This window comes from Aricia agestis, chromosome 7 (assembly GCF_905147365.1).
Source record: "Aricia agestis chromosome 7, ilAriAges1.1, whole genome shotgun sequence".
Classification (NCBI taxonomy): domain Eukaryota; kingdom Metazoa; phylum Arthropoda; class Insecta; order Lepidoptera; family Lycaenidae; genus Aricia; species Aricia agestis.
Genome location: NC_056412.1, coordinates 13,122,781 through 13,183,728, shown reverse-complemented (window position 1 = coordinate 13,183,728; position 60,948 = coordinate 13,122,781). Strand labels below are relative to the sequence as shown.

The window sequence follows — 60,948 nt, the reverse complement described above, 5'->3', positions numbered from 1 at the left end:
TTCATCGATATTTTCATGGAAATAAGATATTTTCCCACATCAAAATGTAGCCTATGTCCTTTCTCAGACTCTAGAATAACTGTGTACAAAATTTCATTGCAATCGGTTCAGTAGTTTTGGCGTGAAAGCGAGACAGACAGACAGACAGAGATACTTTCGCATTTATAATATTAGTATGGAAGTATGGATAAAATAAAAAAAATAAAATAATAAAGTATAAAGTAGGATTAATAATTATATTCTGTTCACTAAACAATGCTGGCATGTCTTGTATGGCAAAAGCCCTTATTAAAATAAAGATTTAAAAAAATCTCTTTGTCGCGGGACAGAAAACCGACAACAATCGGGGAACGGGCCGCGAAGTGCGAAACATATGCGAATCGGATCTCTCACTCATGCTTCGCAGGAATTTCGCGGCGCCGCGGCGTCGCGCACGGTTCGCACTTCGCGCGCGAGTGGGGATGCGGTCAGGGAACCAGCCGCGAAGTGCGAAAAATATGCTAACCGGATCCACACTCACGTTTCGCGGAAATTTCGCAGCGTCGCGCGCGGTTCGCGCGCGAGTGGGGATAGGGCCTAAGACATAAAATTTACAAAACAAAGATTTTCAATTTGCTTAAATTTAGTTTTACAATGTGAAAACTACAGGTTACTGTGATTAATATTAATTAAGCGTTTGTTTTATCTATTTTATTTGTTTATTTTATTGTATAATGCAATTCTAAGTAGCCTGAGTAAGTATTATGTGGTATAATAAAACAACAATTTTACTTAAACCTTATGTTTACGTAAACAATGAACTGTCAAAGAAATCTATCATATAACGCGCCTAACAATGATTGATACTTGGACTTAGGTGCTTTGCATTTTTAGACGTAGGTATATAAAATTCTCGTGTCACAGTGTATGTGCTTAACTCCTTTAACACTTTGATGCAGCGTAATATAATATTATAATTATTACGTTTTATGTTTACAGGTAGCAGAAAAAGCGTTTAACGAAATAACCGAAATGACTGGGAGAATTTATGCTATCATTTTGAAACACTGAAAATAAATACAAGGAGTGGGAATTAACCCTTTATTAGGATATCCTAAATTCAATATTGAAGTGCTGATTATTGAAGATGAAAATGCCTCTTCACTGTGACACCACTGCTGTAACTACATGGACCTAGAAAGTGGCGATGATTCTGTTTCCGGCTGCATTGTAGAATATTATTTGGATGATCATATTTTATTAAAATAACAAAAACCCTGTTTTTCACTTATTTATTTTTTGTATTTTCTTAAATAAGTAGTTCCATAATAAAAAAGGAGTGAGCTTCTCTCAGCTCTCACTGATCATCAAAGTAGCTCTGCAGCTCTCAGGGAGAGGGTACTTAAATAACAGGTGTTATAAATTCATAATAATATGTAGCACTAGTGACTAGATGTCCCGGTGAACTTCGTGTCACATATAAACCTTCCCTGGACTTGCAGGAATATTTAAATCTTTACAACGCGCGCGGTAGTAACATATTATCCGCTTTGAGTTTTTCATCATTGGACGTAAATAATAATGGAATTTTAGTCTGTCAAAAAAGTGAAGAAATTAAAAAGTGGCAACACCGTAATGGGAGTTTTGCTGTGAAGTGACGTTGTGTTATTGTATTATTTTCCTAAAATTGTGTAAAATTTCGATTTTTAATGTGTAATGTTGGTAGAATATTAACCATTTAATATTCGATGTCGTGCACAAGTGCGGGCAAGTGACACAACTTCTGCAAGAAACGTGCCATTTTGTGTTCCCTCCAAAACTCCATCGAAGATTTTAGTTTAGGATCTACCACTTTTATTACTAAAACAATTGACTTGACTCGTTGACTTTACTGACTACTTTTTTAGACTTTTACTAGACTTTCGACTTGACGATAATCTGGAAAAACGACTTTAAATTTTGTAAACTTTTCACGAAAAAAAAATTTTTTTCCCGCCATATTTTACTTGACACTGGCCATGGTTAAAAAGCCGAGCGCCATATTAATTATTATGATATTATGAAAAAAAAAAATTGACGTTGACGTTTATGTGCCAAGTGGTAGTTAGAAGTTGGTCATTGGTGTTTTATACAATTTGTTTTTATCAATAAAAGGTGGTTTACTGTGGTTAGGTTTATTAAAAATACTAGTTTTAATGTCCCTGAGTCAAAGGAAAATATGTCTGAAACTACTAAAATCGACAATAATCCCGATAATGAACCAACTAGTGTGGTGGATTCCAATTTAGCAGTCCCCAGCGATGTGTCAAGTATTGCAGGCAGTGTTAGAACTAACAAGGTGAATATCGACTATTATTGCTTACGTGCTATAACATTTCTTAAATAACAACACATTGAAAAATTTAAAACGTATTCGCGTCCCTGCGTTAAAATCCAGTACTATCCTATCCTGAGTAAGAGAACACTTGTGAATGGTAACGTATGGATACGTTTTATATCACTTCGTTGCAAATTATTGTGATGAATTGTGAAACGACTGTATCTCAACTTGATTGATGTTTCGTTCTATTGAAATGAGATACTAACCAATGATCTATTACAATATTGTAGTACTGAAAGTATAGTATAATCTATAAGCAAATTTTTATGATACAGATATAACCTTGAACTAGTTCATAATTTTGTTGTAGTAAAGTTGTTCAAATAAGCATATTATGCCAATATACCTTGTAAAAATCCACTTAATCACAACAGTAATTCTTTGTGAATTATCATACCGAACTGGTTAAACATTGCACAAACTAAAAACAGAATGCATGCAAACTTTTGTTTACTTTTCAACCAAAGTGCACATATTGTGTTATTTATTTAAATTCTTCAAATTCTAACACCAATTTCATATTGTGTTTATAGCAGACAACATCAGAAAGGCAAATTAAGTTTGAAAGGGCCCAAAAGTGTTTAGAAAATGCGGCTCTTGTATCAAAACGAATTAAAGAACATCGGAAAGCTACTGCAGAGTTGCTGGGACGTCCATTTGGTAAGTGTACTCAAAATAATTCTCTTAAGAACCTCTTTCTTTATATATATAACTAGCTGTTGCCCGCGACTTCGTCCGTGTGGACTTCAGTTTATAGCGCGCGATGTTAACAAAATTGGTGTCTAAAGCTTTTATAAGAAAATCCTGGTACCCCTTAAATCAATACAGCTGTGCAGTGTGCACACAATAAGTATTTCATTTTTTTATATTAAACTTTATATTTTATGCCAAATTTTAAAGCTTATTTAGCCCCCCATTACACAACTTTACCCATAAACTATTTATCATTGATAGGTTTAAGGTTACGTCACTGCACAGATAAAGTACTAAGTTATTTAATACCGTAGAATAGATATAACAATTGAAAAAAATCGAAACTTAAATGTAAGATGATACCACGTCTTATAGAAAGACTTTTGAGCAAGCGTCAGCGCGATGTAGAAGACGCACGGCGCCATCTATTATGAATTGTTGGAACTAACTTAATTTGAACAAATTTACGCATTTTCACCCCCTTACAATCCTTTTTTCCAGTAAAAAAGTAGCCTATGTCCTTTCTCAGGCTTAAGACTCTGTATAGAAAATTTCATTACACTCGGTTCGGTAGTTCTAGCGGACGAAGTCGCGGGCAACGGCTAGTTATGAATAAAAACAATATATAATAAAGTAGATATATGATTAGTTCTGTTACAATAATGAAGTAAAAATAAAACGCCATCTGTTTTCATATATTAGAATAAAAATGTTGATTGCATTGATATAATATTTTCTGGATGGAATATAGGCCAACACGGTACACTCGAACTCCTTTATTTTAGAGCGCCTTCTGTTGTCAACTGGTCACATATATTAGAAATGCAGTAGGAGTTCTATAAGATAAGATAGATTGATTATTATTATACCAAGTGATAATATTATTAAACATAATATTCTAACTTATTAAAAACTATAAACAAAAATATAATAACTAATAAGTATTATTAGTTCTATGTTACAGTGAAGTAAAAAATAAAAGCCATCTGTTGAATCGTATTAGAACTAAAATGTTCATTGCATCGATATATTTCTGGATTTTTTATAATATTATACATAAAATATATTTAAGACTAGCTGTTGCCCGCGACTTCGTCCGCGTGGACTTCAGTTTATAGCGCGCGATGTCAACAAAATTGGTGTCAAAAGCTTTTATAAAAAAACCCTGGTACCCCTTAAATCAATACAGCTGTGCAGTGTGCACACAATAAGTATTTCATTTTTTTATATTAAACTTTATATTTTATGCCAAATTTTAAAGCTTATTTAGCCCTCCAATTACACAACTTTACCCATAAACTATTTATCATTGATAGATTTAAGGTTACGTCACTGCACAGATAAAGTACTGAGTTATTTAATACCGTAGAATAGATATAACAATCGAAAAAAATCGAAACTTAAATGTAAGATGATACCACGTCTTATAGAAAGACTTTTGAGCAAGCGTCAGCGCGATGTAGAAGACGCACGGCGCCATCTATTATGAATTGTTGGAACTAACTTAATTTGAACAAATTTACGCATTTTCACCCCCTTACAACCCTTTTTTCCAGTAAAAAAGTAGCCTATGACCTTTCTCAGGCTTTAGACTATCTGTATACAAAATTTCATTACAATCGGTTCGGAAGTTTTGGCGTTTGGCGTAAAAGCGAGACTGACAGACAGACAGACAGACAGACAGAGATACTTTTGGCGTTTGGCGTGAAAGCGAGACTGACAGACAGACAGACAGAGATACTTTCGCATTTATAATATTAGTATAGATTATGTGCACACTGCACAGCTGTTTTTGGGTATTTTGATTAATTAAGGGCCGCGCTACACCGGAATGGAGCTGCCATGCGAGGCGAGCACTTTCAGCGCTGCCATTCCGGTGTAGCGCGGCCCTAAGAGGGGTACCACTTACCACCTTGTTGACACCGCGCGCTATAAACTAAAGCCCACGCAGACGATGTCGCGGGCAACAGCTAGTTATGAATAAAAACAATATTATACAGGATGTCCCAAAACTCAACGATAATCTGGGACCGGATGAATGGCCAAGTTATACCAGTTCCGTGAAAAATAAAATAAAAACTCCATATCACTCAGTTCAGCGATAATAGACAATTTTGTAAAAAAGTCGAAATTCGACACCCTTGGTCGCATTTTCAAGTCCTGTGGTCACCAATGTCACAATTTCGCTGTGATTTTTTTAATTTCGAGATCTTTATTAACGATGCTATTAATCGCAACTACGAATTAATGTAAAAAACATTGTTAATTTAATAAAATAAGTTAAGTTTTAGGGAGTCGTGGTTCACAAAAATATTGTTAGTTAACTTTGACACTTCATTTTGAAAAAAAAATGTACTACACTACCCTTGGCAAGTTATTTCAAAAGATGGCGCATTTAATCAAGATTTAAAAATGATGCAACACTAGCCACTTTTCTTGCTACTAAAATTTTTATTTCTCATTTTTTCCAAATTGAGCTTATTTTGAACAACTCAAGATTAGGAATTTTTGTTACTAAAATTTGTTATTTTTTGTTTCTGGTCTTAAATCAAATTATTATTTTTAGTAAAGAGGTAATTCAGTCAGTTAATAACCAATCTTACTGTAAAAAAACATAATAATAATTAATAAAACAATGAAGGAACCGTCGTAAAACTTTTTATTAAATTATTCTCCTTAAACTACAATAAATGTTCGAATTGTTTGCCTCCGGCACGAATACAGGCTCTGCAACGCCTTACAAAAGACCTTTGCACCAGTCGTGCCAAATTTCTTGAATTTATTTCTTCTGACGCTGCAGCAATTTTTTGGCGAAGTTCTGATAGATTTTGTATTTTTTTCGAATATACTTTTTCTTTTATGCATCCCCAGTAAAAAAAATCAACTGGATTTAGATCGGGGGAACGAGGAGGCCATAAAATTGAGCCACCGCGTCCGATCCATCTGTCAGGATAATCAGCGTTTAAATAATCCCTTACAGCTCGAGCATAGTGCGCCGGACAACCATCTTGCTGAAACCACATTTCTCTGCGAATACTGAGCGGTGCGTCTTCTAACAAATTTGGCAAATCGTTTTGAAGAAAATGCAAATAGGTGGCGCCATCTAAATTTTGAGTTAGCTCAAATGGTCCAATTACTCGTCCGTTTAAAATTCCAGTCCACATGTTTACTTTGAATTGGTATTGGGATCGGTCTTCACGCATTAAATGCGGATTTTCGACGTGCCATTCATGAAGGTTGTGTAAGTTCAAATAACCATCTCTTTTAAATGTAGATTCGTCGGTCCATAAAATTTTGTTTAGGAATTCAGGATCTTCTCGAATTTTCGTTAACATTGTTCTGCAGAAATTAATTCTAGGTGCGTAATCTCGTGGGAGCAAACTCTGGACGCGTTGCACATGATACGGATGAAATTCGTTTCGTTTTAAAATTCGATGAGCGTTACTTTTCGGTACTCCCGTTGCTAGTTCTATCGCACGTACTGAAGTGCTAGGGTCATTTTGAATTTCATTCAAAACTACGTCGTCGTAGTCTCTTTGCGGTCTTCCACCGGACGTACGAACACTGGGCAATCGTCCTTCCGAGTATGACGCGTGCACATTTTGGAATACGCGATAATCTGGGTGACGCTGCACATTGGGGTATCTCTCGCGATACAATCTGGCTGCGGCAGAGGCATTACAACGGCATTCACCGTAGATAAGATGCATATTTGCATATTCTTGTACTGTGTACAGATCCGGCATGTTGTTCACACACTATTTTCACAGCACAAAGTCCAGAAAAGCAAAGCCAATGTCGTCAGTACAAATGCAGTATCAAGTCCAAAGTAACACAAGCCAAAAGCGGTATCAAGTCCAAAGTAATACAAGCCAAAGTCGTTAGTACGATAGTAACACGAATACGAGAGATGCGCAGTAGACGAAGAAACGATGCGTACTAAATGTTGTGAACGGACGACCCCTCAAGCGTCACTATCCGTCTCGCTCATTCTAAAAGTCGAATGTCGATCTGTCTTGCTCTAGAGTGAGACATACTGTCAGCGTCACTATCTATCTCATTCTATCACTTTTGTTCATTACACACACTCAATACCCTGATCTTTTAATATAAAAAAGTATCAATTATTATTTTAGAAATGAGTTCAATTTGAAAAAAAATTGAAATAAATTTTTTAATGGTAAGAAAAGTGGCTAGTGTTGCACCATTTTTAAATCTTGATTAAATGCGCCAACTTTTTAAATGACTTGCCAAGGGCAGTGTAGTACAAATTTTTTTCAAAATGAAGTGTCAAAGTTAACTAACAATATTTTTGTGAACCATGACTCACTAAAACTTAACTTATTTTATTAAATTAACAATGTTTTTTGCATTAATTCGTAGTTGCGATCAATAGCATCGTTAATGAAGATCTCGAAATTAAAAAAATCACAGCGAAATTGTGACATTGGTGATCACAGGACTTGAAAATGCGACCAAGGGTGTCGAATTTCGACTTTTTTACAAAATTGTCTATTATCGCTGAACTGAGTGATATGGAATTTTTATTTTATTTTTCACGGAACTGGTATAACTTGGCCATTCATCCGGTCCCAGATTATCGTTGAGTTTTGGGACATCCTGTATAGTAAAGTAGGTATGATTAGTTCTGTTACAATAATAAAGTAAAAAATAAAACGCCATCTGTTTTCATATATTAGAATTAAAATGTTGATTGCATTGATATATTTTCTGGATGGAATATAGGCCAACACGGTACACTCGAACTCCTTTATTTTAGAGCGCCTTCTGTTGTCAACTTGTCACATATATTAGAAATGCAGTAGGAGTTCTATAAGATAAGATAGATTGATTATTATTATACCAAGTGATTATATTATTAAACATAATATTCTAACGTATTAAAAACTGTAAACAAAAACATACTAACTAATAAGTATGATTAGTTCTATGTTACAATAAAGTAAAAAATAAAACGCCATCTGTTGAATCGTATTAGAACTAAAATGTTCATTGCATCGATATATTTCTGGATTTTTTATAATATTATACATAAAATATGTTTAAGATTTTTGAAATTTTATTTTAATACACATCCAAGACCCAGGAACATTGAAAACTTTTTGTTCCGCCTGCGGGACTCGTACCCAGGACCCCCGGGATGAGCGCTGGCCACGTGCAATGCGAATTCATTTTCATCGATATTTTCATGGAAATAAGATATTTTCCCACATAAAAATGTAGCCTATGTCCTTTCTCAGACTCTAGAATAACTGTGTACAAAATTTCATTGCAATCGGTTCAGTAGTTTTGGCGTGAAAGCAAGACAGACAGACAGACAGACAGAGAGAGATACTTTCGCATGTATAATATTAGTATGGATTTTTAAAATATTATTTTAATACACATCCAAGACCCAGGAACATTGAAAACTTTTTGTTCCGCCTGCGGGACTCGAACCCAGGACCCCCGGGATGAGCGCTGGCCACGCGCAATGCGAATTAATTTTCATCGATATTTTCATGGAAATAAGATATTTTCCCACATCAAAATGTAGCCTATGTCCTTTCTCAGACTCTAGAATAACTGTGTACAGAATTTCATTGCAATCGGTTCAGTAGTTTTGGCGTGAAAGCGAGGCAGACAGACAGACAGACAAAGATACTTTCGCATTTATAATATTAGTATGGATGAGATATCTATGTAGAATGTAGATGTGTTAATGTGCTTCTAATATTATTACTTTTCATTAAAGCATTATGTAATTTTTTTTACAGAAGATGATAATGCTGACACTGAAATGGCATCCACCATGAGTGAAAAGACCAATTATTCCATAACTACAGACACATCCACTACCTTATCTGTGCAAGATGCATTAAATAGTGAGTTATAATAATTTCATAATATTATTCTGTCATTTCTTACGCTATAATAATATAAACCTAAAAATGATAGAAGAGTGAATAAATAGAAGTAGTTTGTAGCAAATGCCTCTCTACATGCTAACTTTGATATGTGATATGTAAGCACCTATATTTGTCCGTTAAAGCCCCACATGGAGGGGCCTCATAGGACACCACTGACATACCCAGTAACAGTTGTGTTCTTATGTCCTTGGGTCTTGCTTATGGAAGTACCAAATACAATAATTATTAATATTACAGTTCCTGGAATAAGTGAAAGCTTGGCAAATACTTTAAAACAAAAGGAAATATTAATGGAAAGGATAAAACAATATAAAGAAATTAGCAAAAGACCTATTAAAAGAAATACACCAGTGACCAAGAGAGAATCAAGTGAATCAATGGAAATAAAAAAGGTAAATATAAGTATATCCGAGGTTTTGGGGGAGGCCCCTGAATGAAGCACAGATCATGTTGACGAAAGATACTAAATTGTGTATGTGTGTAAATGTGTAAGTGGTGTGTGAATAGTACATAATATGTATAATATATAAGGGTAAAAAGTTAGGTGTGCATCCATTGTCTGATTGCTATAACACATGTTTAACTTACCATGGGATTAGACAATGTGATATTGACATGTGCACTGTCTGCTTTAACAATTGTTACATATTATTAATACCTAACATGTGTAATGCTATTTAATTTATCCACACCTATAATCTATAACAACTCTATCAATATGAGTTTATTATGTTGTTGTACTACAATTATTATATTTACAGAATCTTGACAATACTGATGTAACAAAGCTTACAAATACAATTAAAGAGAAAGAAAATGCGTTAAGCATTATGCAGGTAAAGTTACGTGCAATGGAAACTACCATATTGGATTTACAAGAGAAAATTAATGAAAAAGACCAAATCATAGCGTCAAAAAATAAGGCCACTACTATTATAACAGACAGCTTAAGTAAAAAAGGTATATTTTTTATTATTATTGCTTGAGTTGTTTAGTTGAAACTATTATTATTAATTTGGAACTTTCCAGAAAAAGATACTTTAGATTTATTGGATGACACAAAACAGCACATGACTAAAATGCAAAATAACTTTGTGGCAATGGAAATGGAATGGAAGGAAGAAAAACAAAAGTTATTGACAGAGATTCAAGAAAAAGACAATAAAATTAAAAACTTAGAAGAAGCAAATACTATTTTAGAAAATTCCCGATTTGAATTGAGCATTGAAAACTCCAAACTAACTGAAGAGTTAAATTTGAAATTAAAAGAAATATCTGAGTTACAAGATAAATTAAGAGAAATATCAGATAAGAAACCAACAAAAGAAGCAAATGTAGAACAAGAAAAAGGTTCCTTAGAAATAAGTAACATGGAAGAGCTATCGAAAAAAATAGAACTATTGGAGCAGATAAATTGTCAAATCCGTCAAACTAATAAGGAACTTGAGAATCAGCTGTCCTCTGTAAGTACCCGAGCCAAGTCGCCAGGTGTGAAGAGTAGTCCAGTTCCAACGAGAAAAGGTGGTCGCAACACTGCTTCAAAGATGAAGTCGCCTTGGAGTCAGTTATCATCGGAATCTTTGCCACAAGACGCAGAAAAAAAAGGCAAGGGTGACAAATCAAAGAGTGATATGATATTACAATCATTAAACAAAGACATTCTGGACAAAGAGATAATTATAAGCCAAAAAGACGAAACCATATCTGAATTGGAAAGTAAAATTAAAGAGAAAGATGAAGTTATCGATAATCTACAATCACAAGTTCCGTTACAAGATAAAGAATATGCTGATGTTTGTATGATGACAGAAATCAAGGAGCAAAGCCAATCGATTGATCCCTCAACATTTGACGTAAATGAATTAAACGAAAAGTTGAAAGCTGCCGAAGATCAAATTGCGGCTCTTAATAATGAAATTGATATAGCCAATAAGAATATGATAAAAGTTAAATCTAATTCTAAGCTAAAGATAAAGCAAATGCAAAAGTCGATAGACAATTTTAGTAAAATATCTGATGCTAATGCTGAAATTGTTAAATTAAATGAGGAACTTCATCAGCTTTCACAGAAAGTTGCAGAATTAGAAGAAGAAAAGGGTAACTTACAATTACATCTTGTGGATTATGATGGTGGACGACGTAAGTTGATTAATTTTATTTATTAAAATGTATGTATGTGATGTTATAGTATTAACAAACTATTATTAATTTTATTACAGTAACAGAATCTGAGGTTTATAAAAAGCTGGTTGAAGTGGAGAATTTAGCAGAAGCAAGACTTAAATCTATAACCTTACTGGAAACCCAGAAGTTTGACTTAGTTCAAGGTACTGTTTCAATTTGTTTATCGTAAAGGTTGTTTACGCCTTAAACTTAATATTAGTAATGGCACTTTTTTCAAATTAAATATATTTTGTTTATTAATTACCTAGTTCGTTATATTTCAGAACTTCACAATTTACAACAAAAGGCATCTGAAATGGAGGATAAACTTGCAGACATGTCAATACTACAAAATGAACAAGTTTGTTCTGAAATGAAACTAGTTCAGTTAGAAGAGCAGATAGATAACTTCAGTTCTTCAAAGAAAGAAATGGAAATAATAATCGAAAATTTAAAGTTGGACAAAGAACAATTAAACGGAACCATTAAAATCCTTGAAAGTGATAAAGATGAAATATCCCGTAAGCTGGAGAGTTATATTCAAGAAAATATAGAACTTACTGACAAATTAGAAAAACTAAGTGCAGAAAAAGTAAGCTCAGCTGAATCAATAGAAATTGTTGAGTCCTTAACAACTCAAGAAAAAATGGAATTAGAAGAATATAACAGAGGCCTTGATTCAGGTAAGGATGCAGTAGATGCAAGTAGTAAGGCTAAATTATCCAAAGAAGAATTGATCAATGAAGCTGATGAGTTAAGAAAGAAAATTGAGCTATTTACTGCCGAGAGACAAGAAGTAATGGAGAAAATGAATAAAATTTCTATGGAAAATGAGTCTCTTCTGAACAATATAAATGAAATTCAAGATGAACACAGTAAACTTTCACGAAATATTGCATTCTTAACTGAAGAAAAACAGAAGTTGGTCGCTATAAATGAAGATTTGAATCACCAAATAGACGAGCTTAAGCGAGAAAGGATAGAGGTTTTAAAAGAAACTGCCGAAGTGACTAAAAGAGCTAGTATCGATGATGCTATTGAAGGCCCGTCTGTGGATTTGCCTCCAGAAGACAAATCTTCTTCCGATAAAAGTAATAACCGGTCCAAATCCGTAAAACAACTAACTAAAGAAATTTTAAAACTGAAGAATATTGTAAAAGAAAGAGAAGATGAAATAGCAGACTGCCAAATGAAAATATTATCATTGGAAGAGCAACAAGAGAAGCAGAAAGAATTATTGCAAAGCAATTCTTCTTATGAAGCAACAGTTAGACGCTTGAATGATGAAAATAACCAACTAAGAAATGAAATTTCTAATCTTCAAAAAGATTCGGAATTAATTGAAATAACTAAGAAAGATAATGAAATATTACAATCGGAAATGCAGAAAGTGCACCAAGAGTACAGTTCAGCTATCAATATGCGTGACACGAGAATCTACGAATTGGAAAAAGCTCTTGTAGAGTACGAAAAGCAAGCTATTTCATACGTAAATTCATTGCAACAAAAAGATAAAGAAATATCTGAATATATAAATCAGATTACAAAACTAAACGATATAACTCAAAAACTTAAGTCTACACTAGATTTACTTGAAGAAGAAAAGGCCAAAAATCAAAACGCAGAGTCTGTTAAATCCTTGAATAAACAAATATCTATGAACCAAAAAACACTTGCTGATTATGAGGAAAGGTTACGAAGACTCGAAGAAGATAAACATCAGTTAAGTACGTTAAAGGCTGTCCTAGAGTCTAAAAACAACAATATTGAAGCAGAAATAACGACACTCCAAGACAAATTAAAAGAAAAAGAGAAGCTCATTAACGAAATACAAACATTAAAACAAAGTCAGTCACAAGAGCTATCAGAGGTGTTACTTCAAGCAAAAGAACGTGATGAAGAAATTCATGAAATAAAATTGCAACTTAGAAAGGAGTCAATTGAAAATGAAAAATTGCATACATCCTTAGAGCAAAAAGAGCAAGAGTTGAAAGATGTAGTTCAAAAATACGAAGCTCTTACTGAAAAACTTAATTCAATTACCTCAGACCAAACTTCCCACAGCGAACAATATGTTGCGATTGAAAATAAGAATAAAGAGTTATTGGAAAAGCTGAAAAAATATGCTGTAAGTATTAAAAAGAAATCCTCAATTATTGCTGAGCTTGAAAGCCAGTTAAATGAAACTCGTAAAGAACTTGATACTCAAAAGAAACAAGCGGAAGAATTTTCTCTAAAAGTAAATACTTTAAACGATATCAACGAAAAACTAAATAATTCAAACACTGAAATTATCAGGTTACAAACGGAAATCAATTCATTACAAGAGCAAAACAAAAAATTGTTAGGAGTACAAGAAGAGTTTGAAAACTTGCGTGAGTCAAGTGTTAATAATTCTGAAACAATATTATTATTAAACAAAGACTTAACTGTAATACAACAAGAAAACAGTGAACTTAAACGTCATATTGAACTGTTAAACAAAAAAGTAGTTGAATATGAAATTGAACAAAAGAATAATATTAACCTCTTAACAAAAATATCTTGCCTTGAAAATGATTTGGTAGAAAAAGAGAAACAAATTAATGATTTAACATATAACTTGCAAAATAAGGAGGAAAAAATACCGCAAATACGGAATAGCTATGAAGCTAAAATTCAAGAAAGAGATTTATATATAGAAAGCTTACAAACGGATATGGAAAAGTATAAAGAACGTATCTATAGGCTAGAACAAAGCATATCGGTTATGGAAAACAGCAGACAATCACTGGAACGTAAGGCAGACCAATTAGATTTCCAATTGCAAGATAAACAAAAGGCATACAATGAATATATGTGCCAAGAAGACGAGCTTGTAGCAAGGCTAGCAGTACTCATAGACCACGATAGAGTTGTAGAAAAGCGCTTGCAAGAAATTGAAGAAGAAAACAGGAATTTAAAAACAAGAGTTGTGAATTTGGACGAAGAACTACAAAAATCACTTAAACTGTGTCAAGAACTGCAGAATAAGAATAAGAGTCTTATAGAAAAGGCGCGTCTGGTAGAAGACGCGGAGACTAAGTTATCAGATTATCAAAATAAAATTTGTGAAATGGAAAGCACCATCAAGCAATTAACGAACGAAAATCAAACACTGGACATGAAACGCAAAACTGAGTTGGATGATTTGGAATCAGAATTCAATAATCAAATGGAAGAAATTAGTAGAGATAAGAAAAATTTGATTGAAAAGTATGAAAGGTTGTTAGAACAGAATAATATACTAAACTCTGAGGTACAACAGAATAAAATAACAATAGAAAACTTTAAAGATAATCTACACGAACTTTCATATCGAAATCAAATGTTAGAACAAGAGGCATCTAAATCAGTTAAACTACAAACTCAATCACCAGATTATACAGATCAATATATTAGTGAAATTAATAATTTAAATTCGCAAATTAATCAGAGAAATGATACGATAAGTGACTTAAATACTAAATTGCAATTATTGCAAACAGATCATTTAAGTAACGTATCTCAATTAAGTACTAAAATTCAAATTTTGGAAGAGAAAATTGAGACTTTAAAACAGAACAATGAAAATCTACAAACACAGATTTTGCAAAAAGAAGAGCAAATAAAGCAACTGAAAGATAATAAGAAACTTGTGTTTGAAATGAACATACCAAAAACAGAAGGCATGACAATATCCTCTACTATTGAACCACTGAATGAAGACCAACGCGAACCAAATTTATCCGCAATTGAGTCTCAGATTATGGATGATATGCAAATAAACACATCAAACCTAGATTTTGCCACAAAGAAAAATATTGAGAGCTCACAAAATGCTAATTTACAAGATGCGTCTGGTGAAGGTGGCATAGAATCATTGATTGTTGCTAAGAAAGCGTTTGTTTGTTATAATGATAATGAAGAAACTGAAAAAATTGGCAAGGAATCTGATCCTTTTAATTCTGAGGAAGGTTGGGGTCTTGAAACTAATGAAGAAATGCAAGATATAACTCCAGGGCTGTCACACCTTCAGAAAGAAATCAATTTATTAAATGAAACAAATTCTTCGCTTAAGAAAGAATTAGAAACCAGCAACACAAAGTTGTCTAAGGCTATAAAAAAATTAAAGGAATTAAAATCTAAAAATGAAATGCTCAGTAATGAATTAAAACTGTCTAAACAACTGTCAGATAACTCCTTATTGGATTTTGCGATTGAAAAAGAACTCGCAAGTAATGTTGAAACTTTAGAGAAGAAAGTGGAAGAACTAAATGTTTCATTAAATAAAGAAAAGAAAGAAAATGAAGCATTGAAAAAACAAAATGAAGTATTGAAAAATGCAAATGATAGATTAATCGAAATCAAAGAGAAAGCTGATAGTGAAATACAATTATGTAAATATAATTTAAAGCAAGCTAATGATAAACTATCTTCCATGCAATGGGGAGGCGAGAGTAAGGAACATGGATCACATGATACTGCGCAATCCGCTTTCAAAAGTAAAAACAAAGCAAGTGATGAATTAATCAAACTGGAAAAAGAAAATGATGAGCTACAATCATTAGTTGAAAATTTGAACATACAAAATAAGGAATTATTAGAGAAGCAAAAACAGTTAGATATTCAAATTTGTAATCTAAATCAACAGTCGCGGCAACAAATTACTGTCAAATGTGATATATGTCAAAAACAGTTGGAAGTAGTTCAGAAGTTAACTGCAGACCTAGAAGAAAAAAATAAATCTTTCAATAAAGACATGCAAATTATGGAAGAGAAAATCGAGAAATTAAAAAATGAAAGCGATATGCAACAACGTAGCTTCGAAGAAAAATTACAGTTATCAAATGAAAACCTACAAAAAGTAAGAATTGAAAATGATAAGTTGGTTGAACAGTTAAATTTATTGAAATCTGCAGAAGAAGAAGCGAATGCTAAAATATTAAATCTTTCATCTGATTTGGAACTGATTAAATCATCGAACATTGCAAGTGATAGCTATAAACTAGAAATTCATACTTTAATGGAAAGATGTGCCATGATGGAAGAAACCTGTTCGAAATTAAACATCAATATTAACGATGCTAATAATGAGTGTCATGAACTGCAAATCACCAATAATGAATTAACAAAACAATGTGCTGAATATGAAGCCAAAATTTCACAACTAAATACAGACATAAAAAATCTTAACGCAGAAAATGATCAATTATTGTCAACAGTTACCGAATTACGTTCTTCTATTTCTAGTGCTATGGATCAACGTGGTTTTGAAATAGCTGAACTTTGGAAACAACATTTGGCTCAAAGAGAGAGTGAATTCCAAACAATAGAACATGATTTAAGGAGTCAACTTACTGCTTTTCAGGAAAAATATGAGCAGCTTCTAGTAAATGTGCAATCATCAAGTCAAGAAGAAACTAATAAACTTGTCATTATGGAAAAAATGGCATCTCTTCAAAATAAAATAAAAGAAAAAGAAGATCATCTTAACAGTTTACAAGAAAAATATTCGGAAGCGGTTAATCAACTTGATATTTTGCGTTCTGAAATAGAAGACGAAAAAATGATTTATGAAAATAAGATTCTCGTGTGCCAAGATGAACACGAGAAACAAATAATTGAAATTAGAAATAGCTATGAGACACGAATAGAAGATCTAAGAAGTGGTTATGAGGGACAAATAAATGAACTTAAAAGGACTTACGAGAAAAAAATTACTCAGCTAATAAGCGATCATGAAGAAAATATTAAGTCATATAACGTAAAAATTGAAGAAATTCAGGCTCAACTTATCGCGGCGAATATGGTTAAAAATAATTCCTATGGCCAAGATGAACATGAAAAACTAATTAGCGAAAATGAAAAACTAAAAGCCGGTTTTGAAGAACAATTAAAACCTTTAATCGAAAAAATAGAACAACTTCAGGCGGAACTTATTGCTGTGAATACAGTTAATAGTAACCTAAATTTAGAACTAGAAGACTTGCGACACAGACTAGAAGGACAAATTAAAGAGTTGACTAGACAGCTGCAAATTAAAGATAGCGAAATTTTTCAGAAAACGCATGATTTTACCATTTCATTGACACAGAGGAATGAAGAATTTGAGACTGTGAGGAAGCAGTTAATAGACTACGAGAAGAAAATTGAGGATTTAACTTTCGAAAAGGAATCAGAACTAGCCGTACTGAGGTTAAAAATGCACGAAATAAGTGAAAATTCTAGTAAAGTTAAGAAAGAGATCGAAGAAGAGAAAAATCGATTATACGAAGAGTTAAATGAAAAAATTATCGAATGCACCAATTTAAATAAAACTATCACTGATTTAAATAGATCTTTGGAAGAATACGTCAATAAGGCAACAGAAACACAAATGGTTTTAGAGAGCCAAGAAATAGAGATCGTAACATTGAAAGACGAAGTCGCAAGCTTGAACGAAATGCTAAGATCGGCGAGCAACAAAATCGAGAAGCACGTCACATTCGCATCGAACACTAAACCGGAAGACGGTAGCGACTCCCAATTGGACAAAGAACTGCTGAACGCCGTGCCCAAAGCGGAGCTGGACCTAGCGTTGTACCTGCTGCATCAAAGAGACGTGCGCTGCGAGGAGTTAACGATGGAACTGACGCAGCTTCTAGAGGAGAGAGACACGTTGCAGCTTCGCCTCTCCGACAGTCTGCGCTCGTACGAGGAGTTGAGGTCGCAAATGCACGCTAGTAATATAGACGTGGCTGGTAACATAAGCACAGAATCCGTTTCGGAGCTACCGGGCCCGAGTTCGAGCGAAAAGTACGGGGCGAGCGGCCAGTTCGTCGAGACACATAGACACGCCTCGAGAAGCAGCAGCATCAGCGACCCAGACGGCGGGAAGCCAAACCTACAAGCTAAGTTTGTACTTTTGTTATGTTATTGTTAGCTAAGAAACAATATGTCCTGCCATATTAACTTCGATGCTCTATACAGCATAATATAGGGCATCGAAATTCGAAGCTCAACGCGCGTTTACAATAATACATTTTATTCGGGAAATAGCATTGCGTCGTCACATTTTTGTATGGACAAATTCATGACTTTGTTGCATTTTTTTAAATAAAATAAAAATAGAAGTCAAATCCCTTTAATGCCTGCTACTTTCAAAGACCTCTTAGGGTCAATTCAGAACGCAAGGCGACGCGTACACGTATTTATAAAGTATGGATTTTACAGATTTTAACTGCGTGTCTCACGTCTTGCAAATCTGTCAATTCAATACAAATTTAGAAACGCATCTACACGTCGCGATGCGGTCTGAATTGACCCTTTAAAGCAGAGGTTCCCAAACTTATTTAGTCTACCGCCCTGCGCCCACTTTAAGAATAAATTATATTTTAGCGCTCCCATTGTTTCAATTTAAAATGCATGCTGATGAAATAAATCACCCCCCAAGCCTCTACCCAACGCCCCCACTTTTTTCTGGGTCCCACACCGCCCTCTTTTCAGACCTTCAGCGCCCACAAGGGGGCGTTATCGCCCACTTTGGGAAAGACTGCTTTAAAGGAACACACACCCTGTGGCGTGTTATTAGCTTCACAATCCATCGCGCTATCGAAGTTTCGGATAACGGCAAGATAGATACAACGTCTGAAATGACATCAGTGGGGTTCAGTCTGACCGAGCATGCTATCTCGCTCGGTCGTTCTTCCTTTTCGGCCGTCATTCACATCGTTAAAACACCTTAAAGTGAGACCATACTCAATGTCGTAGGTTATCGGAGCTGCGCGGCGTGCGGCACAGTCGCGACGTGCGTTTCCGCAACGAGAGCGAGCAACGGCAGTTGGACATGCGGCTGATGCATCGCGACGTCGCCAACCTGCCGCCCGAGGCCCTCGACCAGCTAGCCCAGGCGCAGCACACACTATGTAAGTCGCTATACATTACCGCCTTCTTCACTAATACCGAATGATTATCATATAAAAAAATACAGTCGAACATAGAACCTCCTCCTTTTTTAAGTCGGTTTAAAAGTAGATGGTGAACTTCGTAAAAAACCTTCCCTGGACTTCCACGAATATTTCAAGACTGTTTGCCAAATCGGTTTAGCCGTTCTCGAGTTGAAGCGAGACTGACAAACGAACATTTCGTCGTGTTGTCACTATAGCTATGTTAAAATAGTAGACGTGACACATAATTTCTCTTATCTGCTGATCGACCTATATTTTATTAGCTCAATAAAAATATTTATCAGCAAATAAGACATCTCATTGTTACTTTACAATTCTCATAATCATCTTGAATATTTAATATTAAATTTATACTGTACGGTGTACCTCCGTCCCCCCCTTTTAACAAAGAAAGCAGTTGTAGCATTTATAAAAAAATATAAAGCTTATAAAGCATTTATTTACATGTTAAATAAGTTTGAGCGTATTTATGTGAGTATTTATGGATTATTTTGTAATAATTTCCAGCACGGGACACACAAAGCACACCCACTGTTCTTCTAAACTGGCTGCGGGGGAAGAGCACGCCTAAAGTCGTTCACATGTAAGGTGAAACACCCTATCGTTGACAATGAGTTACAGGATGTCAACAGTCGGGTAGTTTACCATTCCGGAGATGGCGCTTGTGCCTTTAGAGTTAGGGCTCTCGACATCAAGCCGATAACAGGTTGCATGCCGCCACTAGGTCTCCAAGTGTGCGAGGGCCCTTAGGGTTAGACTGTAAAGTGCTCCAAGGCTTTAAACGAACGTGGACGGGGCGCTGCTGGTAAAGGAGAACTGTCAAAAATTACGTTTTTGTATGATAGCAGCGTTAGTTCCTTTTCTCGCCACGTTCATTTAAAGCCTTGTCGAGCTCTAATGCATTTATCATTTCGCTACAGCTGCACTGCACCAAGTACTCCATGGTACTTACAAATTGATAAGTGCTAAACTTCCAAATACATTCTAAAAAGTAATATCCTGTAAAAATTCCAATCTTTGTAATTATAGTTACTTTTAGTTGTTACTCTCTATTGGCTTATTTTCTTGGTAGGCTATTTTTTTTCAGATTGATTTCTACTTGCTACGTGTTTTTCTTTAGACTAGGTTAGTGCTGAATACTGTACTATTTCATTGTATCATGCTTATAAACTGGCTAAGACTTAATATTTATACTAAAAAGTAGCTTAATTTCAGAAAACTAAATCATAATATTTCCAGACAGAAAATTTACCAGAAAAAATTTCAAATGGTGATTTCAAACTAAATTACAGAAACACTTCAAGGCAAATAATCTTCGTTTCATCTAAGTATAGAAAAAATAAAGAAAATTTACTGTTCATTTTAATAATTATTTATCTGAAATAAGCTGCGGATCCAGGTATTACAAAATGTGCCACATACTTTGTTAATATATTTTATAGTTTCTCTATAACATGGTTATTGGTTTTGCACGTTTAATTTAAATGGTGCTCCTACCTGCCTAACAGGACCACAAAGAAACGAGATATGTTTTGAATCTTATGATTAATATTCAAACTTCAATATTTAAAGAGGTCTTCGCAATTATTCAATATTCATATTAGAAATTTTAGACATTCTGCATTCACCTTTAGCTTTTGTCTCTTTCAATCGCGCACAAGAAAAGGCGTTTTTTATCGCGTAACTGTGGAAACGAGATAGCATCAATTTCCTACGCGAAAGAAAGAGAAAGAGCCATAGTACAATGCCGAAATTTATCTTTGATTACCTGTAGTTATTTTGTCAAAATGTTAAAGTATAAATGTTTTAATTATGTTTATACAGGTATACCCATAACATAGGTATGCATATCTCTCAGTTTCAAATGGTCTGTGTTAAGTATTCTGTATAGTGTATTGTAAGCTTTGGTAACTGGTGTGAACTACAAACGATGGCATGCGCTAAAACGAACGATTTTGTACGTCTTGTATCAATCTATCCATAATTACGAATTCTGGCATATTTTATGCTAACTTAACTTTACAAATAGACAATGAAACGATTTTATTATTAAGTTAAAATATACAGAATAATATAAAAAACTGCAAATTTAATTTGACGTCAAACATGTATTTTTTTTCATTATTTACACTTAATTTGCGTGCGATTGTAGATCTATCTAATAAGAATCTATCCGTTAAAATGTCTGCTATAATTTACAAATGTATTTTACAATCTAATTTGTTTTTCATGAAATTGTAGCAGCTCTTATTGTTATCTACTTCTGTATATTAATTTGTATTATAATTAAAATATACATTTCTTGGTTGAACTATGTAAATAAAATAAATAAAAGTCCAAAGTAAAATTTTATTGTAAACATGTAAATTGGTTTTATATTATTCATTAAAATGTTAATCAAAGTCACTCTAGTATTATTTGGATTTCCTTCACCTCAATTACTCTTATTTCTGTCGATTAAAGAAGGTAAAGAAACAAAACTATGTGGGTGCAACAAAATGTTAACTTTTCTAAGAGTTACCCACAAATGAATATATTTAAAAATGGGGGTAGTTTCAAAAAAACGCATTCGCGCTTCTCTCTGATAAAAATTTTATGGTTTCTCGACAAGTGCCAAGTATGGGTAACCCCAGGTTACCCATACTTGGCACTTGTCGAGAAACCATTATTATTACTCATCAAAGTAATTAGAGGTACCCACAATATTTAAAAGTAAAAGTGTGGGTTGTTCCAATACACTTCATTCAAGAATAATATCATGATGTTTCAGCGTAACTAATACCGCGGCTGCACATGAGTCTATCGTACGAAGCTTCGTGCTATGAAACGATAGTCGATACCATTGGACGATACACGCAGATCGTCCAATCATCCAATGGTATCGTTTTAAGCACTATAACGCAGGTGCGGCCCGGGCATAAGGTAAACAGCGCGTAGGAGTTATTTTAAAGGAAATTAATTTATTATAGTATTGTCAATTTATACTATAGACCAGGCGTCACCAAATGGCGGACCGCGGTCCGCATCCGGACCGCCGACCCATTGCTTGCGGACCAAGCATGTTCGAAGATGATCTTCGTTCATCTTAGGACTTCAACATCTCCAGGATTTAATGTCAATATCTATAGATTGCAGTTTGCACCAATATTTCACTCCAAACATCAGAGAGATAATTGGCTACAAAAATGGTTACTTTTCTCATTGATATCTAAATAAATACCTATGTAATTTCCGTAATTAGCTTTGTTTAAATTTTTTTTATATAAAATGTGGACCGCAAAGATCATTTCATGTCTTAAAACGGACCCCGAGCGAAACTAATTAGTGACCCCTGCTATATAGACTAGCCTGTGTGTGTGTGTGAATATAGAGCGAGCACTAGGTTATTTGAAATAACCTAATTATTAGTGCTCGCTCTATAATCACAAACTGAAAAACGTGCAATAGCATGTAATATTTAATTTTTATCAACAGACTGTCGATATTGAAGGTTGCGACTTGCGACCCCATAGAGGTCAGATCGGGCGTTTGTTCCCGAATGCAATGTTTTGACATCCGCTTTCTTACAATGTAGCATTAAATAGCCTCGATGTCCTTTATACACCAACGAGCAGTGGATGCCCTGATGTGAAGGACCGCCCATGTATTATTCTGGATTAGGAACGTTAGAAAGGAGAGCTTAGGAAGTGCCATATAATTATACAATAATTGAAATTTAACCCTTTTATTTCTTGACAAAAATAAGATCACTCGGAGCGACATCGCTCGGTCTTAATTATATACATTTTGGAAAAAAGAAACATAATTTTCTCCCCTAATTACATACTTTAATCTTATCTCGTACTTATAAAGCGAATGAAGACGAAATAAGCATTAAATAAACTATTTTAATGCGTATACTTTCCCATTTAGATAAACATAGATATGTTACATTTGTCATAGTATATACTACGCTACAATCATCACGTAGGCCCAGACGGCCCGGGCACATCCACGTTTATAACTGGCCCGGGATCGTCCGTGCGTCTAATTTACACAATATATCTATGGCACCATATGCTTACAGCATTTAGACATATAATATCTCCAACTATTACGTATATACATTTGTCTACTATTTATTTACACGGTGTTTCGTTAAATATATTATATCGGCGAATAAATACATATCTTGTCATAATTAAAGACACAGGCCCGCCATGTCTCGTGGCTTGGAAGACGTGGTATTGCTACTACGCGAGCTGTGACAGAGCATACGTAAGTCGATATTCAGAGTAAATACTAGTGTAATATTGATACAATATTTGCATGTGTCACCCGTACTTATAGAACTAAAACGAAACTTAATACAGAGCTTATAAATAGTCGATTTACTTTATCTATGGAAATGATATCACAATACACATAACTTACGCCTATAATTGTAGATTCCTTAAGTACTGTGGGAGCGTGCCTATTGCAGGTCGTGTTAGTCGATCGTAGGAACAAAACGTGAACGTTAAAACTAACACTAACCTAGACCTTACCAAAATACGAAAATCACATTTTTTTTCTCATTTTTGCTTAATTTAAGATAGCTACTTCTAATTTAACATATTATGACTGAAAGTGACTACGATTTCAAGTTTAATCAGTTTCCCTAACGCTATCACATTTAAAATTATGTTTACGTGTAGTTACAAGGTAAATTACATACTAGACTCGTTTGTTGGTTCTGTAGTCATCGAAAGGAACAAATTTTATAAATGCCTATTTACCCTACGTAGCTAAAGGATATCCATTCAAAAAGAATTCATGCAGTGCTCTTCTGCAAGTCTTATAGGACGCTTGTCGCGTGGATACATCATAAAAATAATAATTATATTTGTTATACTATTTGACCAAAATACCAATTTATGTCGAGAATGTGTATAAATATGCAAGTATTTGTAGGTATAAATATCCTATCGAACTATCGGTCCTTACTCCTTACATTTACTGGTACATATTCTTCTAAGAAAGCCAACGTGGGCTTCGACGTTGACCACATGTACCATTACAAAAGTAATAAGGACCGATTGTCCGGTACATCTTCTGTTAACAATGTGAAAACAACTATAAATGTTATTTTATACAATTAAAAGCGTATTTTATTGCCTTCCCCCGATACATTAACAGCTTGGAAACAGCTTCCAAGTTCCAACTCGTTTACATCAAAAGTAAATGGAGATTTTTACAAAATGCAGATACTCGACTGCAGTCATAATTTTTTATAAAAAATACGATGTATTCAAATACATATTATATAAAGGCCGACCCCGCCTCAAAAATCGGATGGTTTGGTCCCATCAACCTTTACAGCTACGTTACAAGCGCAAAGCGAAAGAATTCTTAAGATTAAGAGGTAGATAATTCCAAGATTAACTATATATCGAATATATTAGCCGGGCATACTGTCGAAAATTCAGTGCCACCTCCGTCCTCAGGAGGTTATATTATACAACGCAGGGCATACTAACTATCTTAGACTACACACGCTACAGTAGTCTAAACACGCAATGTCAGTCTTTATGTCAGTGCTGATGAGCGCGACGCTCACCGGGCGGACGCACTCGTCCGCTCACTATCGAGTCTCGTAGTCCCGGGCACGAACTCTGTCGAGTCTTTCGGAAGGGCGACACCGGGACTGCCCCATCGACTCCCTTAGAACTGCACGTCCCGGACGTCGGTGGGTGTGGCGGCGTTGCTATGGGCCTTGTCCTGGGGAGGAGGGGTCCACCGCGCCGCTTCCTCCCGGCCCGGGCAGTTTGGGCCCGCGGGTTGCCGACTCGCCGCCGCCGTCGCCGCGATCGCCGCCTGAACCATCACCTCCACGTTCTCGAGACACGTGTGCAGACAATCCTGTGGGAAACGGGGAATCAGTATTCGCATTCACGGGTAACAAAACTTGTGAAGTCTGCGAAAGCAAAAGCTTCAAATTCTGGTAGTTTAAAGAAATCTTACAAGGTCGATGCCGGTGAGCTCCTGCAGCCGCAGCAGGTGCGAGGTGTCGTCGCAGAGGCCCCGAAGCGCGGCGGACAGACAGGCGGCGGCCAGCGTGCTCGCCGAGTACAAGGTAAACTTGTAATCTGAAACAAGCGAACGTCCTCCGTCAGGCGATGTTTTCCTGGAGCGATACCGAGCCTCACCCGAGCGCGGGTACTTTCCGATTCAATAACAAAAGCGCGGTTAACAGTTCCATATCAGTCGAAAACCGGGTCACCCGCCGATTGCGAGCGACGTTTAGTGGCCCGATAAAACGTTTTCCGCGGCGACGCGAAAGTTTTTCCCTCGCAGGCAGCCGCGAGCGAATCGGGCTCGCACAATAGCCGCGCGGGTTGACGCGGGCGACCGGTCCTCCTCCCGCGGGTCGCGCGGGCTGGCGGGCCCCGTCTGGGGAGCGCAGCCTCAAAGGAGCCGGCGTCCGCCCTCGCGCCCGCATTCCTCGCCGCGGCCCGCGCCAGTTTTACTGGAATATTTCTCACGGGCTCGCTTTGGCGAAGCCATTATACCTATACAGATATCTTCTTTAAAAGGCTCTGCCGGGGACCAATTTGGGCCCGAGCGGCCCGAGCAGTATTTAACAGGCTGTATTTGTACCGTAAGATAATTGACGTGAAATAAAACGAGGGGCATTGTGGCTATTGAAAACGAATTCGTACCCCGTAATAAGTCGATTCCGACCGCCGATGCTCGACGGCTTTTCCTAATTTTTCTTTTTATGCGACTGTCGAGTAATTGGTGGTGCGAACAGAGTTTAACTCGAGGAAATGAACGATTGTTTCTTTCGTAAATCTTATATAATCTCTCGGTTACGTCATTTTATAATTTAACCTAAGTAAGTGTATATGCAAAAAATTGCAAAATTAATTTCCTTCCAAGTTAAATTAGAATTAACTGCACTGGTATCTAGATATGTAACGTAAAACAGGAAAATCAGCTGTGACCTTGTTTTGTTGTTTATAATGAGCACTATAAGGTTTCAGTTTTCACATTTTGTTGGTTAGCAGTTTGAATTTTCAAACGGCGAGCGAACTCGGCGTCGTATAACGAGGTTCGGAGGGCCGGCAGCTCACAATGAGTACCTTCAGACGAGGCCGGGCTGGATACCGAATACCTTCGTTTTTATTTGCATGTCGGCTCCGAGATAAAGGAGTAAAGAGGGATAAAAGAGGGCCAAGAGCGGCCGCGGGATTTGCATAATCTGATGTTAATCAAATATCGAAGCCCTACCACGAGCGAACAATACGCATGAGAACGGCTTCAAACAAACACAATACTGCATAAATCGATATTCGCATTATTTTACTGCTATATTGAAACATGGCCGCAGAATTTGTTGCTTTATTAGGGTTCCCACGTATTTTCAGGTCGGTTTTGTGAAAATGTACTGAAAATCTTTAATAACAATTCAAAGTCTAAAATTCAAGCGTTGAATGGGCTATTGGCTAAGGAACTAAACAAGTACGTCCTACAATTTCAGTAAAGTTTCTAAAGTTACGTCATCGTGATGTGCAAGTGCTAATTTATAAAAATAAGTAAATATTAAGTTTTAGATAACATAATATTACATATATTACAATAGAATAGATACATATTTTCTTTTAAAATATATCTGCTAAGTAATCCAGTTAGTGAAAACAAAAAGTTGTTAAAAATATTAAGTCGTGTTTTCAGTGGCGTAGATTTACCTATTTAAAATTTTCAAGTAAGTAGGTAAGTAAGTACTTAATCAATTTTTAAGAGTGCAAATAATGCAATACTATAGCAGTGTGAACAGTGAAGTGTCTCAAAATAAACATTAATTTTAAAAAGGAATATCCTACGGAATATCTAACTCCAAGTGATCTGGTACATGATCACTTGGAGTTGTCTACTTCTTCATGGTAGATACTTTTTTATTTGGCGGTAGAAATGATGAGGCGGTGTAGGTATTTTTCTTTTATCCCATTACAAATTTAACATCCCAACAAGTTATAAGGCCGAGAGTAAATTGTGCCATTCACATAATGACAGATAATGCGAGTCGGCACGATATCGTAAATCGTAATGTACTGGGATATTCAGAATTCAGATGTTCAGTGCGTGACCGTGCACAGTGCAGACCCTGTAACGTGCTCAAGCGCACTTCAAAGAGTGCTCCAGAAAAGAAGAATAAACGTAATATTATTCAGAAAATAATGCAATTAACAACCGTTTTGTCACATTCGTGTTTATTGGTTTTACGCTTTATAACAAGCATTACAACCCTGACAAGTGAGAGATGATATCCGAGAGGCGAGTGAAATAAAAGAGCTGGAGCGTGAACTTCGCTGCCAAAAAAACAATGCGGCGGCGGCGAGCAACAAAAACCGTTGCACAAAAACATATGATCCCATGAGGGACTCGGCGGGGTGAGGCGGGGCGGGGCGCGGGGGGGACAGGCGTGCTGGAATGCGCTCGGGCGAGCGGCGTGGGAGGCGCGCACCACACACGCTGGCTCTACCCTACCCTCACTGTAAACAAACCTAAGGCCTCTGGGGCTCTACTATTGCAATATTTCTTTACTGTGAAAAAAGTTAACTTTCTAATTGCCGAGATTCCTTTTTGACGCGGAAAGACGTGCAGTGAATTCCTAGTAGATAAGAATGCGGAATGTATGCTGAATCGACTCCTGTGTCTTCTTAATAATTACGACTCGTCTTTACATTTTAAACTCTACAATAAAATTTATCATGTTATAATAAAATTATTCAAAAGGTACTATCAACTGCTAATGGCGTAGCTTAGGTAATATTTTGTATTTTTTGACGTTCACTACATTTTATTGCTTTTATTTTACACAACGTTAAGTAAGGTTTATAATTGTATCAATGTCTAAACTTTGGACTCTCTCAACTTTTTCATAAACTTGAAATTTTGAGTTGATGGCAGTGCATTTTTTATCGACAGTGGTCAGTGACTATCTGATACCTACTGAGATAGTTGTTAATCAGACTTTCAATTTGGCGTGATTGACTTGGTATTCGGCTGATGCCATAATATCTATTTTCTTTTAAATTTCTTCTTCAATTACCACTGCTTTTCCTTAAGAGGAGTCCACACCGCCGTTTTTTCATACAGATGTTGTCTCCTGTTTCCTCCCTGGATAATGCCAATAGAGTTATAATTTTTTTCCTGAATATCTATGGCCACTATTAACATGTCCCTATGTTTTTTTTTTCATAATTTTATTATTAAAACAGATAAGAACGTCCAAAAACCCAAAAAATGGCCAGATTTTCCTCTGTGTTCAAACACCCAGAAAACAAAACTGGCTAAAATATACAAAAAAAAAATAAAACATAGGAACACAGCTCAAAAAAGTACTTAAATCGGTTAAGTTTTGGAGAAGGAATCAGCGGACAACGAATCGAAGATTTTCTGTTCTTTTATTAGAACTTTTGTCGTGTTGTCTCTATCGCGCTCTGCGGTGGGAGACTTGAGATTGGTGAGACAGCAATACATTTTCAAATACCTATTTTCAATTTCTCTCGCCCCTGGTGTATCCTCTTAACTATTCTGTCCCACAAATCGTGGTAAATTTTAAAAGTTTAAAAAGCAAATGGCAAGTATACATAGGCGTTAACTAAAAAAGTTTGACGCCGATATTGAATAGAGTTCAGCGACACACGGTCGTGACGTGACGCGGTATCGAGATGTTAATTACCGTCTGCCAGTTGCCACACAAACATTCCCAACACTAACGACCCGTATGAATGAACGAATGAACATCGCAGATCGTTTTACATCCCTACTGCAAGTGACACGAGGCGAGCTGACTTTACATTGATAAATATTCTACTTGAAATCGTTTCAGATTACGTAAAAGATGTTAGATAAAATCATTTTTGCTAAACCAAATCGAAAAGTACTGATTTCAGCTCCAGATCCCTAATGATAAGGGTAACAAGTACGAGGGACCTCATGGGGCTCTAGAAAGGTTCCGCTAATAAGTTTCTGCGGTGCAGTCATTCATCTCATACCAATCTGCATGTATGATTTATTACGGGGGAGTAAGTATAATGGCGCCGGCACATGCTAAGGAAAGCCGCTCGACAAGCAGGATCCTGAAGATTGGAGGACCTCAGAACAAAATAACAATAAGTTAGCTCGCTAAGGTGCCTAGAGTGTAAATCAAGAGTAGCATTGGCCTTTGGTGCTGGGAAAGTATGTCAGAATTATTGTAGTCTGCGAGCATTAATAAGTTTTAATGTCTTTCCTTACTGATTATTCCACTTTTTGTGTTATCAGAATGTTCAGATAACCGACGTTTAATAACCAAATCGTCTTACTCGTAAAGTAGGTACTTAAACGTTCTTTTATTTTATAATCTAACTACAAGCACACTACAAGTATGCGGATTCGCGTGATAAAAGTTATAATGAGATCACCGGCGGAGGAAAATCTCACAAGATACTGAGAACTGGTATAATACAACTATCGAGTGAAACATCCACCCCGCTTTACGAACATTTCGAACAAAAAATTGATCACGTCAAGCTAAAAGGTGAAGGACACTGCGTCTAGTCAGAAACTCAGAACTTGTCACGACCTTACTAATTACGTGCTCGAATTGGGGTGGTTATTAATAACTTGAGCTATATCGTTATAAAATAAACAAAGTTTACCTCTTCCGGCAAGGGAGATGAATGTTTGCGCGTGCCTTTGGACCATTTCTGTGTTGACTTTTCTCGGTAGGTGCAGTCGCGACAGCAGCAGAGGCAGGAAATCGTGCGCCGTCACTCCCGCGATGTCCCACTTTAGCTTCGACAGCACCAGCAATTCCCAACTCTGTTGACAAAAAAGTATATTACTTATAATATCGCTATTAGTCACTCGTGCAAATCCTTTGAAGAAATGCTTAGGAACAAACGTAATAAATACCCTGGGCCTTACCACGTATGTAAATAATCCATTTCTCATTCCTTCCATCTAATCGATCGGAAGCAGATTACTATTGTTATTATGAAAGTATTCGCTAAGATATATTATAGTAACGTGTCAGTCGGTGCATCCGGCGCGGCGTGTAATCGTCGACATGGCGTTTTGCCCAACTTCCCGGAACGATGCGTAGGTAGACCCGACAGTCGACACATTGTGATTAACTTGGAAGTTGGAGCGGATCTCGCAGGCGGTATCGTATGCTGGAGTACAACTTTTAAGTTACCGCGAGTACTTATTTATCCTCGCGTTTACCTAACGAACTATTCCTAGGAGCCTCTTCCGTTTCGTCACGCTCAATGCTCCCGTCGTAACGCAAGAGCCTCCGCCCTCCAGGTCGTTCACAAAATACGTTACACGAATTAATTACGCACAATAAATAATAATTATAGATGAGTTATTCGCTTCTTCGCACGTGATTGCGTTTGCAATTTACAGCCGTGCATTTACCATACAAATTACTTACATGTAGGTGAGTCCCCTGCATGCGATTTCGACACTACGCGCGTAGTAAACAAGTGCACATTTGCAGTGAATTCATAATTTGAAAAGACAATATTTAAATTCATTATGTCATAATTCCTAGTTACAGTTAAATTATTCATATTATGCAGAGTGTACAACGTAATATAATTCGTATAAAATTTAATAAAGTGCCACAAAGTTAAAAAAACCGAATATACCTACCTACCTAGTCTTATCAAAGCGTTGCGAACAACGTACGGTACGACTATTTCTTGGAAGTTCTTTCCGTCGCGTCATTTCAGTTGACCTATATCGGAATCAATTAAAAACGATAAAAGCTATCTCTGCGTAGTTTCGTTATGTATGGGTGATTTTATGAATAACTCGATTATTTCGTTAGCACACACACACATGCCTGCATTGGCCGTTGACAGATAATACTCGATGTTTACTTAACTCAACGCCGGGGTCGGAGCGGCGGTCGCGAGGCCTCCCGGCCGATTTTGTAATACATTGTGATGGGGGTAGAGTTCAAAGTCCCGCGGCGAGGGGTACGGTTTAGGACCTATCGTTGATTGATAAGAAATTTTTGTGAATGAATTGTGTCTCATCGCCTCGAGTCGCACGGAATTAGATCGTGTGTGTATGTGTGAGTGTGCGTATGTGTTCTCGTGGTGCGTACACGTCACGGCACCGGCCGGCGTCAACTAACCGTGATGTTACGGTTACGAGATAAGTATATGAAACGATAAATAGGCTGAGTAAAAAAATGAGCGAAAGCAGTAAACGCCGCGGTATGAGGGCCGACCGCACCGCACTGCGCGCGGGATTCCATCGCCATTTTGATTTAAACTCTTCGGAAACAATACCTCATAAATATACCACAGACGTAATATAAAAGTGCGGTAGGTATCCAAATTCAAAGTTAAAGTTTCAGTTCAATCATTCGAGATTTTCGTGTACTTATCTATTATCTAGTTGGCAATAATTATTGTAATTATTATTATAAGTATTATCGACATAATAGTTACTTAATTATTTGGTTTAATGTTAATCTAAGATCATGGAGCAGTTTGGTGATACAGAAACGCTCAACAATCCTACAAACTACAAGCTTGGAACCGAGCACAAGTCTAGGGCTTCAATACCTAATGGGACGTGTTAGAGCAAATAAAGCGAGGCACGGCTAGTTGAATTCCTGTGCCGTTCCCAGGCTTTATCCGATTTCATCAGGTACGGAACAATGCGGTGTCGCCTAACGTGGGCTCTCAGACTAAACAACAGTTTCAGGCGGTTGCCATGGCTACAAATAGGCTACATGAGAGTGTGGCAAATGGCAACACTAACACTTATCTGGCAGACCGCAGAACTATTGCCGAGTTGCATTCTGAACTTTCATTTATCATGAGTATTGAAATTTGAAATAATGCAGTTTCAAGTGAACTTGGTACAAGTACTTACCAAGAATTAACTGAAATTATAATATCTAATTGAACCCGTGAATTATTCCCCAAATTCGTATGAAATTATTGTAATTAAAGCCAAAAATAACTAAAATTTGGTATTGCATGGTATAAACTTATAATTTTAACCACGTTTATATTGTTAGGTATTTTTATTGCGGGCCACGCAAGGGCCACGTCATCGCCCGCATGTCTCGTTTCAATTTTATTACGGCCAACATTTTTACTGTGACTATTTTTAAATATTAATCTCAAATATTTTCGATACATTTTACTAAATTTTAGTTTTCATATTTATTCGTCCCGGTCCACTCGTACTAAATCATTATACTTTTTAGGTAAGTACATAATACAAGTATTGTGGCGTCGTAGTAGATATAAGTATGTATAGCGAAATATTTCGCAACCTTCACAAAGGACGAGACGGTTTATAAGTACTTTTAGTTACTAAAATAAAAAGTGTTCATAAATTCTTCTCGCCTCTTGGTATAGACTACTTATTCCGAAATCCGATCGAAACATTTCGAGACATTTTGAAATCGATTTAGTATCGAGACGTATTCATATCTCGCATCTCGCACGCGTCTTTGTCTAAGTCGCGAGGTCGCCTGGGCGAGGAATGCGACTGGTTCTCCCTGGTGCCGAAACGTGGGAACTGGGAACCGGCGGTAACCGGCGGGAACCCGATAAAGAACTCGACAAGCACGTAATGGCAAGTGCTAATATTGTGTTAGAGGAAGCAGAGGCTGTGAGATTCGCAAACAAATCGCGCTTCTGTTGCTGTATATTTGCATTTCAATATTAATTTAATCCTTATAAGACTTACAAAATATATGGTTTTGTAAGTCTTATAAGGATTAAATTAATCAATTAGAAGAACAAAACTTTTCGTGGGTTCTCCGTAATGATTTAATCTGTGATACCATCTCAGCAAAACCTAAGAATGTGTTATGTGATATTATAATCTTTAAGAAGATTAGCGATTGTGTAATCTAAATTCTAAGTAATTGTAAAATCCGCAGGTTAATAAACTCACACTCAATATCAATCGATAATTTGGCAAAATAAGTCGAGAAAGTTCTTTCGCTCGCCGCCGCTCGTAAAATCGGTTTAATTATAATAAACGTTCAGGTTGCCGGTTGCGGGTTGCGGGTTGCAGGTTTATGGCGGGAACCAGTGCTCGGATGCCGAAGTGTTGCTCTTTTTGCCCCTCGCTTCTCGTGAACCACAATCAAACCGATAGTCCAACAATCGATGTTCGAATACTATGAAAATGCGGTTTGGTCTATTATACGCCGTCACTATTGTTGGCGTTGTAACATACCCAGTGCAGACTTTTCATTGTATTAATAGGCCACGCCTAAATTAACTTGTATTATGAAAGTGTAGACACTTTTTTATTATTCCTCTATAATGTTTAATACTTAATAGGAAGAAAATTGTCTACTTGAGGAGATTTTTCAGTTACCTCTCTACCTCTACGTGACTTCGTAGAGGCTCTACGCAGGTGCTACGATGTTGATAGAAAAGTTTAAGAAAACCCTCATTTAATTAAATTCCTAATTTATCCCTCGTTATTTGATCACCGATAATCCAATTAATTTTCAAACTTCATATTTGAGTATTAAATAGGACCTTGTTATTAAATAAATAAGCTAATCTAAATCTAAGGATTTAAGTGTCAGGCGCCAGACATCATAAAATAAAGAACTAAAACATTATGAAATATAATATTAATAGTACGCTTTGAAATGTACGTAACATTGTGTTTCTTTTATTTATTTATTAAAATTATGTAATCTTAACTAAAAAGTGATAACTTAGATTTCGAAGAAATATATGCTTTAAGCTAAATTATTAATTAGTTTCATATTTTAATAAATGTATTTTTTATTAAACCTTGCTATTCTGTGTCGGTCATAACTCATAACAAACGCATAATGTTTTAGAAGAGAGAAAAAGAGTATGTACAACATAAATATGGGGCTTATTGTGTTGACTGATGATAATAAAGGGTTTTCCAATAGGGACTTGACAATTTTGAGTTTAGTTTGTGGACGCACCCTTTCACTTAACATCGAACTGTCACTGTCAGTTTACTCAGTAGATATAACATTTTTATCATGGTGAAGTACACGAACGAACAACGTCTGCAAATCTTAAAAATTTACTTCATAAATTCGAAGTTGGTGGCCGCTACTTTAAGAGCGTTAACTCCGATTTTCGATCGTAATTCTCGCCTTTGTAGACAGGCAGAATGGCTATGATTGTGGGTTATTTTTGGCCCGGATTGGAAGATATGGACTTGGGCAGCATAACGTTTCAAATTTCAATAGAACGGCGCCACAAGCCACACAGCACTCATTAGAATCGATTTATTGAAGAGCAAGTTAGATGAGCGTGTTATCTCAAAAAATGGACCTGTCAATTAACCGCCTCTTTCATGCGATTTAACGCTTCTTGATTTTATTGTTTGGGGCTGCGTCAAGTCGTTGGATAAACCGACGACGACGAAGAGCTCATGGCCAAAATTCAACGCGAAATAGCCGAAATGTGTAGCCGAGCCATAGAAAATTGGGTTCAACGAGTCACCGCCACCCACCACCGCCACCGTCACGCTTGCAGCAAGCGTACCTGCGGTAGCCATATGAGCGGAGTCGAGTTCCACTCAAAAATGTTTTTATTGTACTTCAACCCGATACTAAAGTTTTGAAATATCTCAAATAGTTTTAATTTTATTTTGAAAAAAAGTTGTCAAGTCCTTATTGGAAATCCCCTTATTTCCTAAGGCAGTAACGGTTGATCAACCTATTCCCAACTCGTGGTCACAGGCGGTGTGACACATCGGATTCGATATAGAACAGATTATAAATAGCCAAATATGACAACGATAGCCGTGAGAAACGGCATGCTGTAATTGGGCCGATTGAAGTTCCGAGAACCCGCCGGCAATCGCCGGGAACCCGACTTGTTGGGTTGCCGCATTCCGAATTTAAAATAAAAAATATAATCTACATTTTACGTACTCGGAAACCGCCGAATAATGCAAAGATGTGTGCAGTTATCGACATTCGGGGCTCTCGTGGGTGGAGCGTGGACGAGTGCACTGTTTCGTATTTATATTCGCCGCAATTTTTATTAATAACATTCAGTATGTCGATAAGCGTTTTCATTGTAGATAACTAATATTCTCCGTGGGAAGGTTGGAAGCTATATAGCAGTTACCGACATGCTCGATTATTATATTATTGTCAACATTAGTCCTAAGAATACCGTAAAACATTCTCATAGAAGCGAACTAGGCTAAGAAATTAAGGTTATTGTAATCGCTTAATAAAATCTACGAATCGCTTGACTAAGCATTTTGTAGACCGCGTCAAAGATTTTAGATAAACACGAACGATAGATTCAAAAGTCTCACACGATCTTATAAGAATCTCCGACTCAAGTGCATAATAAAATTCTCGGTAAGTGTTCATACCCAATTTTAAGTCTGTTACAACTGTTCAACTAACCTCAAGTCTGTTACAACTTACAAGTTACAAGTCTGCGTACACTAACGAGCGTGTTTAGTGTTACCTTTACTTTGCGGCCTTTTAAGTTTTTCTGTTTTCAAGCCTTTAGGTACCACTGTCTTTGGGCTTTAGGAATGAGGAGTTAGGAATTAGATAATAAGCGTATCTCTCTAATGTCTTAGGTCTTCGAAGAAAATATTATACGTCGACCCTAAAATACAGACTAGGACATAAGATGGAAGATTGTGAAAACGACCATTTATCAAGTGGATCTGAAAGTTGAAACAATACCTAATATATAAATATAATATTGTATCAGGTTTTAAGATAACGGCTATATTACTGTACATTAATAGGAAACAGCAAGTATTTTAATGTCGTGTGAGCATGCGGATAATGCATGTAATTCTAGACTGCAGTCGCCACTTTTTATTGGAATTCGCAGACTCACTCAATATTATTATATTTATTTACTATGAAATGTGAAAGTTACTGCAAAATTAAATATGCACATATAAATACAAAGTATTCAACTATAATAGATATCGATTATACATATTAATATACGTGCAATAAAACGGTGTTTTTTATAGACATACTTAAATGACATTGACGAGTGTACGATTCCATTAGTATGAGAAACGTTAGAAATTATTGAAAATTGCAATAAAAAACATAATTAAGTACCTACCGCTTATATAAACAAGCGCTTGCCAGTCTTGCAACATTGTTATTTTAATTAAACTAATAACTTACTTTTGATAATAAACTTTTGCCTACGCCTACTATGTAACATAATCAAGAAAGTGTTTAAAATAATTAAATTGTTAGAACTGAAATCAACAAATCTGCTCTATGCTATGCCCGGACAATCCAAGTTCGCGACTTCACGATCGTTAACGACCGTTGAAATACGAAATTCAAAAACGAGCTCTCAAACGGTTATCCCGCGAGCTAAGTAATACTTTACCACATTCTCTTCGTATAGCTTAAATACATTATTTATGATTTAAGACCTAAATCACATTGAATTCGGAATGCTCTAGGATTTAGGTACTTTTCGGCAGTACGATAAACACGAATCAAATACAATTTAATATTATAATATGTATGCTCTAAAGTTAAGCTCAACACAGAGACAAGTTTAACGCTCGTACGACGTGATACTATTTTTTATTTTAACTTTTAAGTTATTAGAAATCATGGTCATGTGTGCGTGCGCCTGATTGAGGCTACTATGGAGTATGGAGACAGGACAGCAGTAATTAGGTTCCCCTTGAAACAAATTGCGTTTCAAAATTCACCTGGTATTAGTCGAGAAATCTTGAAAGACTTACGCAAATATCCGCATACGTGACGCTGTTGGCCGTGTAGAAGACCAGGGTCTCCGCCGTTAGTCCATGGGAGCTGGGCTCCCGGAGTTTGGAGGCGAGGAGCAGGCAGACAGTCCCCAGCAACTGCAGCTGGCTCTTGCCGACGGCGCACGTACTCAGGAACCTGTCCAGGTACGATATCGCCAGGGGAAATACGTCCTCCTGGCAGTTCTGTTCCTCGCAGAGCTGCAAACAAAAGTTCCTATTACTGCCGCGCCCAGGCTTATCGCATTGATAACCTATATTGTACTACTTTCCAACGGGCCTTTCTTATCAGTTCGCACCGGTTTATAGGGAATTCTACTCGAGACTCGAGATAGTTAAGTTTGTGGTTTTTGTTAACATAATACGAGTAATACCAACTATTATCTATTCTGTGGTAATACTAAGAATAGCGCCGTTCTTGAAGACGTCATTAGACTTTAGAGCCCGCGCATACTTTCGCACGGTGGAACCTGATGAATGCGGACCGTGAACTGTCACACAGAATGAGATGTAACGACCTATCTTCTATCCCTCTTTATTCTGTGACTGTCAGCTGATGTCCCCAGCTATTGTTGATATTCACATGACATCAATTACGTTATTAACCTGCTCATTTTATGATAAATGCCCATTATGTCATGAATTTACCTAGGTAGGTAGGAATAATTGTAGGTTCTGTGAAATGTGATTTACTGGGTATGCCGTATGATACAAAAATAGCAATGTAAGTCAAACATTGTACTTGAAGCATCCGTCATTATAAAGTATAAACATCGGGTCAGATTTTATAACACGTTAAGTATAAGGCTACGTACGGTAAAATAATAATATAATTATTATTTAGTTATTACTTATTACAATTATTATTTATTACTAAGAAAGAATTGTTGTCTAAGAATAATATTATTGTAATTGTATGACTAGTAACAGTTTTAAATGATTCCAGATACGAAAACATTATTTCGTACTCCTCTAACTCGTAAAATATACTTAACTCGCTTTAAAATTGTAAAGTCTACTAAGGAAGCAATACTTATTCGAAAAAAAAACTACGAAATCAAAATACAGCCTCGTGAAAAGATAGTACATAATATTATTATACACAATTTACATGAAACCGTCGTGTAATCAAAATATTACTTAATTAAAAGGTCTGGTTCCATATGCGGCCAGTGGCCACGTCGACTTCGGTGCGCGTGTTAATTTGATTTTTTTCAATAATTGTGGATAATTTGCGATGTCAGTGACCTTACAGCGGCGGTTTCGGTCTGCTTGTGCTGAAATTTGGTATGCGACTGGTTTAGGCGAAGTCTGGTGTCGGCAAACTCAGTCGGCACTGCGCGCAGTGAGGCGCTTGGCGACTCGTCGCTCGCGTGACGTCAGCGCTGAGCGCTCAGCCGGCGGCCACAACCGTCGCGCTGCAGCCCACGTGGCCCGCCGCCGCCCGCGCCGGCCGGTCACAGCTGATTGCCGACGTCTCTAGCCACTAGCCCCTCGCTCCCGCTGATCCAACTTTAATACGGATTACGCGCAAAATCTAATTTTAAACGGCGAGATACAAAACTTATGTTTATAACTCGAAGTTTTTTAACAACAACATTAAACAATTTCGCATAATAATACCCCGGTGCTATCTGCGGGCGCAGCGAGTAGATAAGAACACGGTCGGCGTCAGCTGTGTGCGTGTCAAAATCAGCTGATTATTCAAATAGAACGAGCGAGCAGCCGCGGTCGGCGACCGCGCCGGGGCCCCTCGCCACCTAGCGTTACGTCCGACCACTTCCGACGATGCTCGGCCTCCGAGCCGCAAGAAAATTGAATCATAGCACCGGGAATCGGGATAGTTTATAATTTATACCTTCCGGCGTCGCAACTCGCACGATACTTACGTAGGTACCTCGCATTAGTCACACTTACTTCACGTCGTATTACCTTCTAGTTCTAGCGTTCAGTCCTAAAATGCATACTCGAGAATATTTCTGCTCATACATTAATTGTAGCAAGGCTCTCAAGTCTCACGTCAAATACCGAGTCCGAACCACGCAGACGGTTCACATTACGTTCCGGCACAATCAGCTGATCGTGTAAACAACGTGCTGGCACTTCCCGGCCGGATTAGCCGATAAGCCGACCGTTATCGCCGCCGAACTCCTCAGTCCCGACGGCGATGGTGGTCCACGTGCACGGGGAACAAAATGGCGATCGTAGGTGCGGCCGGCCGGGGCCGGGGCGCTCACCTCTAGCATCCACTCGGCGACGACGCGGCGCATGTGCGGCGTGACCTCGGTCTGAACGGTGCCGAAGTAGGTGGCGGTGACGGCGTAGCGCTCCTCCGTGCGCAGCAGGTTGTCCAGTACGCGGCGCTGCAGCAGCACGGGGTCCGCGCTAGCCGTGGCGGCCGGCGCCGCGCCCCCCGCGACCCCAGAGCTGTCGGGGCTCACGCGCTCCGCACACAGTAACTCCATAGCACCGTGCGGCGGCTCGTCTCGGGCTCCGTTATGCGGCCAGCTGATCGCACCGGAGCGAGCTTGACGTTGTGTTGCGACGGCGGCGAGTGCCCGAGTCACAGTGCGCTGTGCGGCCGGCCGCCTGCGCCGTCCCGCGAACATATGATCGGCGGGGGCAGCGGGGCGCGCGGGCCGCGGGCCGTGAGGCCCGCACGCAGGTTTCTCCCGATTCGACGTTCGAATACATAACATGTTTTCTAACTCGCTCGCACTTTATTCAGATTCCGACCTCTCGTTCTATTTACAAAATATCTTTCATGAGCATTGAGCAGTGAGCTTATTATTTTTCATTTTCAGTCAGTTGTTACATTTGTTATTACTTATTTATGGGACCAACACTACTAAAACCAACAGCTGATTAATAATTATTATTTAAATTATGTATTGTAGTCTGAACTGTTTGACTTTAGACCAGGTTTTCACTGATAGACTCAATACTCATAGACTTATTTCACAATAGACATAAGGACCGGTAGTTCGACTGCAAAGAGACGGACAGGTTTCAATATCTGTCAAATTCGTCGGGTTTCACTAGGATTATAAGCGGAATGTGCCTCGCACTGGCTGATATAATTTATTTTTAAATATTTAAAATAAAGATTTCAAAATTGGATTCTGACAATTTTAATCGCATCTGCCAAAACACAAACAATAATACGACATAAAGAGGAACACGTCCAGCGAATATGTCATAGTTTTAAATTCGTAGGTAACAATTAAACAACCCTAGCGACCATAGACATAATATATACTGTCGTAAAGACCACCTGACAACTCGAAAATGCGTGACCATTTTTGATCTGTCAATGTGTGCGTGTGCTAGTGATGTATATTTTACTATCGATAGTATAGTATTTTGCTATCGATAGTTTAGTCCGTTCGAGTTATTTTACCTGAGTTTCTATAAGAAATAAATAATATGCAACTTTGATAGATTTGTATTTCAAATTAGGTATCATAAATTTTAATTGGCAAAAAAAGGTGATGATTGAAAAGTAGATACACATTTTCTTTTGGAATGATTTTTCAATCGTCGGATATGTTATGACATGAGGTTCTTATAGGGATAAATAATTTACACTTAACACATTATAAAGTTACTTATTTATTACTCAGGTAAAATCTATCTGGTAAATCAGTCCTTACATTGAAAGTAAACGTTGAAAGTAAACAACACACATAGTATATTATATTTTATTCTTAAATTAATACATATTATAAAATATCATAATATTTTATTACAATTATTTTGAACCGACTTCCAAACAGGAGGAGTCTAGACGTTCGCCTGTGGATATATTTTTATGTATGTTCAACGATTATTCCGCCGTTTATGAACCGATTTTCAAATTTTTTCTTTTGCTGTACATTGTATTGTTCCGAGTAGGTATCATGTTCACAAAAGTGGTGGTCTGGTGATGGAAACAATGAGAAATCGAAGTGACTCCTTGATATTCAAATGGGAACGTATGGTCCCAGAAAATGTTCAAGAACGTTCACGAAATGAAGATTGAGTACAGAATAAGGATTATTTAATACTTTTTAGTTCATATAAGTATAATCTTAAATGAACTAAAAAGCATTAATTGCTTATAATTGCTTATTTTTAATAATTGCTTCAGTAACAAGTGCAACAGTATGTCAAACTTACTGGCACAAATAAAGTTGGGATAGCTTCTTTAAACAAAATAGTATTTATTTTAATTTTTCTTTAAAAATTTTCAATGAAATGTTTGCTACATATTGTTGAATTTTTTTTGGGATTCCAACCAACACGCCCAATTAATTTCAGCCATTTTCCTCTTATTAGAGGATCTTTAGGGAATCTGTAAAACAAATGATTATGATATATAAATATAAACCTTCCTCTAGTTTTAGAGTCACTCTATATTATAGTAGTTATATTATATTAGCTATATTATAATATACTATTAGTTAAAATAAGATAATATGTCCTTTTAGTCCGGCCGCACATTATCCGAATTTGTGATCACTAAAATTCGGACGCCCCGCCCCGCTCATACATTTTGACACGTCAGAAATTATTTTAGTATGATGGGTTTACAACAAAATGTATGAACAGAGTGCGTTGCGCCGGGCGTCCGAATTTTTCTGATCAGAAATTTCGGATAATGTGCGGCCGGGCTTAAGGTGATAAATATAAAGGTAAATTTTAGATTTATGTTATTGTAAAATATCGATAAGCATATCGATAAATTTGATTCAAGCACTAGCGTATATGTAAGAAATTTTGATGAAAAATTTTTCTTCAAAATTTGTGTAATATAGGAACAATAGTACCTTTAGTAACGCAAAATATGAAAGTAAAAGGGAGGATTCACAATATTTTATTTGAAATAGAGAACTAAAGACCATAATGTAGCAAAAATAAACACATCGTAGCAATTAGGACATGAAGATTAATTACGGGTGAAATGTATATTTTTCAGGATTATTCCTATGATTTACACTGCAATCACTCACAGCACAAGTTATTATTGTTATATATAATAGTATTTGTTGAAAATAACATACGATTTAAATAATAAATTGCAAATACCGAAAGGGCATAAAAACGATTGACGACTTTTGACGACCTGTCAAATAAAAGTTGTTACAATTTTCATTAGACTGCCTCTCTCTTTTCATCATGTTATAATTCCATAAAGGATTTTCTTCTCTCTCGCACTCTTTGTTGGTCTTTAGGTATATATTATGTCTATGCTAGCGACCATTTTCGTCATAATACGTCAAATTTAAAAATTTCAACATCAGTTCTAAGTCGACATACTCTATCATTCTGTCTACTCTGCTTATTTATATACGGTATGCCCGTTTTCACTAACATCACAAGTCCTACGTCCTAACGTCAGTTTTGTTTTCACCGACGTTTAAGTGACACCTAAACCATTATAATTTAGGGGATGCATTGACAACCCCGTAACTCGTAGTAAGTATACTGTACACTCGTACATAGTATAAGTAAAACAAAGTCGCTTTTTCTGTCCTCATGTCCCTTTGTTCACTTTTAATAAACTACGCAATGGATTTTGATGCGGTTTTCTTTAATAGACAGAGTACTTACATAATAATATAAGATATTTATGGGAGTTCGCTATTTTACAAGTAAAAAAGATTCATTGTCAAGGTAACCGTCACCTAACGTCGTCGTAGTCGCCACTTACGTCACCTAACATGACCTAACTGTTACGGGGTCGTCAATTCATCCTCTAAATAATGGGTCACATGGTTTAAAGGATGAATCGCATAATAGGTTGTTTTATTCAAAATAAACGTCACCTAGAGTTACGGGGTTTTCAATTCATCCCCTAAATTATAATGGTTTAGGTGTCTATAAACGTCGTGAAAACAAAACTGACGTTAGGTCATAGGTGCCCCTTATATTGGCTTAAGGGACACCTAAATTTTAGGTGATGTTGGTGAAAAGGGGCATTAACGTTGTAGACTGTACAGTTAATTCGTGATAAAGTACTTAATTCCTAACTTTCCTAAGTAAAAAAAAATTAAAAAGGCGAAACTAAATTGTGTTTTTTTGAATAAGCGTTACATAATAATATATACGGTACTTACTTATTTTATTGTAAGTAAGTAATAAATAGAAATTATGAGTTATGACCAAGCAAAATGGTAAATGAAAACAAAAAGTTTGCTAGATTCAAATACTTTAGTTAGTACCACTTTCGAGATTTTTCGCAAATAAAAATCGACGCCCCCACCGAATAATCAGACAATGTGCTATTGTGGGGTTTTTGCTGTTATGCGATTTTTGGCATCTAGAAGTCAAAATACATTTTGTGAATTTTTTTCAGAATTTTTCTGTGGATATTTACAAAGATATAAAAAAAATATGTGTTTATTTCATAACAATACTTAAAATTGTATTTTACACCAAAAACTGGGCAATAGGCTATTGCGAAAAAATATGTCAAAATGATTTGACGATAAACGGCTATTGCATGATTATTCGGGTAAATACATTGCTGCCTACTGCACACTTCCACTCCAGCACATCTCACTTTCACACTCCTTCTCTCAGGTAGCCACTGATCACCCGCCTCAGGTTCCCCAGACACCTAATTTCAGCTAACCGAACCTTTACAGGTTACCACCAACCATTGTCGAAGGCCCCCTCTGTGTCCAGCGATACCACAACAGAAATTTTCTCCTTCTCTTTCTTCTTTCTGATGTGGTTCACTCACCTTCTTCGGTGCACCTTTGAGGCATAAAGGCATATTGGTTGGGTTCTATTTTGGACAACTTGTAGAATCTGAGTCGGACGACCATCATATCGCGGTGATCATCTCAGTCCACTCACCTCCAGCCTCCAGTCTCAAACCAGTATCAGATCAGTCATCGCAGAGGTTTACACAGGACCAAAGAGTAAGAAATAGTCAGACTTTTGTCAGAACAAAAGTCTGACTATTTCTGACTCTTTGGTCCAGATCCTGGCTAGCTTTTTTGGATGTCTTAAGTCGTCATAGACGTAAGAACAACCAGCAGACGTTTTGTAAGACATCAAGTGGTAAAGTCCTTTTCCTTCCAAACATTCGTTAAATTATGTACATTGCTCATATTTTTATATTATACTTTACGGTTATTCTAGGAATCAGTCTTTTTCAGTTTTCAGGATATATAATCATATTCTGTTTCGATTTTTGTAATCCACATGCGAATTTTCTCACAAACAAGGATGTGTGGGCATTGGGCAATACTTGCTACAAAATAAACTAATCGTGACCGATAAGCAGCGAGATCTGTTACAAATAAACGAGAACGTATTTAGATATTTTCTTCTTTCGCAAAGACTCCTAAGAAGTGCTTAAAACTGTCACGACAGCACTTGTTACAGTTTCACGCCTGCAAGCAGCTGTCAGACAGTCAAACATTATTCGTGGAAGTTGTCCTGCAGGTCCTAATGGGACCCAATTCAGTATTTAATTAGGAATGCGATTGCTAGCTACTAAAAGATGTGCTGTTATAGTGTGTTGTGTGAATATTGTATTGTATTGTAACTTGAGAAGTTTTTATTATAGTTTTGATCCTGATTACATTGAACTGTATTACGATGTAGATAGAAGTCGACGATTAAAGCACCGTCATATAAGAAAGGCCTATGATGCTCTCGGAAGACTGTCTAAAGCAATTTCCTGCCATTATCATTCATTTTATTAGAACACAATATGATATTGATTATTGTGACACCAACTCTGGTGTCGATGAGGGTTATGATTAACATAATTAACTGCAATGATTATAAGTACTAATGAAATGATAGAGCCAGTCTCCAGAGTGTATTTTTTTGAACCTAGATGTCATTTATATCATCAAATAATGAATGTATTTAAACAAAAATACATATATTTTTTTTTTACTTATTTTACCTATAGTAGATAATCATTGGAATACACGATAATGACTATAATTATAAAGTGTACAATAATTTTTAATCACCGAATAGTAAAGTAATAGGTGTTTACCAATATTCTTATCTCAAAAAATTTCCCCGAATAATATTGCAATGAGATATTATATGTGCATTTTATTGCAGTCGAAACACAAAATTACCCGAATAATCATGCAATAAACAATAATGATCAGAGCTTTGCCTACTCCAGAACGATAAGTTGCGTTTTGCTTTATTTTAAAAAAACCTTCGGTGGTAATTAAATATTGTTAAGATAGCAAGATAGGCAAACAAATTAGTTTTCATTTGAGATATAAAAAGTCTATGATGCTTTTTTTTGACGGAGTTATTAACAAAAATCAGTTTTTCGGCTCTCCTGAACATTTTCATTTTTACGATTGTCCGATTATTCGGTGGGGGCGTCGAAATGATGTTCGTCTTATCAAAATGAAGCTGCTTACAAAAAATTTGCTTGATAGTACTTAATAAAAAAAAAAATTGTTCTAGGGCTCCCGTACTATTATGTATTTCAAAACGCAGTCGATGTTTATCCTTATCTACTTTTATTTCAAAGTGTAAAATAATAATGGAGTAAAGTGTGCTTTTGACGCAAATTACTTACCTAGCCATTGAAATGTAGGTTAACATGAGGACTGAGGTGATAAGTTGCTCGTCAACTTATTTCGCCTTTGTCGTCTGAAATACTCAATATTTAAATCAAATTGTTATTCCGTTTATCCAAACTTCTACTAGCTCTTAGTTTTTGTTTGAAATAAAATAAATAGAAAATCTTCTATCAAATAGAAAAAAGTAAAAACTAACAGGTTAGGTCTCGGTTGGGTTTATACTAGATTACAACCATAGTCGATAACCAACTTCTGCGGCATTCTGCGGCATTCTGCGGCGCGTGAACTTACCGATGGGCCATAAAATATTTCCCTCGGTATATTCAGCAAAGCAACATTCTACAATCTTCGTGTAAAGTCATTAACCTACACGCCGTCTGCTCAATAAAATTCTATTCAGTATTCATAAAATATGCCATTAACAGAACTATTAAAATAATTCAAGGAGTGGCCGCGTCTCGCGAGTCGCGACTCGAGGTGAAAGAAAAGCAAGTTTTTCAAGACTCCACCACATTTTATTGCGCACTGCTATAGCGCAACTGAATTTTTCCCAAAAACGAATCGAAGCCGGGACTCCTGTCTTCAATAGTCGCTGTATACGCGTATAGATGTTCTTAAAAAGAAGAAAAGAATTCAAACGAGTAATGACAGATTGAATGCCGCCCACGGACTGCATTCGCCATGGACGTTTGTACTTGAGATTAAGATAAAAAAAAAATGGATTGTGGGAACTGGGAGAAGAGAAATGATTTAGGGCGATTCTATAGTAAAATATAGGGCTTTAGGGTTCCGTATCCAAAGGGTAAAAACGGGAACCTATTACTAAGACTTGGCTGTATCTCAAGAACGGTGATAGTCAGAGAGTTGAAATTTTTACAGATTAATGATTATGTATTTCGGTTGTTGCTATAACAACAAATATGAAAAGCAAAATAAATTTAAATTTTAAGGGGGGCTCCCATACAAGAAACGTGATTTTTGCTCGGTATCAATGATGACAACAGGTTGCCACCTAAAATGTATACAAGATACTTAGTTTTATTTATTCTTTAATAATTAATAATAAAATTAAAATTAAATTAATAATTAAGGGAAAAAAAACACATTTTTCCTATTTTTTCTCTATAGTGGTACGGTACCCACAGTGCGCGAGTGCAACTCGCACTTGGCCGATTTTTTCTATATTGCCACGCGGGAACGGAGCCAATGCCCCGTGTTAAGGCTTACGGGAGCCGGGAAGTACTTTTCTAACGTCTATGTTGTATGGGGCTTTGCAAAGAAAGTGTTAAAATACATAATATTATTATGTTGAATGCCATTATTTTCTTTTGTAGCTTTTGGATTCCGTAGTCAATGCGGATTCCTCATAGAGTTGTTACTTGTTATATTATGCTTGTTGTTTCGCCGCGCTCTTAATTTTGTTGCGACTATAGTTACGTACTAAGTAACTATTTATTAATCTGTGACTAAAGCGTATATAAACTACGTAACATCTGTGACTATAGACTATATTATGGTATACAGTGTGTAACAAAAATAAGTGATAATACTTAGGGTGTGTACGTGTGAAAAAAATGTTTAGTCTTTTAGCGCTGCTACTTTCAAAGTTAACTCTCTACAAGGAACACGTACCCTAAAGTATTATCACTTATTTTTGTTACACCCTGTATAGTATATAATAGATAGGTATATATTACTTTTTAAAGTTGTTTGGCGGGGTTTTCTTTAATTTTTTAATTTAATTTTATTTTATGCTTTTTAAACTTGTGTCGGTCATGGTGCAGAATAATTCCTATCAACAGGATCATATCCCAATGAATACCATCTATAAAATAATATATACTCTTGCATGAGGCTGTCAATGTGAGCCCAAACATGAAACCTTCACTTAGGGTTCATACGGAGCTCGGCTCCTATAGAATCCAGGTGATGCTGCAGCAGCAGCATGTAAATATTTACGGATTTTGTGACGGATTTTAATGAAACTGTACAATAATATAGCTTATACATCAGAATAACACATATTATGTTACAATTTTAACCGACTTTCAAAACGGGGGAGGTGTTATGTTCGTTTTTTTTATGTTCAACGATTACTCCGCCGTCGTTTGTAAACCGATTTTCAAATTTTTTCTTTTGGTATATAGGGTATCAACTATCATCCCAATTTGGTATTATATTCACAAAAGTGGTGATTTGATAAAGGATCCATAAGTAATCGAGGAAACTCCTCAAAATTTATGGGGAAACATGTGGTTACTTCGGTTTCGTGAGAAGTATTCTAAGCATATGCTACCAGCAAGTAAGATTTTGTACCGTGGTATACCTGGCATACCGTGGTTCGGAAGGTGCTGAGAGAACTCCTGATTCTTTATAGATAAAAGTTTGGGAGTTTCGGCGTTGTTTTATGAACGGAAAGCATAATATGCTACTATGCAAATTACATTCATCATCATCATCATCACTACCATATTATACCATGCATCGTCATTTGTCCCATAATTATCAGCCTATTATAATCTATACTAATATTATAATTGGGAAGAGTTTGTTTGTTTGTTTGTTTGAACGCGCTAATCTCAGGAACTACTGGTCCGATTTGAAAAATTCTTTTACTGTTGGATAGCCCATTTACCGAGGAAGGCTATAGGCTATATTTTATCACGCTAAGACTAATAGGAGCGAAGAAATAGAGGAAAATGTGGAAAAAACGGGGGAAATTATATGAAAGGGCCTATTTGAACGCGCTAATCTCAGGAACTGCTTATCCGATTTGAAAAATTATTTCAATGTTAGATAGCCCATTCATCGAGGTAGGCTATAAGCTATATTTTATCACGCTAAGACTAATAAGAGCGAAGAAATAGATGAAAATGTGGAAAAAATTTGAAGAATTGCTTATTATATTATGAACTACTGGAGCAATTTTTATGTTATTTGGCAAACATGAAAATGTACGGTTGCGTGAAATTCCTAAATTGCGCAAGCGAAGTCGCGCGAAACATCTATATATAATAAAATCGTAGGAAAGTCAATTCTGTATATTGAATATTTTTGTACAATAAATAATACTTGGGGTGTGATCTACTATGCTAACGCGGACGAAGTCGCGGGCAACAGCTAGTATATTATATAGAGACGACCTCTGTGGCGCAGTTGGTGGGCTGTTGGTAGCTCAAGCCGGGGGTCGCGGGTTCGAATCCCGCCGACGGAACAAAAACTTTTCAAAGTTCCTGGGTCATAGATGTGTATTAAATATGTGTAGGGAATGTTATTATTCGACAAATTTACTATTCGAATATTCGAATACTCGTTTTATTCGAATATTCGACGGTTTTATTATTCGAACATTCGCCAAATTATTTTTCGAATAATTCGAATACTAAAAATATTCTTTATTTTGGTTTAAAATGCTATCAAACATAAAATTAACATGGAATAAGGACATAATTAAGTGTATTTCAGAAAAATAATATCATTTATGAATATTCTACATCTTTAATGATATATATAAATCTGTTTTTAGTCTAACTTAAATGAGTATACGACCATTCATCGTCGCCGTTGACCATTTTTTTAGTTCATTTTTGTTTATGTTCATTACGCCAGAAGGGTGTATATAAAACAAACTCATTTTTAAGAAGGTAATAATAATGTGTAACATATAATAAAAATCTAAAATATATGACTGTACAGTATAAAAGTATTAAATATATTTCCGTTGTCTGGTACCCGTAACACAAGCCCTTCAGGTACTTAGCACGGGGCCAGACTGTAGTGGCGTGCCGCGTGAAGCGTCCATAGATTTTATTATTATTATGATTATGACCCTGTTATTGGTACTTTTCATAGTCTTAGATCGAGATTCGAGACTCGAGTTTGTCAAGCGATAATTTAAAAAATCTTTACTTAATATTATAAACCTGAAGAGTATGTTTGCTTGACCGCGCTAATCTCAGGAACTACAGGTCCGATTTAAAAACTTAGTTCAGTGTTAGATAGCTCATTTATCGAGTAAGGCTATATATTATCACGCTAAGACTAATACGACCGAAGGAACTCAAGAAAACATGGGAAAATCGGGGGAAATATTAGAAAGGGTTTATCTCACGAACTACTGCAGCAATTTTTATGGCAATATTTGGCACAGATATAGAGTAGACCACGTGAAGGGAGTATAGCTATTTTTTATGGGAAAATGTACGGTTTCCGTAAAATTCCTAATTAACGCGGGCGAAGCCGCGCGGGACATCTAGTAACCAGACTGCATAATATAAAACCCATCAAACGACTGCAAGTTGCTAATCGGCCTATCACGAACCAGATAAACCGTGATTTTTCAGCAATGAGTAGGCTGATGATGATGAACTATAGCTAAGAACGGTCTCGATCATGTCAGCTTTCAAAGAACAAAAAAAAAACTAGATCAAAATCGGTCCACCCGTTTGGATGCTACGATGCCACAGATAGACACACACACAGACAGACAAACACGTCAACACCCCTTTTTTTTGTAAATAATTATGATAATACATATTACATAAACATTTTAAGGGAAGAAATATGAAAACACTTTAATAGAAGGAATTCGGAAGCAAATGAACCATGATTCATGAAGGACCTAAGTTTAGATTATGATTGAAGCAAGGAAGCATTGTAATAAAATCTATAATCAATGATTAATACAAGTATGTTACGTAAATTCAGCGCTGTTGTATCTCCGCAAATATTGTAACAATTAAGTGGTTTGTCGGACTGTCGGTTAAGGTGATTGGTCGTTTTGCCCGCTGGGTGGGCTCTCGTCACTCGGGTCCTTAGCCCTAATTACGGTCCAACATCAAACATGTCTAACAACCACAAACAACCTGTCGAGACGGGTACATCGAAATTCCACCGGGAACTTTTGCGAGGCACCGAACGATGCGATATCGTATGCGCGCCCCGAGGGGTGCACATTGAGCTTGAGTAAATCATAACGTTATTTTTTGACAGCTTCCATACATTCGACATACTTACTCATTAATTGTCTAACGTTAGAGCAGTTTCGCTATACATGCGATCAAAATTCGATCCGAACCGAGGAGGAGGGGAGCAGCTGCGAATAACTGAAGCGGGATCTAGTGCGTAAGGCGTAAGCAGCATTCTATGATATAGAAATACCTACTACTGCGTCTGGTACTCTAGGCCGTATTTTCACGTGCTAAGATCGGATACGGATCGTACGTATTCAGAAACCGTCCTTAGTCCTTACGATGTAGAAATCAATCATGTTAATCCCACAGTTTCTTGTTTAAGTCCTCAAATATAATGTAAGCATCATTTACTTACAGTTTTAGTGTTAATTAAAAAACAATGCTACGCTGCTACATACTAGAAATCCTTTGCAAAAAAATTGAAGCCATGTAAGAGTTAAGACCTTCAGAGGGTCAGGTTGTCGCAGGAAGTACGCCAGCAACCACCACCGCATACCATTTAGCGAGCGCTTACCGCACTGACAGGGCTTGGCGGTTTTTAGTATAAAAATGTTCAATGTTCATACATACTTCATTCAATGTAATGTGATAGTGCGACCAGAAGATACGTCTTGGAATATTCTAAAGTCTTTGAAATAAGCACTATAACTCTTATAATTATGAAAGGATTTGTCATCACAACGTTCAGTGACTATACTCGCTTGATACTTGATGGTACGATCATAACCAACGTTTGTCAGATCATAATATTATCCAAATAGAAAAGATCTGAATTCAAGTCCTACTCCCAATCAAATATTTTAATAGTCATCGCAGTGTATATAACGTTGCTTTTAATTTGCTGCTCTCATGAGTCATGCTTAATTGGCTTATCAATATTTGATTGAAATCATTTTAATTGAACATTATTCTAAGAAAGTTTATGATGATATCAAAATAAATATTGATATTGCTATCATATGGATCAGTTACCTCAACAAATATTACTTACTCATCGCAGTTAAAGTCTGTCTATAGACTATAGCACCATGTAGCTAAAAGCCAAAAGGTCATCGTAGAACTGATAATAGCTGAATTATTGACGTTCGCAGACACAAAAGAAAAATTGGAGATCTTTTGAGGCATAAGGCATTGTTTCAGAAATTAAATTATTTGTACAATTGGTTATTTTGTTATACTTAAATCATAATCAAGTAAAAATTAATGTTCGACATCACACCTACGTGACTAGTTTCAATATTAAGATTTAAGTAAATGGAGATAACAAAAGGAAATATTCTGACGCCGAGTGCTAACGAATTACCATTAAAAACATTAAAAATGTACTGATTATCCTGTAATTTGGCTCGGGGGCTTTCAATGATAATAACAATGATATTTTTATCCGCGGATAAGCGTGAAAACAACAAGTCCCAGCAATTATAACCCTCTCTGCTCGCGCTTCGACCGCGGCATAGTTTGAACTTTGAAGGCAGAGCGCCTCGAGGCGACACTTTTCTTTATTCTTATTGCGAGCGCCCCGAGCGACGCGAGTTGCGGGCTGCGGCTCGCGACCACCTTGTATTTTATCATACAATTATCTTCTGATGAATTTTCATCCAGAACCACTATTATGGTTCATGGTATCATCACAGCTCGGCGTTCATAGGAATTTGTCTAGTGTCTGCTGTATTTTTAGGACAGGGTTCCAAATCGTTTCAATGACTGAATCTGAATTCATCGTCTCGTAAACTTGATATGAGTAATTATGTAAGTTGTAACCAAAGAATGTGTAGTATACGTATGTGTAGTACGGTGTACCGTTTGCGACCACTAAAATTTACGTAAAATGCCTTAAAACATGCGACTGTCAGCCGACAGAGGATCGTTAGATCATTTCGCAAGCGCAGTAATTGGGAATGTGATGAGACCTTTGACCGGATAGGCAGTCCTCGTATTGAAATGAGCCTGAACGCAAGTCGCAAACAATGAGCAGGATTTCAAGGCACAAATAATAAAGTAGCGTACAGTGCGAGCAGGACGAGCGGGGACGAGCCGCTTCCCAGAACCCCGCGCCGCGTTAGAACGTGAGGCAAAATGGAATGTGGACCGTTGGAGCATCGGTGACTACATTTCAAAATTATAAAACAAACTCTACCTTACGTAAGCTTTAGTAATCTGTGCTCTAAGTTTGTAATGAAAATGTTTAAATATCTGTTTTATAGTTTGTAAGCCTACAACTCAAACTTTTGCAGAAAATTGCATTTGGAAAGTAAAAAGTTAGAAAAAAGTATTTTTGATAAGTATTTTTATTAGTTTTAAACTTTGCGTTTTTCATATAATATCATTGGTTTTAAATAATAAGTAAGTATACTAAGTACAAAAGGAATTGTGCAAGAACTGAAAGATTTTAAGTAGTTTTAAAAACTTTATTTGAATCTACATAAGTAATATTAAGTAAGCACCTACTTACTTATTTTAAAAACAACTGCAAAACCTTTCAGTCCTTGCACAATCCTTCAATATCATTAAAGGCAAACTATTTAGCAGAATATTGATAACAATATGTCTTTGTTTTAACTCATTTAAAATAAGCAGTTCAATTATTATCTATTGTTTTTTACGCAAACAGCATTTACAAAGGGAGCAAACACATGACTTGGAAGTTGGAAGTTGGAAATTGGAATCTTTTTAGTTGTTACCATTGTTGTTACCAACGCAAACATTTTTTATTTATTGCCAGGATTAGGACTTTTCTGTGAAAGGTTTTGTTTAGAAATTAGAATTACTTTGGCGTATTATAGACAATAATTGGGAGGCTAATAGGAATTTACCGACTATTATCTTCAGTAGTATTTAAGACCCAGCTGTTCGTAGGTTGTATTGTCGAATTTCTTCTTAAATGAAAGATACCAAAAAAATTATGCGTACAACGAAAGAAAATAATAAAAAAAAACTCGAGAGGTGTTAAGACTTAAGGGACACCCGGATGGAACGAAGTTATAAAAAAAAACAAAACGAAACAAAAAAACCAAAACAAAAAGTGAGAGAGACATACAGAGACGTCTAGCCCCCTTTCGCAACGCGCGATAACGAACTTCGTTTCAATAAACAAATAACTGCAAAGCAGCTTTCATAAATGTTTTATTAAAGTGGAATGTAATCTCAACTTCACATTTAGAACTACGTACAGATAGCAGAGTTAATCCAAATGTAAAGAAGTGGGAGCATTTAAAATTATATTATTTCGACACACTCATAAAGCACAGAGTTGGTGAGAAACATATTTTGGCAGAGACCAGTTATAGAATTTAGAGCTCGTCTTAGAATTTAGAGCTTTATTACTTTGTTATTAAGTATGATTATACCACATCCTTGTCTGAATAAACTAAGTTTAATAGTAACAAAAGTCAACCTCATTGTCTACATTGTAGAGATGAGCTAAGAGTGAGTCACAGATGACTACAAGACATGGTCCATGGACAAAGCCGCAAATTGATTAATATATTATTCGAATTGAAATTCCTACTCCCATTGTACTTTAGTTCCTCGTTGGTTATTCAAGAAGATGATACAGTCACGAGGCAATTGACAATTAGATACAAGTATCAAAATATATCCAGATTCAAGAGGTAGACAAAAGAAAGAGGTAGAATAAATATGTATATAAAAATAATATAACTAAATTAACAGATTATGAATAATGATAGTCCTCTGGAAGAGAATGCTTTATGTTGATTTTTAATTTCCTCACAGAATACATGTGTGATGTGCATACTTCCAAGATTCTAACTCTAATGCTAAGTACCTACATACTCACATACTCGATTTTACTCGATCGAGCAATCACGTAGGCTCTACGTCGTAGAGCAATGATATTATAAGAAAAACGCAAACGTAGAGTAACAACCACGGCTTGGGCTTTCGTCCACAAATTCAGCATAACTGGATAGTTTTACTCCAAATCAGCTCCAAACCGAGTAAAATTATCGTGTAGACCGCAAAACTCACACGACTAAAGCTCGACACCTCGCGTCGAGTAAGTTCGAAGGAAATTAGATTTATTTAATTCCATCAAGCCGGCTCGATGCGAGCATTCGAGCTGTGAGTTTTGCGGTCTATACGATAGTTTTTACTCGATTTGGAGTAAAACTTATCGTGTGTACTTAGCATTAGACCCTTTTCATACCTTCAGCAATGATAAATACCCTTTTCATACCTTCGGCGCTGGCTACAAGTGTAAAGGCTCTCAAAGGTTTTATGATATCAGTCAACAAGCTCTGCCTTTCGTATAATAGTTTCAAGTATTAACGAGTACTCGTACACCGTCGACGCCGCGTGTCGTCACGCCTATCTCGTCCTGTCTACGAACTCTATCCAATGACCAATACCTACCTACCTTACGGCTTACACCTAGCAACCGCCAAAAACGGTCAAACCTAGCAAAAACTATCCAAACCGTCGAAACGACAGCTGCCGAGCCATTCACGGTCTAATGTGGACGAATTAAGCTTTCTTTTCCTTTGAATACTCCGCACTTTCTACGCCGAAGTTCAGACCAATCGAAGGCTGACTTCCAATACAGTCGTATTAACAGCTATGTCAGAACATGCCGGGGAGGCTACCTCGACCGCTCGACAGGATATAGCGATTCCGGTAACAATCATTACTGTGTGAGGTCTGCCTTTACCGATTCTTACTCGTATCGATCAATTAAGAATTATCGTGACTTTTATTAATTAAATAACCATTAATACATGATTATCGTCAAATACTCATGATTCATGAGCTAATTTTTATACTTACTTAATATTCTAACACTATAGAGTTTTGACTTTTGTAAGTACTATAGTCTATAATAGTTAGTAGAAGACGTCGAAAGTCTAGCTCTAGCTCTAGCTAGCAACTATACTTACCAAGGGTGCCGCTTGAGGATTGATGGGTAAAGGCAGGGTCACTTTTATGAAAGATATGCTAAGTTGACACCTTTCCAAGACTTACAACCTTTTTATTATTACCCTATTATATTACCCTATTCCTTCTTAAAGGGCCGGCAACGCACCTGCAGCTCTTCTGATGCTGCGAGTATCCATGGGCGACGGAAGTTGCTTTCCACCAGGTGATCCGTTTGCTCGTTTGCCCCCTTATTTTATTTAAAAAAAGTGAATGAGTGAATTAAAAAGAGTGATCAAAGTCGTTAACGTGCGTCGTTTTATGTACAAGAACCATCCAGATTCAGACATTTTTCCTGTAGCAGTGCAAAAACTATACGAAGCGAGTAAAAACGAGGAAACTATGGGCCCCAATAGTTTGGGCACTGGCGTTTCAGGGTCGCGCGGCTAGAGCCCGGTCGATGACCCGCCGTGTTTACTGTCCTTGGTCGCCGCCGCTGACGTAACTGAGGTGCCGCAGGGTTTCAGCGTTCCGGTATACCACATCGTTCAGTGCCGACTGCCGACTGCCGGTTTTGGTCACTGCCGTACTTTAAGGCTTTTTTTAAATCGGCGAGTTATCATTTTATCACTACGGAGTACGGACGTTGTTTTTATCCTGTACCAATATGGTACACGGTAAAAAGTAACAGAAATTCATACTAATTTCTCAGAGCTATTTTAATTTCTGCACTGTATCACTTTGGAGTACGGGCACTGTATCTACGCTATACCAATATGGTACACGGTGAGAACTGAGAAGGGATAGAAACTCACACTCAGCACACTCAGAACTACATAATATATTAATTATACTTTCCGGCCAATGAGATAATGATCACTTCGTACATTTACGAGATAGAATAGTCGAAAAGACTGCTCAATGGCATTACTCATAATTTCCTTATTTATTGAGTAGGTATCTTCTAGTCAAGCCTTTTGCGGTCTGCTAAGCAGTATTATTTATATTATTCTATTCTATTGCAGTCTGCTCTACGGCTAGAATTAGGTAATATTAAGTTGCATGCCAAAAATATATACTTAATATGCGTTAATAAGAAACGTTTTATTCTGTTTTATTCCTAGATATTTGAGGTCTCTGCAATGTAAGGTGTTTTCGAGGTTACAAACGAGTTACAAATTACAATTTAACATATAAGTAGCGTGAGATACCCACTGCACTATTTAAAATTGTTTTATCGTTTAATGTTTATACAGGTCTATAAAAGTTTTATTTCGAATTAGCGAAGCTTTGCGGCATCACATTGAGCGGGAGGCATCGGGCAATACTGTCTACTCGTAGGTAAGTAATAGGTATCACTCGCGACTCTTGACTTTATGGTTGGTACTTAACTGTGGAATTTATTGAAAATTCGACCAGACAATCTTTGGATTAACATACCTTAAGATTTTAGTTACTGGCTCTGGTCAAGCAATTAGATAAATCGGTAACTTTTACAACACTGTTTCTGTGTGAGCAGTCAGTTACAACGATAATTCTATAGGTGCTATCAAATTAATGTAAGTACATTCTATGTGAAATTATATATTTTTTATTTAGAAACATAATAAATATAACAATGAAATGAACATTCTTAATAAAATCAATGCACTACTAGAAACTTAGCAAGTCTTGTTTAATATAATTATAGTCAGAATATCCAAGTATATTCACTCCATAGGGCTTGCTTCTTCTAGCCAATTTTGAATAGGTATTGGATGTAGCTGGCTTGGTACGATAATGTCACTACTTTTCTTAAGAGCGTATCCAATAATAATAATAGCTCCCACACCAGTTTCGGTGACGGTGGCCGGTTTCATTGAAACCAGGCCAGCTACACAGAAGTAATTTTATAGTGCCCAAGTGTGTGCGTAAACAAGAGTTCCTTAACTCTCATAACCCAATAGGACGGAAGACCGACACGACCAGCGAGAGATCAGGCGCAGGACCGACTTTTAACATGCCCATCCGACGCATGGATCATCTTACTTGTCAGACAATCAGGTGATCAGCCGCCATCATCAGGATCAGGTCCTAACCAAACTTGGAAATAACATTTTTCCAACGCGGGAATCGAACCCACGACCTCCGAGTCAAGAGCCGCGCTTTATACCACTAGACCACGGAGGCATATCCAATAGTGCAGCTATGCACGGAATCCCCCTCACTTTGCCCGTGATTAGGTACCGAAAATCGTAAAATTATTTCCTGTATATCTTGAGCATTATTTACAGTGTAAGTATAAGAGGGTTGAAGCCACAATGGAGATTTTATTCTGACCACTGCACCCATCAGCAAATAAGTATACGGTATGAATACCTTTTAATTATGTCCTGTTTTTTGAGGAAATCATACAACCGTATGTACATACTACAGTTAGCATTACTTTTTTCTCATACTTTGACAGATAAGCGTTTTACAATAATGTGATATCTGTTTAACGGTAGAAGATACCGATACGATTGTTAGAGAGAACTTATGCAAAAAGAAGCTACGATTTCGAAGGTGGTATCAGTGTAGTTACGAGTTACGACAGTTTGTTAGATACTACACTTAGCCAGGAGGGTGACGATATGTACTGAGAGCGGTATAGACCGTATGTGTATTATAGGTTATAGGCCTCGGAGAGCTTAGGAAGGGAGGGACTGAGGAATTGCCCTGCGTTGGACATTAATTTTCATTACTTTCAATCATGTCGAATTTGTTTTGGCGTGTTTTAAAAGAGAAAGCATTAGAAAATATTATTATGGGCAAAAAACTGGTCTTCAGAATCTGGAGCATTACTCTTTTGTGTCTTAGTGTCTTACTGGCATGTCATTAGAAAGAATGACGCCTCTGTGGTCTAGTGGTATAGAGCGTGGCTCTTGACTCGGAGGTCGTGGGTTCGATTCCCGCGTTGGAAACGTGTTATTTCCAAGTTTGGTTAGGACGATGCAGGCTGATCACCTGATTGTCTGACAAGTAAGATGATCCATGCGTCGGATGGGCAAGTAAAAAGTCGGTCCTGCGCCTGATCTCTCGCCAGTCGTGTCGGTCTTCCGTCCCACTGGGTTATGAGAGTAAAGGAACAGAGAGTGCTCTTGTGTACTGCGCACACACTTGGGCACTATAAAATTACTCCTGCGTAGCTGGCCTGGTTTCAATGAAACTGGCCACCGTCACCGAAACCGGTGTGGGAGCTATTATTATTATTATTATTAGAAAGAATCACTTTCAAAATATGGCATGATCGATGGCCTAACTGTAAGTTACTACTTACTACTACTAGTAAGCAGAAGAAAAAACTATAAGTAGCGGCTGGTATCGCAGTCGTAACGAAATCGTAGATAATATTGATAACATTAGATAATATTATAATGCAGGGACAACGTGCCAAATGAGGCCATTGACTTGCAACGGCCAGTGAGAAAGCAATTATTTCGGGCGAATATAGTTTTAGTGGCTTCAAAATTACACAATTAGTAAATGGGTGTGTAGTTAGTTTTTATTTTAACATTCTACTACGTAATTAAGTATTTACAATTATTATTATTGTATTTTGAACGCAACGGAAGCTATAGTTATCTCATGGTTATCTCCCACTTACATCGTTCGTTTTGTTTGGGATAAATCATAAAACATATTTTATAAACTTCATGAAGTTTCATAAATTCTCATGCTTGATGCTGATAACATTCTTTAAATATTACGTTCAAAGTCACATAACTTAGTAAATGGTAAGAAAGTTGATCATTAATTAATAATTTTTTGCATTAAGTACATTACTTTCTTAGCTTCAGTCATAGACGGTATACTATTCAATATTCATACTAATTATTATGAAATAAACGATCAAATATAAGTAAATCGATATGAACAATGGGAAAATGATAAATTCCTAACCGTAATCTACAAAGAACTTATCTAGTCTAGACGTTCCATGAGCAAAAAACCATGGGACGAATAGTAAGATGAGTCGCACGGGACCCGGGATGGGACCGGCGGGAGTGGGGGGAGTGGGAGGACTGGCGCGGGATACGAGACGGAGCGGTATTCTGGTACTTCTACATAGCTTGTGGCCGCTCACACAGTTTTTGCCCCGCGAAGGTCGAGGCGAGCCACGAGCTAGCATTCCGCGGGCTATGAATGAATAGTGGTCGGACCAGTCGGCGCATACTTAGTGAATACAGATTAATTTGACAACAAACATTTAAGACGAAACCGGAATCGAACGCCCGGCCCGTGGGAAACTCGCAGATTTGTCGCCATTTTGCCTCGCTGGCGTATGATTTATCAGATGACGCAAGTCGCAACTCCAAAGCTTTATATGGAGCTTTGGTGATATAACTTGAGCTATTGTAATTTGTAGCTGTTATTACATCAGAGCTAGCTGATCTGGCAGTTAGGTTTGTTCATTCAGTTTATTAGTTTACTTACCGCGAAACATGCCAACTTTGCCAGCTTTTTTCGAATAATTTTAATTCTTGTAAAAAAAATGTATAGAAGTGTAAGTTTTTTTTGCCCTCTGCAACTACAAGGCTACGTGTGCAGGTGTAGGAATGTCCAACAAACGATATCGCGAATAATATCATAGTAAATTGACTGGGCAATGTTACCCTTAAATTTTTTCCTTTTCCATACAATTTGCATTTTGGTCTGTAAAAGTACTAGGGCTACCACATATCTATAAAATTACTAAATTATCTTTTTATTTATTTATTCATATAAGTAACACGGAAAACTTACAGCTAAGTAATATCGGTGACAATTTTATGTGTCAATCAGAAAGCCAATTACAAGTTTTCACCTCTACAGAAACAATTAAATACATGATATTGTGAACGGTCTTAATTAGATATAGGGATGTTTTTAAGTAAGATATATAAAAAAAAAACAAGTAAAGCAAAAAGTTTAAACTTTAAAGGATAGTTTGACAAAAAACCAAAAAGATTAACATGCTAACTACATCGTACAATTTATCATAGTATTGTGGTTTGAACAGATACAAATTTAGGAAATCAAGTTGTTAAAAAAATTTACAGCTCAAGCTTTTTTAGTAGTGAATACATCAAGATCGTAATCTTGTATAGCTTGTTGAAGTTGTGACTCGCTCTCACATAGGTACGACATACGAGTTTTGTCTGTAGTTAGTGGAGGCTATTGGTACAGATGTTGCCTAAAATAAACCATATAACGACACAGTATTATACATAAGTTAGCATTTAACAATACAAGAAGTAATGTTTCTATTTAAATAAAAGCCTTGCAAGAAGCCATCCTACTCCCAAGATGTGCCATCTTCTATGAAATCATTGACCTTATAATAAGCTTTGGCACACAAACGCTCTTTGACTACTTTTTTAAATTTATTAATGGAAAGATTTTGAACGTTTTCTGGGATTTTATTGTAAAGGCGTATACATTGACCTTTAAAAGATTTACTGACTTTACTAATTCTGATCACTGGCATGTCCAGCTTGTGCTTATTTCTAGTATTTCTACACCACAATTTGCCCGCAAAAATACGTACCGTCTTTCACAAGTTCTAAAAAGATACTGAATAAAGTTAGCAGTACGGGGTATTCTCTATGTTACCAGTCATATAATCTATTTTCTGCCAAATTAAACAAATGTTGACATAATATTAAAATAACT

The 60,948-nt window shown here is 36.6% G+C and overlaps 2 protein-coding genes across 4 annotated transcripts; one reads left to right on the top strand and one right to left on the bottom strand.

Annotated features, from left to right (window-relative positions):
• The first annotated feature begins 2,077 nt into the window (after positions 1–2,077).
• LOC121729158 (golgin subfamily A member 4-like) lies at positions 2,078–20,179 on the top strand. 2 transcript variants are annotated; one of them, XM_042117577.1, is made up of 10 exons: positions 2,078–2,317; positions 2,896–3,019; positions 8,830–8,937; positions 9,220–9,374; positions 9,744–9,942; positions 10,012–11,121; positions 11,202–11,309; positions 11,430–18,039; positions 18,895–19,049; positions 19,599–20,179. In XM_042117577.1, the coding sequence occupies exons 1-10, from the start codon at positions 2,198–2,200 to the stop codon at positions 19,676–19,678; spliced, it is 8,769 nt and encodes a 2,922-aa protein (XP_041973511.1). In that variant the 5' UTR covers positions 2,078–2,197; the 3' UTR covers positions 19,679–20,179. The 2 variants fall into 2 exon arrangements, with proteins under 2 accessions (XP_041973511.1, XP_041973510.1); XM_042117576.1 differs by having other exon boundaries at positions 2,893–3,019.
• Positions 20,180–22,799: 2,620 nt separating this feature from the next.
• LOC121728849 (G1/S-specific cyclin-D3) lies at positions 22,800–39,462 on the bottom strand. Of its 2 annotated transcripts, XM_042117156.1 has the most exons (6): positions 39,110–39,462; positions 36,852–37,073; positions 29,759–29,921; positions 25,074–25,198; positions 24,770–24,971; positions 22,800–24,702 (listed from the first exon to the last, which is right to left on the bottom strand). In XM_042117156.1, the coding sequence occupies exons 1-5, from the start codon at positions 39,335–39,337 to the stop codon at positions 24,774–24,776; spliced, it is 936 nt and encodes a 311-aa protein (XP_041973090.1). In that variant the 5' UTR covers positions 39,338–39,462; the 3' UTR covers positions 22,800–24,702; positions 24,770–24,773. The 2 variants fall into 2 exon arrangements, with proteins under 2 accessions (XP_041973090.1, XP_041973089.1); XM_042117155.1 differs by having other exon boundaries at positions 22,800–24,971.
• Positions 39,463–60,948: the final 21,486 nt, after the last annotated feature.

What these genes read in the sequence shown, in the direction of transcription:
- LOC121729158 (XM_042117576.1), top strand. Translation starts at nt 2,198, where the DNA reads ATGTCTGAAACTACTAAAATCGACAATAATCCCGATAATGAACCAACT. An exon ending in GAAGTTTGACTTAGTTCAAG is followed by an intron (nt 11,310 to 11,429) that starts GTACTGTTTCAA and finishes GTTATATTTCAG; the next exon opens with AACTTCACAATTTACAACAA. An exon ending in AAGCCAAACCTACAAGCTAA is followed by an intron (nt 18,040 to 18,894) that starts GTTTGTACTTTT and finishes TCAATGTCGTAG; the next exon opens with GTTATCGGAGCTGCGCGGCG.
- LOC121728849 (XM_042117155.1), bottom strand. Translation starts at nt 39,337, where the DNA reads ATGGAGTTACTGTGTGCGGAGCGCGTGAGCCCCGACAGCTCTGGGGTC. An exon ending in TCGCCGAGTGGATGCTAGAG is followed by an intron (nt 37,074 to 39,109) that starts GTGAGCGCCCCG and finishes TTTTGTTTGCAG; the next exon opens with CTCTGCGAGGAACAGAACTG. An exon ending in CATCTCCCTTGCCGGAAGAG is followed by an intron (nt 25,199 to 29,758) that starts GTAAACTTTGTT and finishes CGCTTGTTTCAG; the next exon opens with ATTACAAGTTTACCTTGTAC.